General features: G+C 43.2%; 3 protein-coding genes across 9 annotated transcripts in view; 2 read left to right on the forward strand and 1 right to left on the reverse strand.

The window, feature by feature from the left end:
• The first annotated feature begins 17,906 nt into the window (after nucleotides 1-17,906).
• LOC104933609 (ATP-dependent RNA helicase DDX3X) lies at nucleotides 17,907-44,243 on the forward strand. 7 transcript variants are annotated; one of them, XM_019278435.2, is made up of 20 exons: nucleotides 17,907-18,250; nucleotides 19,130-19,181; nucleotides 19,441-19,488; nucleotides 21,138-21,197; nucleotides 26,210-26,383; nucleotides 26,699-26,834; nucleotides 28,302-28,403; nucleotides 28,483-28,582; nucleotides 28,709-28,844; nucleotides 29,032-29,129; nucleotides 29,221-29,319; nucleotides 29,433-29,593; nucleotides 34,888-35,032; nucleotides 35,115-35,259; nucleotides 35,592-35,642; nucleotides 37,139-37,320; nucleotides 39,683-39,800; nucleotides 39,903-40,056; nucleotides 40,785-40,903; nucleotides 41,151-44,243. In XM_019278435.2, exons 1-20 carry the CDS (start codon nucleotides 18,206-18,208, stop codon nucleotides 41,234-41,236), a joined length of 2,211 nt encoding a protein of 736 aa, XP_019133980.1. In that variant the 5' UTR covers nucleotides 17,907-18,205; the 3' UTR covers nucleotides 41,237-44,243. The 7 variants fall into 7 exon arrangements, with proteins under 7 accessions (XP_019133980.1, XP_019133984.1, XP_010747409.1 ...); XM_027282245.1 differs by having other exon boundaries at nucleotides 17,908-18,250; nucleotides 26,210-26,317; XM_019278439.2 differs by lacking the exon at nucleotides 35,592-35,642.
• Nucleotides 44,244-50,277: 6,034 nt separating this feature from the next.
• On the forward strand, nucleotides 50,278-56,654 carry nyx (nyctalopin). The gene is made up of 5 exons (XM_019278293.2): nucleotides 50,278-50,358; nucleotides 50,607-50,671; nucleotides 52,009-52,295; nucleotides 53,417-53,721; nucleotides 54,787-56,654. Exons 2-5 carry the CDS (start codon nucleotides 50,650-50,652, stop codon nucleotides 55,613-55,615), a joined length of 1,443 nt encoding a protein of 480 aa, XP_019133838.1. The 5' UTR covers nucleotides 50,278-50,358; nucleotides 50,607-50,649; the 3' UTR covers nucleotides 55,616-56,654.
• Nucleotides 56,655-65,413: 8,759 nt separating this feature from the next.
• Nucleotides 65,414-72,089, reverse strand: part of LOC104937969 (peripheral plasma membrane protein CASK) — a 135,906-nt gene continuing 129,230 nt past the window's right edge. The window contains exons 26-30 of the mRNA XM_027282238.1: nucleotides 71,358-71,438; nucleotides 71,185-71,265; nucleotides 70,887-71,089; nucleotides 70,733-70,816; nucleotides 65,414-66,927 (exon numbers count right to left, since the gene is read on the reverse strand). Coding sequence (XP_027138039.1) covers nucleotides 66,751-66,927; nucleotides 70,733-70,816; nucleotides 70,887-71,089; nucleotides 71,185-71,265; nucleotides 71,358-71,438 — 626 coding nt within the window. The 3' untranslated portion in view covers nucleotides 65,414-66,750. The remainder of the gene's footprint in view (nucleotides 66,928-70,732; nucleotides 70,817-70,886; nucleotides 71,090-71,184; nucleotides 71,266-71,357; nucleotides 71,439-72,089) is intronic.

The raw sequence follows: 72,089 nt of genomic DNA on the forward strand, positions 1-72,089 counted from the left end.
AGAGGAGAGGAGAGGAGAGAGAAGCCATTGCTATCGCTAGTTAGTGTGGCTAACAGAAACTGGTGAAACTAGCAGATTGTGGTTACTATACTTAAGAGACCTGTTCGTGGACAGACAGAACAAATCTAAGGATAGTGCAGAGATAAGTAGATAATCGCTGATGTGAAAATATACGAAAATTTGTTTAGGTGAGCAGAGCAGAGAGCACCGTGGCAACAACACCGATAACCGGAAGAGACACAATACGCTTACCGTTAAGCACGTTGTCACGTCGTAAGATGACCTGTGCTCTTTTATTGCTTACTTCCTGATTGAAGTGTTAACAATTACATAACACCTGTTTGGCCAGGTGGCACATATAGTGGCCAATGAGCACATGTAGTGTCATTTTAAATGGCAGTGTTTTGAAATTGCAAACATGTGACTTTATGTCAGATGGTTGTGTCTTATGCAGAGAACCGCATTCAGTACACTTAAAAAGTGCCATTGCAAAATGTGTGTGTGGTGTAAGTTAGCCTTGTGCTTATATGAGCACGTTGATATATGTATATATGTCTTTGATATATGTAAAACCCACATATCACATGGTGTCAGAAGTGAACGTGGTTTTCTCTGGAGCACTTTGTTGGAGATTAGCAGCTGGTGATGGCGAAGTTCCCGGCGCCGGAGCAGTTTGATTTGCCAAGCCGGAGGAATGGCCGAACTGAAAGCAATGCTTTCTGAGGTATCGAGTAGCCACTAAGCTAGCTAATGAGTTGGCCGACATCCAAGTGAGTGATATACTCCATGGGCCCAGAAGCAGAACAAGTGTACAAGTCGTTTAACCTGACGGAGGATGAAGGTGCTGAAGATTTTGACTGGGTATTGTGCCTTTTTGAGGAGCACTTTGTGCCGAAGCGAAACGATACATACGGTACCTGTACGATCATGCTGCTCACTGTGATTTTCGTGAGAAAGAAGAGGAGATACGTGACAGGCTCATCATAGGAATCAGAGACAAAGATCTTTCACTCAAACTGCAAATGATCAGTGATCTCACATTGAAAAAAGCTGCGGAAATAGCCAGGCATTCTGAGTTAGTAAAGCTCCAGAACAGTGAGACTGATGCAACAGGACACATCGATGAAGTGAAGACAAAGCCATATAAAAGTAAGTGGAAAAACAAAGGGGCTACTGGCGGGCATAACACAAATGACAGAAGAAAATGTGGTAGATGCGGAAGCAGTCATAACAGAGACCAGTGCCCAGCAAAAGATAAAGAATGTAACAAATGCCACAAAATTGGCCATTTTGCTGTCAAATGTAGAACAAAACAAATTCATGAAGTGACTGAGGAGATCGACAGCTTGTTCTTAGGCTCTGTAAATGAGACTGTTAATCAGAGTACAGTGAATGAAGTCATCACCGACACAGAGCCACCATGGCGTACCACTGTAGTGATGTGTAAGACTGCAGTCAACTTTAAGACTGATTCCGGTGCAGACACCACAATAATAAATGAAGCAACATATAACAGACTCCATGAAAAGCTGAAGCTGGAACCAGTCACATCAAAAATTGACAGTCCAGGCGGAAAAGTGGACAATAAGGGACAGTTTTTGGCCAGAATAAAGGGAAGGAGATGGAACAAAAGACTGTCATTTCAGAGTGATAGTGGCAAAGTCTACATGCGACAACTTGCTTAGTAGGTCAGTGGCAGCTTACCTTGGCTTGAAACAGCACATTGGAGAAGTGGGTGTGTATGGAGAGTTGGGACTGCTTAAAGGTGATCCTGTGAAGATAGTCCTTAAAGAAAACACAAAACCATACAGTGTCGCAGCACCTCGCCGTATACCCATTCCACTCCTTTCAAAAGTCGAGGAGGAGTTAAAGCGGATGGAACAGAATGGCATTATCGAGCAAGTGACGTAGCCAACAGAATGGGTTTCGCCGATGGTGCCAGCGCTCAAGCCGACTGGAAAAGTAAGGATTTGTGTAGGACTCACTAAGCTGAATGAAAATGTAAAAAGAGAAAGGTTTGTCTTTCCAGTGGTTGACAGTATTCTACACAAGTTAGCTGGAAGCTCAGTCTACACTACGCTAGATGCAGCCAGTGGATTTTGGCAAATTGCCTTGGATGAAGAAAGCTCAAAACTGACCACGTTTATAACTCCAAAAGGTTGCTATTGTTATAAGGCTCCTGTAACGACGGGGTCTGCGTTACCCCCATATGCATGCACGTATTAGAATAAGGACGACAGTAGGACAGTAGTAAGTGGGACGTGGGAGTAGGGGAGTTTGTGTGGGGTTATGTAAATATGTTTATTCATGTGTATGTATTTGTTGGTGTTTATTAATGGTATATGGGTTTGTAAATAGGTGTTTATAATGTATATATTGTATTTATGTATTTATGTAAATATTTACAGTTTATCAATATATGTGTAAATATGTCAAAACACCTATCAATGGTTGGAGCTAATTAGTCATGTGATTAAGGGGAGTGGGATAAAAGGGACGGAGAAATGTTTGTTGGGGGTAGCGAGTTGTGGAGTTTGGATTGGAAGGAGGTTGGAGTATTGGATTGCGGGGATTATTATTATTCCAGGCAGCTGTAATGGACGTCCTGAAAGACCTCGGAGTAACGATCTACATCGATGATGTATTCCTGGCGGACGACACCGAAGAAGAGCACCTTCAAAGGCTACAGCAAGTGGTGGAGCGATTGACAGAGGCAGGATTGAAGCTAAATCTGAAGAAATGTCAATTTGGCCAGTTTCGGGTGAACTATCTGGGGTTCCAGGTCGCCGCAGACCTGGGACTGTCGGACGGATACCGAGAGAAGCTGAACCAAGTCCGCCCACCGGCGTCGGAGAATGACCTACAGAAAATCCTAGGCCTGTGTAACTATGTGAGGGACCATGTCCCGAACTACCAGAAGTATGCCAAGCCCCTCTATGCCTGCATGAAAAAGAAAGGGGAAGAATCAGGGGAAGAAACCCCGAAGAAGTGGAACTGGACAGCAACAGACCAGCAAAATCTGGGACGCCTAAAGGCTGTGATTCAAGACGCCATCAGGCTGGAGCCAAGGAGCCTAACCACCAGGCTAGTAGCTGAAGTAAGCTGCGAGGATGACGATGCAGTGGTAAGGGTGAAAAACGAATGAGGGGGAATGGTGACCTTGTGGAGCTACACCTTGTCATCAGTGGAGAAGAAGTTCCCGCAAGAAGAAAAGGAGTTAGCAGTCCTGGCAAGATACTGGGGCACAATGAAAGATCTAGCCCAAGGGCAAGGAATCAAGGTTATCACCCAAAGCCAAGTTCATCGGTACCTGAGGAAAGAGACAATTGAGAGTACTAAAGCTACGAACACAAGATGGGGAAGGTGGGAGGACATCTTACTGGACCCAGATCTTGAAATTGGCCCGGCACAACCAGCTAACAGAAAGGCACAGAAACCACAAGAAATAGAAGAAAAATCCTACGAGTGGGTTTTATACACCGACGGATCACGAAAAGGACAAGACGACACTGCGTATTGGGGCTACATCCTCAAACAAGATGGAAAGGAGCAGTTTCGACAGAAGGGTCGAGCCTCAGGAAGCGCCCAAGCAGGCGAAGTGACCGCAATCCTGGAAGGACTGCTGGAATTGGAAAAAAGAAAAGTAAAAACAGCCAGAATAATAAGCTACTAGACTAGACAGCTACTATTGCGCGCAAGCGCTCAAAGAAGACCTCACCATTTGGGAAGAAAATGGGTATGAGGGAGCTAAGGGCAAAATGGTGGCCCACCAAGACTTATGGAAGAAAATAGCTGAACTACGACTAAAGATGTGCCTAGACGTGGTGCATCAGAAAGCCCATGGAAAAGAAGGCGCTCACTGGAAAGGAAATGATGAAGTGGATCGGTATGTACAACAGAGAAGAATCGTCTTCGTTGGGAGAGAGAAGTGGGAACAGACACCCAAAGGAAGGGTGGTTCCCGAAGGTTCCGTGGTAGAAGTGGTGCAGGCCGTACATGAAGCGCTAGGCCATGTTGGCACCATGCCTACACGGAAGGAATTGGAAAAGCAGCAACTCTGGATTCCAGTAGGCCGAGTCCGCCGAGTCCTCAAGGACTGCGACGTATGTGGTCGATACAATGCAGGACGACGAGGAAGAAGGGTGGACGGCCTCACCATAAAGAGCACTGTACCCTGGGGATCAGTATGTATGGATGCAGCTGGCCCGCTGGGGATTACAGAGAAAAAGGGTGAGAAGTACCTTTTAGTGCTAGTGGATTCCATGTCGGGATACGTACTCGTCAAAACCGTGAGGAGAATCACTGGCAGCAGTGTGGTTAGTATGCTGGATCAAGTATGCTCCGTTTTGGGAGTGCCCAAAGAACTCCGGACGGACAATGGGACTCATTTCCGCAATGCCCAAGTGGACCAGTGGTGCCAGCAGAACGGAGTAATGAGAATTTACTCTCCACCGTACACCCCCCAGGCAAATGGTATGGTGGAACGGACTATTGGCCTGGTGAAGAATTGGATTGGGAAAAATGCCAACACCAAGGAATGGAGCACCAAAGCCCTAAAGGTGGGGAAGGCCCTAAACGACCGACATCGAAGTGACAGGCCCTCCCTCTCAGAGGAGCTAAATGGACGCCCATTCGTGTCAGAGAAGGTAGGGCGGGGCGAAGAGGAGAAAAAGGCAGCCCCAGGACTGAGAATCCCATTCGAAGTCGGACAGAGAGTGTGGATCAAAGCATGCGACCACCCCGTGAATACTGCAGTCAAAGCTAAGTACGAAGTATCAGACATGGTAGAAAAGATCTTAGATAGTAACACAGTGTTGCTGAAGAAGAAAGGAATCCAGGGAGTAGAGCAGCTTAAGCCTGTTCCAAGCTAGGAGGAAACTAGGAACCAAGAATGGCTACTAACACACAGAACCTACCACCCTACGTCAGAGTAGCCACCGTCTATGGGGTGGTAGCCCTAAGGAGAACGACCTCGGGACTCTGGGCAGGCAGAGGACTGAGAAAACTAGATTGCGCTAAGCGAGGATTCCTGTCAGAAGAGAAGGAGATCATCGAGTGGAAAGAAGTAAAGAATACCTGTGTGGTTTGCTCAAGGCCATCCACCCTGTCCGTCCAATGGGAGGGACCAGGGAGTGAGAAACCACTCAAGCCAGATGGATCAAAAAGAGAATTCAAGAACATGCACTACAAACCAGTAAAAGTGATGGATGCTTACGTCTGTGGACTATGCCGTATAGTCCAGCTACCCAGGCTGATCATCATGACTCAATGGGATCTGCGAGGGACGAAATTGGAGCCATCAGAGTGTAGCTGTCAGTGGGATGGGACCCACATCCTGCACTGTAGCGGTTGCTCCATCCAGTTAAGAACTGGAAGACTTCTGCAGGTGAGCAGAGCCAAAGGTTGGCAAGTAAGGAGGTATTTGGATGCACTGAAAGGCTTTGAATCGCCACCTGGAGAAGGGGGTTGGAGCGCATTACCCGTGGCTGCAGCCGCGCCACAGAGGAGCGGAAATGAGGAGCCACAAAGGTACGAGGATACCAGCCCATCAGCGCCAGCCCTGTACCCAGACATAAGAGCTGATGAAATGGATGGATATAGCACGATAGCTGAGGGGTGCGGCAGAAGGAGATCACTTTTGGAGGAAGCAATACACCACGGACGGATGGCCTTACATCCCTCAGTATGGGCAGATGGCATGTCCACCGTTTTCCACAAACCAGGTCCCGTTGGTAATGAGTGTTCAGGGACCCCACGCAACCAGGCTACACTACAGGACTCGAGATGTTGACGGATGACGATCGACAGCAGGCCCGTGAGAAAGGATGGGAAGGACCCTGGGAGCTCACTACGTGGGGAAGACTAATCGAGGAAGTTGTCCAGAGCCCAAGTATCCCAACCGAAGAGTTACCCGAAGTCCCAAGAGAAGAAGGGGCTAGAGGTACTAACCTGTATTACTTCGTGACGGGGTTAGATGCCTGGGGAAACTCCGGAGCAAAGGCAAAAGCAAAAAGGGCCCAGTACTACGTCACACCAGAAGCGTGGCATAGGGACGGACTCTTGCAGATGCCTGGAAGGGTGGCCAGCAGAGCAGCCACGCCCATAAGGCCAGACCAAACAGCGAAAGTGGAAATAACGGTCCAGATGATAGCAGTCCCATACAGAGGAATCTACTTGGTAGGAGCAGACGTAATAGTAATGGAAGACGTCAAGCCAGAAGAGCCAAAGCAAGCACCGGAAAAGAGATCAATCAAACGACTAGGTTCATGGTTCTGGCATTCGTTCCCTGGAAGAGGAAAATCACAGAAGAAACCTCAGCCCGGAGAATAAAGAATATAGGAACCGGATAACCCAAAGTCAATGAAAAATGAGTAAGAGGTCTAAACGGACAGTTAGATTGGATCACTTCACCCTGAATAGTCCCGTGCAGCAGGCTTGCTGGACAGTGGAATCAAGAACCATCTTAATGGAATGGGACAAGAACCAGACCTGGCTCAACCTCACCACAAAAAGGCAAGAGGGAGAGTGGGTAAACTGGTTAGCAGCACTCAATGGAACAGAAATTAAATTGAACACAGCTAAAAACAGAAACGCGACCAACGGAACGGAGGTGCTACAGGCACTGCAACAAATGGAAGATAGAGGACTCATGCTACAGGTATTAAAGCTAAAAGGCAAAGAAACAAAAACTGTGAGATGTACGTGGATACAGGCAGGATCCGAAGAACCGGGATGGTACTGCACGTGGGGATGTAGGCCGTTGGCAGGCCTGGAGAACCAAGGGTACTGGGAAGAAGAAGTCATATTTCCAGCACCACCACGAAACGACACATGCCCCACTGCACTCCCCAAGTGGACGTTCTGGGGGAGCCTTAATCTCACATGTGATCTTACCAGTAGCCAAGCCCCTAAAAACTGACCAAGACAGCACCATGGAAGGAGCCGACTGTAGTGATGCACAGACTCCCACAACCTCAACACCAGATGAAACCCCAAAATTAGAAAATGCCTCATCACCAGGTACTACCCCACCACCAGGCACAGTCACACCAGCAAAAGCACCGATGCAGGAATCCACCTTGAAGTTAATAGATCCAGGCTTCGAACCCAAAGAGGGCCCGTACCCACAATGGATCAAGAACGTCACCAGAGACTGTGTGTATAAACAGTTAAGAAGCCTAAACCCATGCTTTTGGAACACCGGGAAGAAGTGTGATGGTCAGAATTACATGGTCATAACACCAGCTACCAGACCATGGTTCATGGACCAGAAAGGGGCATATGGTACCATACCAAATGCGTACCACGAAGATTGGCTGAATAGCACCTTGCCCTGGATATGGGTCACACCGCTACAGCACTTAGTAGGGGCTTTCCCTGAGGGACAACGGTGGACAGGCTTGGGACTCAAAGGGCTGTACAAAACAGATATGTATGTCCAAAAGGTCCCAAGACCCAACGACTTAACATCAGTGCCTAGTGGGGATTTCCAGAATGTAGACCGATGCGTAGCAGAGAGGATTTTCCAGGACCTGAATAACACAGTGTTCGTGAGTGACGGTAAATCACCTCGATGCCCACTTAACCAAGTGCGAACAACGGCATGGGCGCATTGGATCTACGATTGTAGCGGACTGAGAGCCAATAAAACCGTAAAAGGGGTCCTACAAGCCTGGAAAGAAGGGTACCGAAGAGACTCTAAGTCGACATGGTGGGGACTGGAGCAAGATGAAGTGAGACGCTGGGTCGTGCCATGCTTAGTAAACACCAGCAGTTATTGGCTGAAGTACCAGTACATCGCTACAGTCTATTCGAAAGACCGAGACATATGGCCGGGGATGTGGAGCAAACCCGTGCCCGTAGTTAGTCCAAGACCATGGGCTATGAGTTGTAACCATGCCAACAGCACTTGCATGGTCAGTCTTGCAAGAAGGCACTGTCAACATGTTCCAGGATGGAAGATACACTGCCTGCAGCACTACAAAGGTGAGTACGACACCCATGGGAGCCAAGTGGTCTGGAAAAAGATAAAGGATGAGTGGATAAGAGCATACCCCCCGGGGGTCGGATGTGCCAAAGTAATCCTGGGACATGGAATGTCAAAAAGAAAAGAAGTACTGGGAAAGACGGTACCATTTGTAGCTGACCCAACAATCATAATAGCAGAAGGACATGCCTTCCGAAGGAGCCTGTGTGAGGGCAAAGAAACCACTGGGTATGAATGGCTAGGACCGAATCGGATCTACAACAACGGGACCTGTCACTCCCCGGCAGAACACTGGATGCACTGTGGAAAAACATGAGTGCACCTGGATCGAGAGAGCGGGAATGGCAGTCAAGGGGGTTGCAACGGCAGCAATCGAGGAGGCCACGGTAATCATTGAAGAAGGAGTTGGAGTAATAAAGAGCTGGATAACTAACCTACTCGCCCAACTGTGGCCCTATCTGCTGATGCTCGTTGGCCTCGTGATAGCAGGAGCAATAGTAGCCGCCCTAGTCAAGGGCGGGGCTAAAGCAATCACATGCCCAAGGAGAAAATCCGCAAAGAAGGAAGAAGACAAGAAACCCCTCCTCTGGAAAGGGGAGGAGCAAGATAGCGTATAAAAACTCAACCCCGGCACGCCCTAGCCAGTTGCAGTCCCGGAACTCTACGAAGAAGCAGCATAGGCAGCCTTGGTAAACAGATAAGTGAGAAAATACAGAACCAGCAACGGAAGAAGAAAAAGATTCATTGAACATGGCTAACAACACCACAGATGCAGTCAGTACAGCTCTATTCCGAGTGAGTACAGCAGATTTCTATGCTCTTCTGGCGATATGGCTGATCCACTGCTGCACTGGCCACTGGAGCCCCGATCAACCGCTAAGAATACTGGCTTTACTACAAGGGTGTGCGAGGGTGGTCATCCTCAGTATGTGGGGTGGAGTGCAGGACTTAGGAGTCTCCATGTTTGCAACCTACATGCTGGGCCGCCTTACCATATCCACCGATCGGAAGAGGATCTGCCAAGGCACAGCAATTGTGCTCTGGATGATCCTGGACACTTCAAAATTGCCAGTACACTATGCGAAGCCCTGATAATCATAGGCGTATTAAGCCACGTGGCCTACCTGACCACGGGCCTACAAGAAAGAAGAAGAGGGCGTTGGCTGATCAAGCTCGTCGCTGCTACCCTCTGGTGCCTAGGTTGGGGCGTAATAGCAGTTTTGTATTGGATGAAACGAGTTACCCAGATAGTGGTGGTCATGTGGCTCATGACCTACGCCGCCTTCTTCCCTAGATCCAGAACTACCAGCAGCCCGGGACCAAGCCCGCCGATTACCCTGCGATCCCCCTGGCTGGCTGCAATAGCTCAAAGACGTGCCGCGGGAAGAGAATAGAAGGACTCTGAAAAGAGCACATGCTGCTGAAACTAAACAATGTGTTATTCTACCATAACAGAACGGAGCGGGCTGTATCCGCTGTGGACTCACCCTGGACCAGGCCAAAATCCTCTGGGATGTTACGCCTGCATTGTGGTGCACTGAGTGCTACGTGGGCCATTTTCCCATCCAATCGGCAAGAGGCATAATGAGTCGCAAAGATGGGCTCTACACGCCGATGATAGTACCAGAGCTCCCAATGGACCTCGAAACCAGAGCCGAGGTGGTCTGGAATTCGCTGAAGGCAGAGTCCGGGAGGACGGCAGTTGTAACAGAATACCCCAATGGTATCCATTATCCGGTCTACACCAAGATATGGGAGTTCCCGGGGGGAGAGCGAGTGTCCACGGCACATCTGACTGACGGATGGTTCGTGGCAGTAGGACCCCGGTTGCCCCCACTTCGGACAGCCACTGGAAACAACCGCGGACCAACGAAACCAGTGACCCGTGCGGTGGAAACGCAGACTGAATGGATGGTGTGGTGCTGGGAAGACAGAGCGGGCGAGATTTCTGAAATTGAACCCATGGCGGTGGATAACTTAGCAGTGGAGGCCAACCCGGACATCGAACCTGAGCCACCGCAGCGACCCCCTAGCATCCCAACCACACCACCGGAGGAGCCACCAACCCTGCAAAGGGAGGATCCCGTGTCCAAGGCATACCACGAGGCCTAAGGAATAGGCGTCAGGAGCAGCGGGGGATCTCAAGGAGGGGGTGTCAAGTAAGTTGAGATCCCTGATCCGCCGACACTGCGAAGAGGTTAATGTGATAGTCATGGGGACTTTCTAGTATGACTGGTAATGGCATAAACCTTCGGACATTTTGGGACTTTCCACTTCTGAGCTGGACAATTGGGGACTTTCTGTCTGAGTGTGAGTGATACATAAAGAGAAAAATGAGCTAAACTGAAATATGATCAATGATGATTCTGTATTAAAGGATGTAAGCATGAAATGTTAAAATGAGTGTAACCATAAGGAAAAGATTGTGATTATAACTGTGTTTTGAATCTGACTACTAGAGATTGTGAAATCATTGCAGCAGCTAGTAGCTAAGTGAGTAACCATAACAAAATCATGCTGAGAGGTTGGGCCAAGAAATGGTGAGTAACTGGACCAGAGGGAAAGGACAAGTGAAGCAAACAGGAAACATCTGGAGGAATGAACAAGGAGGATGAGCTACCACCTAATATGGTTGGACTCTGGCAAGTGACTCATTGTAGCCTGATAGGGGGAAATCCAACAAGTAGGGAGTATAAGAGCCACTGCACAACGGAGATCGGGGTTATCCTCGTCAGTCGGCACCCAAGTTTGAGACATGCTGGACGACAGACCAAAACGGGAGCATTGAATCTACGGACTTAAACTCTAAACCACTGAGAAGGAACAGACGAACAGCCTAACATCGCAAAGAGAAGAATCTGGGGAGCCACAGCTGGCAAGAGGGAGCCGAGCGAAGGAGGAATAACCACCCCAACCCGGCTGTGGGTCTCAACTGGACCAACCAGAATTCTTTTCGTGTTCATCCTGCCAAGAAGAAACTGGGGAGGTCGGGACTTTCGGGGCTTTGGACAAAGCCAGGGACTCTCGATGAAATCCAGCAGTTTAGCAGTCGTGAAAGGATTGGATCGACTGATCACCGCTTCACCCTTTCCCTCCCTCTCTCCAAATTGGACCGACCTCAGTAACTCAGCAACAGCCTTCGCATCAGGTTATCAAATTTATTAATATAAGGATAGCGATTTTAGAGGATAGGATTAATCAGATCTGAATGAATTAAACTGTATGCTTGCCCTTGCTAAACTTTGCAATAAATATATCCACTGCAGTTAAAGATTAAGTTGTGGACCTCACATTTATGACATCTCCTACAGGGCGTAATCATGAGGTATAGTGTGTTTAACATCAAATAAGGTTCTAATAGGTTACTCTAGCCCACTGAAATTAACGAACCCTTGGGGCTCACTGTCCGAGCCACTAAAAAATATCCTAGCACCATACCAAGTGCACAGATCAATGAGAGGAGAGCTGCCGTGAACGCACGCGGCTAGTGTAGTATTTGACCCACAGGGGCTATTCGGTCAGGTGCTATACTAGAGTAAGCAGGGTAGACGTGCGGATGAAGGCAGTTAGAAGCTAGGCGAATCTCCTCGCCACCAGCTCAAACAGTCCTCTAAACCGTCCCGATAGGGTAAGACCCACGGGCTTGAGGATCGGACCCGTGAGACGGAGAGCTGGGCCGAAACCACCTGTACAGGGGTAACGCGGGATCTAACAAGAGATACAGAGATGCCATCTGGTGGCCAAAGATTAGCCAAGCAGTGACAGACAAAGTGCTGTTATGTTCTCATTGTAACAAACACAAACCAAGCCAGCATCGTGAACCACTCATTACCACACCGCTGCCTGAACTCCCTTGGCAGAAACTTGCAGCAGACTTGTGTGAGTTTAAAGGAAGAAACTTCCTAGTAGTTATGGACTACTACTCGAGATGGCTGGAGATACTGAGCCTTACAAAGACCACAAGTGAAACAGTCATGAGCAAGTTAATGAGCATTTTCACACGATTTGGACTTCCGGAAGAACTGATTACTGATAACGGCCCTCAGTTTGCCTCTCAGCAGTTCAGGGATTTTATGTCCAAATATGACATACAGCATACAACTTCAAGCCCGTACTATCCCCAGGCCAATGGGTTGGCCGAGCGTGCAGTACGAACAGCCAAAAGCATCTTGAGACAACCAGACCCTCAGCTTGCTCTTCTGAGTTACCGGGACACTGCTACAGAACCGACGAAAGAGAGTCCAGGCAGACTCCTTATGGGAAGGAGACTACGGACCACAGTCCCCAAGCTCAATCACCTGTTGAGGCCAGCTTGGCCTGATTTGTCGTTTGTGAAGCTGAACGATGCAAAAGCTAAAAGAACCTATGAAAGAACGTACAACAGGAGATACACAGCAAAGCCACTTCCTGCTGTTGGTGTGAGTGACAAAGTACGTCTCAAAACTGACACTGAAAAGGAATGGAGCCAGTCTGGGGTTGTCCAGGCTACAAGTTCAACACCACGTTCATTCGTTGTGAAAATGCCTGGAGGAGAAACCATCAGACAGAACCGCAGGCAATTGCAAATTTTCAACAAAGAACTTGATGAGACTCAACCAGTGACAAGCTCAACTTTACCAGACCGCAGTGTTATCACTCACAATGTTCCAGACCCTGCTGGTCTTAAACCAGAGACACACACACCTGGAGTCAAAGTGACACCCTCTGGACGTGTTGTGAAACCTGTTGTCAAGCTGACTCTTTAGTTAGTTGGAAGGGAAGCCAAGTGGGGCAGAATAATCCCCTTTCCCGTTCCACCAGGGAGTGGTAGTCCACCCACTATCCTGTAGCCTAAAAATGTGTTTTATTATGTTACAGTAGTAGCAACTTAAAAGTTCCCGTTCAAGCTGAACGCCAGCTGAATGGCAGCCGTCTTCCAGCTGAGTTCCAGCTGGCTCCCTGCCAAGTCCCGTGAACGGAGAGACCCCCCTCCTTCTCCTGGGCGTGTCTATTTTTTACTGTAACTCCACCCACTCATGTGATTACAGGGTATGACCAGGAGATGGCGCTTCTCTCACAGAACTTATTTACAGTTGTTCTACCTGGAGATGACGTAGCTTACACACCTCGTTAGCATTCTCGTTGCTCAACCTTTTGTTTGCGCTTACAGTAACAGGCTTATTGGTCTCCCAGTGTCACAGATCACAGAGCGGAAAATGCAGCTGGTTTGACTACTGCATACTGTACAGTAGCCGTATGATTTGAGCGTGTACATGAATTGAAATTAAATTTAAGGTGTTTATATCTAACATGTCAGCATTCACCAAATCAACAACATCTAGTCTGTTCTGTCTTTACTAGTGGTGGGCTGTTATCTGCGTTAACGTGAGACTCTTATCAGGCGATAAAAAAAATATCACCATTAATCTATTCGCAAAGCTGTTCCAGCCTCTCAGGTCGCTTTTTTACTTTTTGACTTTTTTCTTTTTTGTTCGTTTTTGTTTTCTTCACTGTAACTCCGTGGAGTCCTGATCTCTATAGCAGTTTAGAGAGTTTTGTGCTTTTGTCGTGTTTTTCTCATGGTTTTTCTTGGTGATGTTTTTTAAATGCCGCTTCCACCTGGACAGCTGCCTTTGTTTACTCTGGGAAACAGCTGATCGCGCTAATGCCGGCTGGCACTGGCGCAATCAGCTGTTCGATTGGCGCATTAATCTATGGCCACCACTAGTCTTTGCATAATTACAGGAGCGTCTCTTCTCTTGTGTTCGTGCCTCTCTCTCGCTTATCTGCATGTAAACAACAAACTAACCCTTAAAAAAGTTACAAAAAACGGTTCGGACGTCTCAGGGCTGCCAGGCCTGTGTGTCAGACCTGCAGATACAAGCTATGGTTTATTTTTAATTAACAGTTTATTTGGAGGGGAGGGCTCGTTGTTATTGTGCGCACATAGAGCTGCAGGAAGCCCTTTGTTATGCAGGTATTTACTGTAGTGCACGCTTTAGGCCAGGTAAACCATACAAACCTCATTAGCATCTCACTGTTTGCACTTGATGGGCTTTTTGGTCTCCCAGTGTCACAGATCACAGAGCGGAGAATGCAGCTGGTTTGAGTACTGCATACTATACAGTAGCCTTGTGATTTTGAGTGTGTTCATGAACATGAATGACTCCTTTTCATTTTCGTCCATTCCATAGGCTAAATGGCGTAAATGGAAAGAATATTGTAGTGACCCGGAACAATGAAACTACGAAGCAACTGGTTTTGCTGGACTTTATTCCTAATCTGGAACACAGGCTCCTGTGGCCGTAGCCAACGGCAAAAAAACAATAAAACCAGGCAAGCACAGCAGCCTATAACATTAACACATTAGCTACTTCGTGCCCCTCATCGCCATGGCAACTGCCATGACTGACAGGCTTCACAGCCTCTAACAACGCCACCCCCCCAGGCGTCACCCCATACACTGCAGCCTAACTTACTGAACACAACTCAACAGCCACAGTGTATACACAGCCCGTTACAATATGTATGAAATAAGTGAAGTATGTTTGGTCTTAATAAAGTTTGCAGTATATATGTTATGTTTTTATTCTACATGGACACCACTGTTTATTTTCCACTATGCCTCCCTCCATTATAATAATACACGGCACAGCTTTTTAAAGTCCAGAGAGAAGTCTGTTGCAAAAGTCCACGGTGACTCTCCTTTGCCAAAACGTCTGTATGTCCTCGACGAGCTCCTGTTTTGTGCCTGGCTTAGCCTCCTTGCGAATAAAGTGTTTCATGGAATGCCTAAATATATGTTTGATGGTTTCGTAAGCTTATACTGCAAACTTTATTAAAACCAAAAACACTTGACTTATTTCATACTTGATTCACCCGTAATTCTTTCGATTTGCGCTTTATACCATTTAGCCTATGGTCACTGTTTAAATCAACAACATCTAGGCTATGTTACGGACGTTACGAGCGGAGTTTTCTTTAATAACGCGTTTATGTTGGCATGTTCTTGTTGCTGCCTCACTGTTATCTTATCACAACTTTTTTTTTTTCCATCAACTGATCCGCTGATCAGCTGATCAGCTCACCCCAGCGTATCTGTTCAGATGTGTCTTTAGACAGTCGACGGTGAGAGCGGAACATCACTGCTCCTTCCCGTGGACAAATGAGGCATTGCAGCTGGTTTTCAAACAGACTGCTTAGGGGCGTTTCCAGTCGGGGCCTCACTGACTACGTCATCGCGGGGGATTACATTTCGGTCACGCACCAGCCAAGGACCTGTGACGGACCTGTGACGGAGCAGCCACGGTCCCGTCACGGTTCCGTCACGGAAACACGGGAACTTTTAAGTTGCTACATCTGTATGTATGATTGAGTTGCTTAAAAAAAAAAGGGATGGATGAATGAGAAGGGTTGATAAAATAATTTGTTTATTACCTGAAATGAGGGAAGTGTTCATTTGAGTGACTTGAAATTTAAAGTTACTATTCAGAATATGTTTCAGAAGTAATCGTTAAAGTTTAGAATTCATAATATGATGCAGAGTATTCATTTGAATTTAAAAGGGGGAGATGTGGCGTAAGTCAGCTTTGTGTTTATATGAGCACGCTCCCAGAGTTGCCAGTAGAGGGTGCTACGAGAATGTTTACTGTGACTCATGCAGTTCTTCTTCATAAATAAAGTACCGAGTTGATGCTTAGCAGCACGAGCCTCCGTCCGTCTTTGATGTATCTAAAACCCACATATCACAGTGTGTAAAGCAGAAAATGTGTGGAAAAAAGGTGGAAGAAACCTCAGGAAGAGCCACAGAGGAGTGATCCCTCTCCCAGGACGGACAGACGTGCAATGGATGTCACGTGTACAGGACAAATCAACACAAACATATTGTACAATTACAATAACTGACAAAATGACAATGAATTACAATGACTGACAAAATGACAATGAATTACAATGAATGATAAAATGACAATGAATTACAATGAATGATAAAATGACAATGAATCACAATGAATGACAAAATGACAAAGAATTACAATGAATGATAAAATGACATTGAATTACAATGAATGATAAAATGACAATGAATCACAATGAATGATGAAATGACAATGAATCACAATGAATGACAAAATGACAATGAATCACAATGAATGATAAAATGACAATGAATTACAATGAATGATAAAATGACAATGAATTACAATGAATGATAAAATAATTACAGTAGCAGTGGAACCTGTGATAGAGATAGAGAGACACAGATGCACAGCAGCAGCAAGTCATCAACTAACTATAAACTGTAATGGAGATATGGTAACAATAATGACAGTAATAATATATGTAGTGGACGTCATGAAGGATCACAGCAGCAGCCACGATCCATGAGAACCTGCTGGACGAGAGAGCACAGAAACTCCAGGGAAAAGGTTTAGTTAGTGACATGCATTAATGAGACATGAATGTTTACAGATGGTGATGGAGGGAGAGAGAGATCAGATTTAATCCAATCCGGCCAGCATAATCCTGTCAGATCACTTTTGAAATACTGGGCCCAGGAGTATACAATGACCAACAATTGTGTGAAATGTGTTGTGTCCAGCAGATGGGGCAATAAGTTCTGCCACACAGAAGTCCATTATGCGACTATGCATTCAAAAGTGCACTCGTACTTTTTGTGTCGGAAATATTTGAAACATAATTGAAAAAAATTAAAAAACCTGAAGTTCAAAAACAAGAGAGAGCGTCTGCTGAAGGCAAAGGATCATAAACCAATTATTCAGTTTAAGGGCACAGCATAATACATGTATACATAACTGGTCCCCATCTCACACCCATTTGTTTGTATCAAGTTAAGCAACATTTTTTGGGTAGGCAGGTGCACCTAGTCCTGTCTGTATGGAAATACACTATAAGTCACTGGATGACAAATGGATAATGAGGAGACAAGCTGACTCATGGCACCAAAAGGTGCAGACATACACACTAATGACCCTGCCCAACAACTACATTTACCTGAGGACTAACATCCTAAAAAAAGAGCGAGAAGGCGTCTCAGAAAGCTCTTACCAGTTGACCTTTTTCCTAGAAGCCAGTTTTGGTGTACCTTATCCCCACAACATATGGTCTCCTAAGACCTCAGCCTAATGGCACAGCATAAAGAAGGGGGGTGAATGACCCACACAGGCCCCACAGCCTGCCCTGTATGCACAGCAGAAGGCACTGCAAGAAAAGAAAGAGAGGGGGTTGTGAGTGCAAAAGACAGGGCAAGGCTTTGGTTGAGCTTATGCTTGATCCTCCTGACCTTACAAAGGACATTTGAAACCATATGATTAGAGGACAGTCAGCCATCCCGGATGTCACATGTCCTGATTTGAACTACACGGGGAAACATTTATGAAAATGACAGTATGTAGTCTACTCTGATCTGCATCTCTGTACTTCAGGATACTCAGCAGCACCTCTATCATCTCTCTTTGTGTTTACAGTATTGAGTTTCATGTATGTGTGTGTGTGTCTGGTCCATGTTCTTTATTTAATTGCTTTTTATGATCATTCTGTTTGTCAATTATGTACTCTAACAATTGTTGTTTTACTCTGTGCATATGACACCTATTACATGTCTATCTGTCCAGGAAGATGAGTACTCCGCCAGAATTTCAAATATCTGGATTACCTTGATGAGTAAACTCATTTAGATACATTAATATACTATTATTTAGGTTTCGGTTCTGTGTTTTTAAAGAGACCTTGTCAAGCCCTATGCTACTGACGCATTTTTTACTGTGTTGCATAACCGAAGAACACCAACGTTAATTATTGGTTTCATGTTCGAATACCTGCTTTTGCAAGACCAAGCCGATAGGAAATGAAACATCGCGATATTTTACCGACAGCCCGCTATGCCTGGGGTTACAGAGGCGATATCTCGCGCTACCTGAGCACCCCATCTCTCATTCCACCACGATCAAGCCTGCCGGGAGGGGGTTTCTGTTCAACAGCTACATAGCCATCATTTAATTTTGAAACTTAACACGAATCTATATTTATAACAATCATCGTCGTTTTATTTATTTAAAGTAAACGTTGTCGTCTATCTAACCTGTAGGTAACCGCCGGCTCAACGTCGTCATTTGTACTAAAGGAAAGCTAAGTTAACAAGAAGTTCCAGCGTAGCCGGCCGTGCTAACAAAGAAAATCCTTTCTCCTCAGAAATAATCCCCACTACTCTCTTTAGTTATGAGTCATGTGGTCGTTGATAATCCACACGGTCTAGATCAGCAGGTGAGTACTTTAAATTTGCTCTTGATTAGTGTTTTTGTCATAGAAATGTGTTGTTTTTTCCATTACGCACATGTAGTTTCGACGGAGAAAGAGGGAGCTTCGTGAGCTAAGCCGCTAGCTAAGCTAAAACTGCGGCTGCTAAAATGGAGGTGACGGTGTGATGGCGGAGCGTCACTGCGCCGTGCCGACGAGCTCAGCTTCAGAGCCCGGCAGCTCAGTTTCTCTGTAAAGGTGGCTCAGTGCAGTCTTAAACTCAACGAATCGAACATATACATGGCCTCACGTATAATTTGATGTCATTTAGCGGACATTTCCGCGGGTTGCTAACACTTAAGGCCGACCGGTATCCTGGGAAGTTAGCCGGCTAATGTCGGGCCTTCTCAACCTGAAACGTGGCGCAGGAAAAAATGTTGGCAGCGGCTTTTAGCGTCCATGAATGTTTCTCAAACGTTGGACACTCGTTTCATAAACCCTTCTGCTAATGAACACTTGGATAGAATATTCCACTGCAACAATGAATGTTTATTATATCATTTTAGTCTCGTCTTGTTTAATTTGCCAGCGTTTGCCATTTAAAACGACCAGATTAGATGCCCGTGCCGTGCCATGTTGGTTCATAAACCGGGCCATTTTAACGAGCCGAACACGGAATGACTTTGTAGTGTTTTAAAATGATTTGTTTAGACTCGAGTCCAAACCCGCCAGGGACTAGTTTATAAAATCAAACTGGAGATGTGCTGAAAGATCTTTAATTATATCCTTTTATTATTTAAATTCTGGTCATTGTGCTGTTAAAACTCTTATCTGCTGGATTCAGTCTAATGATTGCTCACCTGATTTTTAAACTAAATGTTTCATTTTTATTTATTTTTTTTGCAGCTTGCTGCCCTAGACTTGAACTCTGCTGACGGACAAGGCGGAGGAACAGGCAGTAAGTAGTGAAGCAGATTGTACTTAAATATGCCATTGTAATTGATTTTAAATTAGCGTTATTTTGAGCCTCATGTAATAGTTTGTATACAGTTTGTTACCCTGTTAAAAAGAGCATTTTCTTTTCTGTTTGTCTTTGAGGGTAGTGGTGGTTTAAACTGGACACGTGTCATTTTCTTGGACTAAAGGTTCTTGTATGCTTAGTTTTGTTTGTGCATAATCCCAGTCTACAGGATTTAACACATTTTTTTTCCACCCAGGGCGTTACATTCCACCTCACTTGAGAAACAAAGATGCCTCTAAAAATGGTGAGTTTATTCATTTGAACATCCACTCAGTCAGTCAGGGTCAGACCATGAACACAGGTTTGAACTGTATTGTCAGTGTCAGGCCCATCAGAGCATGGTAAAAGCAAGCACAACTGAGAAAATGATGAGTCAATATTTGTTTCTTTACCTCTTAAGACCAGGGTTTCTGTTTGATGCCGGTCCTGGAAGGTTTCCGTGTCTCTGACAAATATGAGAATTTCTGGTCAAATATTATCTGTTTATTGAACTTACTTAACAGACGGGCGGACCCAGCGTGCGGAAACAGCCTATCATATCCCCAGATGTCACCAGTAACAGGAAAACAGCCAATCATTCAGCAGCTGTGTAGTTCGGTTGCGGTTCCATGTTGGTTTGTTTACAAAGGAGTAGCATGCAGTGAGAGGCTGGGAGGAGAGCACAGGCGGTCGCTATGTACCGTCGTGTAAAATTTCTAGTATAGTAGGAACCGTTACCATTTGGCACCACAGGGTACCGTGCAACTCTAATTCACATATCTCTGAAACTGGGACATGACATATACAGTGCTGTCATGAATATAGACAGCCGTATACATGTATTTGATTTTATGTTCCAAAAACTGGCGGATCAACAACTTTGCTAAGATCCAAACATCAACAAGGTCAACAACAGTTAGATGTCTGTCTTTCAGCCTTTTATTTCACCAAACTTTTGTCAACGACTAAAAGCTTCTTGCTCGCTCACTCTCTCATTACTCTTCTAACTAGCCGACAACAGTTAGCAGCAGCCTGTGGTTAACTTATTTTATCGACAAATACAGCAATCTATCTACGAGGGCAGAGCAGCCATAGGACATCAGAGGGAAAATGTTTTCTCCATAAAATATCCAGTTTCACCAAAATTAGTCAAATAGTTAGTGGTGTGTGACATGGTGCTGTCAAGCGTTTTGACTAGTTGGCCCACCCAGGCCTGAAAATCCCTGATGCGGACTTAATGGGCCACTGAGAAATCATGCCCCCGGACATTATAACGGAAGGGATTTAAATATGTTGGACATGAACAGATTTCCCAGTGAAGGCGTAGTTGCCGGCTAATGGAAACCCTGGTCAAGACAAATCTGGTGGGTGTGCAGCGTTTTTGCTGCTGCAGGCCATCAGAACATTGAGATTAGTCTCATTTTAACTAGTACACAGTATAAGGAGAGAAAGCTGTGTCAAGTAGGCTTTCTGTGTCTGTGCATGATGGATGAATTAACAAGTGGTACCGTAAAATGGCTATAACTTGGATGTTAGTAAGAATCTAAAAACTTAAATTTTTAGTAACTTGTTGGTAACTACATACATGATGTGGACATCGGTAGAACTTGTGTGATCCTTTCTCAAGTTCAATCTTGTCTTATGTGAACAAGGAGTGCTAGGTGTTGGCTGCTCTGGTTAGGGGACTATGGAGGGTGGTTGTTTCAACATTTAGAATTTTACCTATGTTTTTGTAGTCCAGATAAGATTTTTTTTTTTTTTATTTTGTGCTTGTGTAGCCTCTTAAAGGCTTTAAATCAAGACACACATGCCTGGCAAACAGAAAGATAAAAAAAAAAAAAAATCTTGTAATCCTGGTACTGTGTGATTGCACACTTGACGGTTTTCTCGTTTTGCTGTTTTCTTATTCCACAGCAGGAAATGCTTATTCCATTGGTAGACAGTGCGGTTATTCAGTGGCACCAATAAATCTCTGTAAGTCCTTATGTCTGCTTTTGCTGAGGGCAACCTGCATTTTCAGATGCATGAAATAGCCATTTACACACCAGCAAAACAAGTGCGGGGGGGGGGAAGTTAAGTTAGAACTATATATGTCACAGTAGAAGTTAATGATGGGCTGACGAATGAGTTTTCTCTCTGCTTGGGTGCTAGAAGTCAGTTTAGAAATCTTACAGGTAAAGGGTAATTTAATGGGGTTAATGACTTTTTTTGTTGACTACAGTGAATCTAATTGATTTTCTACTGATATGTATGATAGACCATTGGCCCCCCCCCCCCCCCCCCCATGTATATTCAAGCCCATATTTCATCTGCAATGTCCCCCAAGTTTCTTCTAAACAGTGCCCACAACCATGGGAGGCGGAGTGTCCTCAAAGACACAGAAATAACTATACTTCAGGATGGGATGACTCTAAGATTGGTAACTACTAGAGCAAAGTCAAGCCCAGCACTCATACAGCATGAGCCAGTAATTATGAGTGAGTCTATTTATAGCCTGCTTCCCTACCTTTGCTCAGGTTACCCAAGACTGGCCTCGCAAGAGCTTGCCTTTTACCATGCCCACAGTGGGGGTTGGAGAAACAGATGTGGTATACCTTGACCTCTACCTGCATGTCATGCCATCTACTGGTTGGCAGAGTTTATGGTGTATATAGCTGAACACTGGGGCATACTCATCATCCCCTTGCTTTGTCACTTTAAAAAGTAGCAGAAATCTGGGCCTAACACAGTATTTGCCAAAGCCTGCAAATGATGTTGCATATGATGCATGGTGATGGTGCTTTAAAGACTCTTCACTGCATCACTAGTGTGACCGTCTTACACATAACCATTAGGAAATACTTAGATTTTTGTTTGTTCAAATGTTCATACCTTCTAACCACTTAGTCAGTCATGAAATCAAATTATGGGTTTCTTTTTCAAAAGATTTTTTGGACACCTTGAAGGAGAGTGCATCCAGGCAACAAGTGACTGCTCCAGGTGATTTCATTGATTACTAATTAAGTTAGAATAACCATTGAAATCTACCGGTGCACTTGGGGTTAAATGGACTGTACTTATATAGTGTCTTTCTAGTGTTCTGACCACTCAAAGCACTTTACAGTACGTATCTCATTCACCCATTCATACACTGATTTAGGGCTGTGCAATTAATCGCATTTTGATCACGATTTCGATTTTGTTAAACGATCTCAGGAATCAGAATCGAGTTTTAAACGATTTATTTTCCACTTTTCATTACACAATTTCTGAAAGACGGGCATGCGCAATACATTCCATTTCACGCGGCCCCATTGACTAACAGGATAGCCCATACTCCCTCACGCAGCTGAAGAGTGAGGAGGTGTTCAAAAACAGTGAGTGAGATTGAAAGCGAATGAGAAGAATCCGACGAGAAGCAGCAGCACATAATGTGCAAGATTTTCTACAACGTAATAGCTGCTCCTCTTGGTAACACTACAAATTTATTCAACCATCTCAAACAAAAGCACAAAGTCACTCACGATGAATTAATAAAGAAACAAAAAGACAAAGCCAGTGCCACAACCAGCAAGACATCAACGCAAACTCAGTCATCGATCACAGACACATTGTTTAATGCGACTCGACTCCTTATCCAAGAAGTTCGGAGAAGCACAAGACATTAGGCTACGTTTACACATAGCCGGGTATGATGAGAAACAAATATTTCCCTCCCTTCGTTTTCCAAAATAACATTGTGCACATAACATCGTTTTCAAAAACGTTTTTGTTTACATCAACCCGCATAAATATGCCATTGAGCGCCATCATAACTACGCCAAGCCTATGGGCGGCTGCTTCCATGATCATCATAGCGAAAGGTAGACATTGGTCGTAGTTTTTGCACACGAGCTGCCTAAAACCGATTCGTTTTCAGAGGCGAATTCACCGTTTGAGTGTAAAAGATCGGTACAAACGAAGGGAAATGTCTCCGTTTTTTAAAATACCCATGTACGTGTAAACGGGGTCCAACAGCTGCCATTGGATATTTCTTAGCTAAAGATATGCAACCCATTAATACAGTCGAGGGTTAGGGTTTCAAGAAGATGCTTATTGATGCTTATGCTTATTATATTTATTTTGTTCTATAAATAGAGAATTTGCAGAGCAGCTGGATCCATAGTTTATTTTGGATACACTTTTGTTTTTCTTTGCCCTATTTAATGTTCCATAAAGTGTATTTTTATTGATTTAATGCTTTATACATTGCAAAACAGTTGTAAAGTACATATTTGTAGCCAAAATGTATTTTTAATTTAAATATTTTGCATAAAGAATCAATAACAAGTGTTTTTTGAGAGAAATGCTGAATAAATGCATTGTGAAACTCAAAATTAATCGTTTGAATAATCGTGATTTCAATATTGACCAAAATAATCGTGATAATTATTTTTTTCAAAGCCGAAGAACACCTCTACACCGCTCTCTGGCACATGGTTGAATGTGCTTGACATGTAGTGTCTGCCTGAAAGGAATGCTTCTGTAAGGCTCAAAGTAGTAGTTGGTTCTTTTTGGTTGTTTTTTGACATTTGTGATGGAACAGATTTTTAGCCATCTTAGCGCTCTCTACATTTAACGTGCCTGGATGACAGTGCAGGGATTAGATTAGATAAGATTTTTACGATATTGATTCCATTATCGATTCTACTTAACGATTCTCATTTGAGGAAAAAAGGAGAACAAACTGTTTGATCAGCATCATCTAGAGGAGGTAGTAAACTGGAACAAGTACTAGTACAGCTGCCAGCCTCTGAGCCAGCCAGACTCTCTCTTGTCATGGTCATCTTCTAAATGTAGTGCAGAAGGCATTTGTTTAATGTTAACTGTTATAGCATGTTTTACAAAGAAGCACATCGCGCTAACATGGTAGACAGTGCGCAGCCAAACTTTGGAGCGTTTGAACCCGATAGCACTGCATGTGAGAAACTTGCATAAGTTACGTGCCGTAATTTGTCGTGCTTGCTGGAATTGAGCGTGCGTAACTTCTTGCGGAAGTTACACAATGTAATTCGTGCTTTCTGGAATTGATAAGAGAATCGTTAGATAAACTGCCAAACGATTTCATGGAATTGAAACACACGGAACCGGTTCTCAACAAGAACCAGTTCTCGATTCCCATCCCTATGACAGTGTCACAATAGTTTTCCCTTTCCTTAGCTGACCAAGTTTTGTTTGCTCTTGGGTGTAAAAAGTCAAGAGTCCTGCAACACGTTCCAGTTGACCAGGCTTTGGTTGCTGCACAAGCATCTTGAGTATATGCTCTACACTTGCTGTCTGAATGTGGCTCACATGCTGGCATGATCAAAAAAGGAAACGGTGCATCAAGACATGCCTGAAATGTGAGACTGTGCTAGTAGACATGTTCTTTTTCCAGTCAATGTTGTATTTATTGAACTACTTGTAGCTCAAAGCTTGGAAGTCCCAGCTTAGCAGAATGTTTGATTGCCTTTAGAAATCCTTTACGTATCTAGTTTTTCTTTGCTTTATCAAAATTAAGACACTTATCCATGTCGTCTTTCCAAATTCGTGTGTGTAAAATGAATGAATGAATAAATAAAAATTTTTAAAAAACCTGGACAATACTATTACCTATTTAAGCCTTTTACACAAAAACAACCAGTGATGTCAGTCCAATGTTGCTTGGACAAGGACATTAGTCTACTACAGTTTTCATGTGTTTGTTAACTATGATGCATCGTTATTTTAAGAGTGAGCTTTGTGATCGAGGTGTAACTAGATTGCTTTAGTACTTCTAGAATTGGTCTTCTGTTTTTTTTTTTTTTGGTGGCTTGGTTTGATGTGACATGTCTTGCAAAGTGCACATGCATCATTTTGTCTGAGTGGCTAAATTCTACCACAAATCCTGGTGCAGTATTTTTCTAAGTAATAAAAAAAATCCCACACTGCACTAGTAAAAAATCTTTCTCAAACATTGGTGCATGGTGTTAAAGTATTTCCTTTCAATCCCTTTTTTGAATTGCAGAGGTCCCAAGTGCTGACCAAAAACCCATATCTTTGGGCTTGTTTATAAAGTACTAGACTGTCTGTCTAGTCTGTGGTTGTATTGCCTGATACTCATGTCTCAATTTCATGACTCAGCGTTGCTCTCAAAGACAAAAAACCTGACTGGTCTACAAAACATGGATCAGTGTGTCTGTGTGAAGCCTTGCAAGGGTTTTCCCTGGTGACTACTTTAAGTGTGCACTGTGATTGAAGCCTTTACTTGTTGGCCCACGGGTATAAGTTTAAGATCCTCACCACAGATCTAGTATCGACCCCTTTGGCTTATTCAAAGTGAGACCAAACTGAGACTAGATCTGTCAGGGTGGTCTGCCCCTTATTGCCGTTGTGGCAGAGCCTCAGCTACTGAGCATGGCAGTGCTAACTGTACATATCCACCCCCCCCAACCAGCCTCATCCTCAGCCTGCACTGATAACAGTGTGGCCACTAATGGGAGTGATGACACAGCCAGTGTCCAAAGCTGGGCAGAACGTTGTGGTAAATGTCCCATATCGAGACAGACTGCGGTCATTAGGTCTCTACATACAAGTACAAGTCATCCTACCTAAATGACAAAGCCCATGTCTGGGTGCTTATATTTAAAAGTCAGTGTTTTTTTTTCTTTTTCTCCCCCCTCCTACAACTATCAATTTCTCTCCACATTATTCTCCCGTACTGGTTTAGAACTTTAAAGAACTCTGCTTTGCATTTTGTCTGTTTTTTATACTGGACATTAATTTACCGTGACACAAATGTTGCTGTTAAACAATTATGCAAATTGTCCAGGTTCCAATCTACTATGGACTGCTTGCATCCCACCTGTCAGTAGTCTAAAATAGGTCAACACTTGATGAGAGACTCGTGGCTAGTAAGAGTACAGCTAAATGTATCCTTGCTTACTGACCCGAATAAGTTACATATGCTTCCTCATGAGCTTCTTATTCTGTTTTGTCCTCCAATGAAGATTCACCCGGATGGGACGGTGGGCGCAGCAATGGATTTGTGAATGGTTACCACGACAACCGCACAAATGGGGGCTTTGGAGGGCGAGGACCCCCTCGCAATGATAGAGGTGGGCGCGGCGCCTACCGTGGTAACAGGGGTGGAGGCTCGTTTAATCAACCATTGCAAAATGCAGGTGGGGAAATCCTGTCGTGCCTTAATGTCTAACTATAGCTCTAGGTGTAGCATGGTGACAGTGTAGTTTTTAGAGGTAGACTTGCCCTCCCCCCACCCTTGTTATGCAGTTTATTTTTTCTATCTATCTATCTGAATGCTGTTATTCTGCTTATTCATCATGGATTTGCTCTAAATCATACATAATATTAGTGTACTCTAGTAGTGGCATTTTGCTCTAGGGTGAAGACTTAGCTTCCCCTTTGGTAAGAAACGTATGTCAGTTATTGTCTGACTACTACAAAAATCTAACATCGACAACTCCTGTTTATTACAGGGTTCCGCAGTTACGACAACAAAGATGGCAGCTGGGGAGGACCTCCAAGGGATGCTGCCTACAACAGCTTTGGGGGGCAATCTGATCGATCCAAGGGTACCTTCTTCAACGACCGTGGGGCAGGCTCAAGAGGAAGGTGTGTAAAATTGTTACATTTATTAATATACTGTACATTGAATTTTGTGAGCCTGTAAAAGTTTGTCTTGGGATGACTTAATTTTTTAGAATGTTTAAAGAAGCATTCAATATCATTTAGAGCAGACTGAGCATGTTTGTCTTTATTAAATGTATTCTGTGATGGCATGTTGAATTAGGGCTGCACGGTATGGCCTATAACCAATATCTCGATATTTTTAAGCTATATCGCGATACACGATGTATATCCATTTTTATTTCTCCTGTAAATCACAATGAATGTTAAATTCAACCCTTTGGTGCAAAAAATAACATCAGTATGATGATTCAAGTAGACCCTTCTATTAGAGTTTTTGTTAATTTGCATGCAAAAAGTGGAAAATCGCAATCAAATTAATTAAGTACGCGAGACCCGCGATAAACTGTGTATAAAGAAAACAACAACGAACAGCTGACTTTGCTTCTCCGACATGGAAGAGATTATAAAAAGCATCTGTGTCATAAATGTGTTTGTTTTTTTTTTCTTTTTTTCTACTTTATTAATCCCACAAACGGGGAAATTCTTTTTACACTTTTTTTTTTATTTTACATGCATTTTAACCCAGATACACACACATGCAGTACAAGGCATAGACATGCAATTTTTGGAGAGAGATAGTGGAGTGATGGGCAGCCCCCGTGAGAAGCGCCCAGTGAGCAGTAGGGGGGGATTTTTGATTGACTGCTCACCTGGTGCCACTGGTCATGATGTAACGTTGTAACGATGTGAAGTTGTGATAAACTACATGAACTGTGTATTGTGTTATTTTGAAAGGAGGCGGAAGTTAATTATGTTGATTCTGTGTCGGATTTCCTGTCTGGTGCGATCTGCTCTGTTGAAATTTACGAGGTTTAGCAGCGGCTCGCGTCAAAAATAGAAATGCTACGGAATGCTCTGTAGAGACGCTTCTGGGACGCTCCGCGGTGCGCCCTGTGTGAGTGCTCTAATTGACTAGACTGGCAGCTATCTGCTCCGGTGACCGCGGCACAGCCGTTACGCTGTGCGTACGCCTCCGATGTGAGTGGGCCTGTCTCTCCTCACTTGATACAGAAAGTATGCATGCGTGCAGAGGATTTTTCTGGGTGGGCAGGGAAGTGTGCTGCGTGCTGTTAAGGGGCACCAGGAGTGAGTGACGAAGGCAAAAACTCCGGAGAATTAAATGCCGACGGCTTAAAACATTTACGTGACAAGTACTCAATGGTCGCGATATAGTCATTTTATACATCTCACGGAGAACAAGCCGCGATATAGTAAGTATATTCGATATCGCCCACCCCTACGTTGAATTATACACAAGTTGGGAACAAAAGTGCCTTGTGTTTAGTTTCATTTTCTGAGACCAGTGTGCAATACACTTGTATTAAGTTGGGCATGAAATGAGTTTGTTTTAGCTTCAAACACACTAACCCTCCACATGCATGTGTACAGATATGAGCGTGGGGGCTTTTCTGGTGGAAACACCCGCTGGGCGGAGGACTCCAGAGATGATGACTGGTCCAAGCCTACAGCTCCCAACGAGCGCCTGGAACAGTAAGACAAATTCTGCACACAAGCCAAACATCATTTTGTGTATGCATTTGACCTCGAGGGTTTTTTTTTTTTTTTTTAGTGAGCTTTTCTCAGGAAGCAACACTGGCATAAACTTTGAGAAGTATGATGATATTCCTGTGGAGGCCACTGGAAGCAACTGCCCGCCACACATTGAAAGTGTAAGTTAATACTGAGCAGTGCTTCATATTCTTAATGGTGTAACTGAAATGGCCATTCTCCATTTATTTGAAAGGTTTCAGTAGAATAGGGTTCATCTCATGCCTTTGGTATGTCTGATTGTTTAGTTCCATGATGTTGACATGGGGGAGATTGTCATGGGGAACATCAACTTGAGTCGTTACACTCGTCCCACCCCAGTCCAGAAGCACGCTATCCCCATCATCAAGTCGAAGAGAGACCTGATGGCCTGCGCCCAGACTGGTGAGTGTCTATTCTATTCTCTCAGCCCTAAAAGTTGGGATGAATGGAATGCAATCCTTGCAGTCAATGGCATAAAGGTCGAGTTGGGCAAATCTTTTTCAGCCTATATGCAATGACATACACCATGGTTTTATATTAATTTTGAACTTGTCTAAACAATTTAATCATATTCCCTGCTATATCTTAGGCTCCGGTAAGACTGCTGCTTTCTTGCTGCCAGTGTTGAGTCAGATCTACACTGATGGGCCAGGAGATGCTCTGCAGGCTGCCAAGAACAGTGGACAGGTACTAGGGAAAGAAAATAAATTGAACATAGGTACATCATCATATGCATTATCATCGCACCTGTTCTGATAATTTTTTCCCTGATCCTCAGGAGAATGGAAGGTATGGCCGTCGTAAGCAATACCCGATCTCTCTCGTCCTGGCTCCCACCAGAGAACTGGCTTTGCAGATCTATGATGAGGCGAGAAAGGTGAGTTTCAAGGAGACAGTGGACTATCTGACACATGGTACATAACATTGTTTTCCTGGACATTGAATCTGCAATTTGAAGCTTAATTGTTTACCCTTCTGTCTACATTCAAGTTTGCCTATCGATCACGTGTGCGTCCTTGCGTGGTATATGGTGGTGCTGATATTGGCCAGCAGATCAGGGAATTGGAGAGAGGCTGTCACCTGCTGGTAGCCACACCTGGACGTCTGGTTGATATGATGGAGAGGGGAAAGATCGGTCTGGACTATTGCAAGTCAGTATAGCACACTGAGAAATGACTAGCTCAAATATAGCTGCAAGCAGCAATGAGGGGCCCATGCAGATCAGGCGATCATGTAATGTAATAATAGTAAGTATTAGCATACATGAAAATTTAGTTTCTCATCCAAACACGTCAAGAGAAAAAAGCAAAAACGCATTTTTGCTGATTACAGCGCCCCCTAGTGACTGAATGACACAAGATTTCTTTCCTGCACTTGGGATAACACCTGAAAGCATGGCATCAAATTTGATTTTGTTACGCCAAAGCGTTCCCGGGATATAAGCTCACATCAAAATCACGACCTTTGCCGCAGATTTCGATTGGCTGTAGTGAGCAGACAAAGTGGAAATTGAGAAATCCATCTCCTAAGTTTTGTGCGGCTTGGTCTGAAGATTGTGTCTGCCGATCTTTGTGAGAATTGGCCAAAATTTGAAACAGCTGAATCTTTAGATCCACTTTCGCCAAAATGCAAAATGGCAGCCACAATCTTACGCAGACATGAAAGATTTTGACAGGGCCTGAATTGTGACCTTCTGAAGTATGACATGAAAATTTAACGTCAAATCCAAACGTGTCAAGACAAAAAAGCAAAAATGCAATTTTGTTAATTACAGCGCCTCCTAGTGGACAAATGACACCAAATTTTATTGGCACACTTTGGGGTGGGTCTCGGTGACCAAATTTGGCCTTCGGAAGTCAAAGCGCTGCCGAGATATGAGCAAACGTCCTGTTTGGCGGCGTTGCCGCCAACAGCGATTGGCTAACATGAAAAGTTGGCATCGGCTATCAATTGGGTAACCCACAGTATCTGTGGATATCACAATTTCATTTCAAATACAAACACCAGGAGATATGGGCAAAAAAAGTTTTCCTAATTATAGCGCCTCCTAGAGACGTTGGTCTGAATATACTCTGTGCCGATTTTCGTGAGAATCCGTCAAAATTTGCGACCGCTGAAAATTTAGTTTCACTTTCAACAAAATCCAAGATGGCACAAAACCCAAGATGCCGCAAAATCTGTCATGGCCCATTATGACGTCATAGGGTGCATTGAACTCGCTATGATCCAAGGAATCCGAGGATACCTTGTTTTTGAATATTGGGCTAACGGTTCAAAACTTACACGCACAAATGTACCTAAAACTTTGACCCGTTGGTGGCGCTATACTGTGTTTACTGCCAACATGTGACTTGGTGACATTACACATACCTTAATCAATGTGCCAAATTTGACAACTTTTTAACATACGGTTCTATGGGCTGCCATAGACTCCCATGGCAGAAGAGATGATGATGATGATGATGATGATGATGATGATGATGATGATAATTAATAATAATAAAAATAAAAAAATAATAAAAAAATAATAATTAAAATAATAATGGTAAATGGACTGTACTTATATAGCGCCTTTCTAGTCTTCCAACCACTCAAAGCGCTCTACACTACATATCTTATTCACCCCATTCACACACATTCATACTCTGATGGCATTGGCTACCATGCAAGGTGCCAACTGCTCATCACTTTAAGGATCTAAGCATTCATACACATTCATACACCGATGGCACAGCCTTCGGGAGCAACTTGGGGTTCAGTATCTTGCCCAAGGACACTTCGGCAAGACCGGAGGAGCCGGGGATCGAACGGCCGATCATCTGATTAGTGGACGACCCGCTCTGCCTGTGAGCCTTATTATTATTATTATTATTATTATTATTAATAATAATAATAATATAATAATAATAATAATAATAATAAATAAAAAAAAAAAAAAAAGGTAGAAACACAATGGGTTCCCGCAGCTTTGCTGCATGGACCCCAAAAAATACAGATTTGTTTTGTAATTAAATCTGAATGTTTCTTTACAGCTACTTGTCCTGGATGAGGCTGACCGGATGTTGGACATGGGTTTTGAGCCACAGATCAGACGCATTGTCGGCAAGATACAATGCCACCTAAAGGCATTCGCCAGACCATGATGTTCATGCCACGTTCCCTAAGGAGATCCAGGTCCACTTGACAGTCTAGTACACACAAGCTTGCTTGCAGTGATGAATGTCCGCATACTTATTTTTGATTTCTTTTGCATAGATCCTGGCTCGTGACTTTCTGGAGGACTACATTTTCTTGGCAGTGGGGCGTGTTGGTTCCACTTCAGAGAACATCACACAGAAGGTGGTCTGGGTAGGGAGACTGACAAGAGATCCTTCCTTCTTGACCTCCTCAATGCCACTGGTGAGAAGCACATACATGAGAAAATATCTAGGTTTTTATTTTCCCCCTCCATGACGGTCCCATTAGGCTCTAACCCATCATCCTGTGTTTGTTCAGTCTGCCCCATATCAAGCTAATATTGACTTTGCTACATCTCTGCTAACAAATGTTCATTATGGCAAGGCCCTACAGTGAAAGATAAAACATCCAAACAAAATCTCATGCGGTGTGAGCAGTCACTGAAATCACTTGCTGTGTTTGGGGAGGGGGGTTCTTATGAATATCTGAAGCTGTTATTTTGTGTACTGAGCAGCCTTACCTTATTGGCTGGTTTGGTTTTATCTTAGTTATTCCCAGTGAGGTTCAGGAAAATGTGACAGAGGCCCCAGAGAAACCGGGTAAGTATGAACATACCATAACTTCACTCTGACCCACAAGCCAGAAACATCACATCCCACAGCTCATCCTATCCCTCCGCTCCCCGGCTGACATGCTGCCTCAGTTTTGTTTTTGTCTTTCATTTCCAATAAGAGCTTGTGGACCTACAGTAATCTTTGGCTTGCACTGTGTAGACTGAGAAATTTCAGAATTGGAGTGCTTTTTTAGCATGTCTTAACACCAGCAGCAAGGTTGGCTGTCTCAACATGATGTTGGCTGGTTGTCATAGAGCAGTTTCCAGAGGCCAAATGGCAAGCCACATGTCCAGTTACCACCTTGATAATGTAGCTAGTTTGACTGGGCTGATCTAGGCTTTATTAGTCATTTTCCAAATTAATTTGGAAGGATTGAGCATTGGATGTATATCTTGTTTTTTTTTTTTTTCTCCTGACTTGTGCCAGAGTGCATTAGCAGAACAGTTGCAGGGTTAGCTGCAAACTTGGAATGGTTTGTCCCACCTCATTACCCCTCAACCATTGTTATTATCTCAAGCTTTTATTCTGGTAGCCCTTATGCCAGATATCTGAATTGTTTTTTTTTTTATATTTGACAATTCCATAATGGTCTCAAGAAGATTTAGGGCCGTACAGGCACATTTTATGTTACTTAAATCAGGCCAATAAAATCCATGGCTGCTTAATTCCATATGTGAGTGAATCAGTGAGATTGAAAAGTCATTTGCACTGGTGGTTGACTTACTGTTGTAATACTTGGGTTGGCAAAAATACACAGCTGGCCGAGCTCTAACAATGACTAATCTGTCCATCTCCTTATTAGTAAAGTCGTGTGTAAAACATTCAGGTGGCAGTTTATCCACCTTTAGCGCCATGCTGACTCAAAATGTAAAAACTTAAAAAATCCAAATTTTCCACTTGTCCTCTCTGCAGCTAAAGACTGTTCGTGAATTCCTGAGCATCGCTCTGTGAGCCACATTCCCAAGCTTCAATAACTTAATAATAATTCAATACTTTGAAACACTTTAGTTTTATACTAGAAGCTTCAGTAAGTGGACCAAATACTAAAACAGTTATTCAATATGTCTAAACCATATTTGATCAACAGTTGAACTGTTGATCTGAATCTGAAACTGTAGAGACTAACAAAGTTGATTGGACATCCTAGCTAAAACCTGTTTGTTCTCTTCATTGCAGAAAAACTGAAGCTGTGGTTGTCAATTATGTTGTCGTAAATGTAAACTTTTTATGCACCCCTGTCCATTTCTAAGTTGTCATTTAAATTTTTTTCTCCATGAACTTGCAGCTGCTGACACTGTTAGTATGACAGTTTCTCTTCCTGATCCCATCTTTTAGTTTGAAAAAATCCACCCATTGCCATGTTCCCAGTTAAGATGATTTGTTCTCCTTTTTTCTTTTATCGCTCTTTATCCTGCTCTCCTCCATTGTTCCCATCCTCTCTTATTTCTGGTTGCACAGGCAAAGACTCGCGACTCTGGTGTTCGTCGAAACCAAGAAAGGAGCAGACGCTTGGAAGACTTCCTTTACCATAGGGTTATGCCTGCACCAGCATTCACGGGGACAGATCCCAGAGGACAGAGAAGAAGCTCTGCATCAGTTTCGGTCTGGACGCTGCCCCATCTTGGTGGCTACAGCTGTAAGTATCTTTACAGATGTAGCAACTCAAAAGTTCCCGTGTTTCCTTGACTGGTCCTTGACTGGTCGTTGACCGGTCCTTCGCAGGTCCGTGACGGTAATGTAATCCCCCGCGATGACGAGTCAGTGAGGCCCTGACTGGAAACGCCCCTAAGCAGTCTGTGTGAAACCAGCTGCATGCCTCATTTGTCCACGGGGAGGAGCAGTGATGTTCCGCTCTCACCGTAGACTGTCTAAATTAAGACATCTGAACAGTTACACTGGGGTGAGCCGATCAGTTGATTGGGGGGGAAAAAAAAAAAAGTTGCGATAAGATAACACTGAGGCAGCGCTGCAGCCGCTCGTATTTGCAACTCTGTCACGCACAACAACAACATGCCAACATAAACTTGTTAGTAAAGAAAACTCCGCTCGTAACGTCCGTTTTTAAGTATATTTTTTTTGGGCCCTTTTATGGATTGACAGTTGAAGATAGACAGAGGAGGGGGCAGAGAGACGGGAAATGACCCCAGTAAAGGGCCGTCCGATGCGGGATTCGAACCGGGGCTGGCTGCAGCGAGGACTGTAGCCTCTACACACGGCACCTGCACAACCCACCACACTACCGACCACCCGTAACTGTTTTTTAAGAGTTATATGTTTGATGCTTTCTGAAGCCTGCAGTATGAAACGCATTCGATTTCTGAGTATTCCTCTGAATGCCATAGTGGCCATATTACAATGGGTTCCCGCAGCTTCGCTGCATGGACCCCAATAAGAAAAGGTAGAAACACAATGGGTTTCCCGCAGCTTTGCTGCATGGACCCCAACAAGAAAAGGTAGAAAAACAATGGGTTCCCCCAGCTTCGCTGCATGGACCCCAATAAGAAAAGGTAGAAACACAATGGGTTTCCCGCAGCTTTGCTGCATGGACCCCAACAAAAAAAGGTAGAAACACAATGGGTTCCCGCAGCTTTGCTGCATGGACCCCAAAAATACAGATTTGATTTTGTAATTAAATCTGAAATGTTTCTTTACAGCTACTTGGTCCTGGATGAGGCTGACCGGATGTTGGACATGGGTTTTGAGCCACAGATCAGACGCATTGTCGAGCAAGATACAATGCCACCTAAAGGCATTCGCCAGACCATGATGTTCAGTGCCACGTTCCCTAAGGAGATCCAGGTCCACTTGACAGTCTAGTACACACAAGCTTGCTTGCAGTGATGAATGTCCGCATACTTATTTTTGATTTTCTTGTGCATAGATCCTGGCTCGTGACTTTCTGGAGGACTACATTTTCTTGGCAGTGGGGCGTGTTGGTTCCACTTCAGAGAACATCACACAGAAGGTGGTCTGGGTAGAGGAGACTGACAAGAGATCCTTCCTTCTTGACCTCCTCAATGCCACTGGTGAGAAGCACATACACTGAGGAAAATATCTGAGGTTTTTATTTTCCCCCTCCCATGACGGTCCCATTAGGCTCTAACCCATCATCCTGTGTTTGTCAGTCTGCCCCATATCAAGCTAATATTGACTTTGCTACATCTCTGCTAACAAATGTTCATTATGGCAAGGCCCTACAGTGAAAGATAAAACATCCAAACAAAATCTCATGCGGTGGTGAGCAGTCACTGAAATCACTTGCTGTGTTTGGGGAGGGGGGTTCTTATGAATATCTGAAGCTGTTATTTTTGTGTACTGAGCAGCCTTACATTTATTGGCTGGTTTGGTTTTATCTTAGTTATTCCCAGTGAGGTTCAGGAAAATGTGACAGAGGCCCCAGAGAAACCGGGTAAGTATGAACATACCATAACTTCACTCTGACCCACAAGCCAGAAACATCACATCCCACAGCTCATCCTATCCCTCCGCTCCCCGGCTGACATGCTGCCTCAGTTTTGTTTTTGTCTTTCATTTCCAATAAGAGCTTGTAGGACCTACAGTAATCTTTGGCTTGCACTGTGTAGACTGAGAAATTTCAGAATTGGAGTAGCTTTTTTAGCATAGTCTTAACACCAGCAGCAAGGTTGGCTGTCTCAACATGATGTTGGCTGGTTGTCATAGAGCAGTTTCCAGGAGCCAAATGGCAAGCCACATGTCCAGTTACCACCTTGATAATGTAGCTAGTTTGACTGGGCTGATCTAGGCTTTATTAGTCATTTTCCAAACTTAATTTGGAGAGGATTGAGCATTGGATGTATATCTTGTTTTTTTTTTTTTTTCTCCTGACTTGTGCCAGAGTGCATTAGCAGAACAGTTGCAGGGTTAGCTGCAAACTTGGAATGGTCTTGTCCCACCTCATTACCCCTCAACCATTGTTATTATCTCAAGCTTTTATTCTGGTAGCCATTAATGCCAGATATCTGAATTGTTTTTTTTTTTTAATATTTGACAATTCCATAATGGTCTCAAGAAGATTTAGGGCCGTACAGGCACATTTTAATGTTACTTAAATCAGGCCAATCAAAGTCCATTGGCTGCTTAATTCCATATGTGAGTGAATCAGTGAGATTGAAAAGTCATTTGCACTGGTGGTTGACTTACTGTTGTAATACTTGGGTTGGCAAAAATACACAAGCTGGCCGAGCTCTAACAATGACTAATCTGTCATCTCCTTATTAGTAAAGATCAGTGTGTAAAACATTCAGGTGGCAGCTTTATCCACCTTTAGCCCATGCTGACTCAAAATGTAAAAACTTAAAAATCCAAATTTTCCACTTGATCCTCTCTGCAGCTAAAGACTGTTCGTGAATTCCTGAGCATCGCTCTGTGAGCCACATTCCCAAGCTTCAATAACTTAATAATAATTCAATACTTTGAAACACTTTAGTTTTATACTAGAAGCTTCAGTAAGTGGACCAAATACTAAAACAGTTATTCAATATGTCTAAACCATATTTGATCAACAGTTGAACTGTTGATCTGAATCTGAACATGATAGGAGACTAACAAAGTTGATTGGGACATCCCTAGCTAAAACCTGTTTGTTCTCTTCATTGCAGAAAAACTGAAGCTGTGGTTGTCAATTAATGGTTGTCAGTAAATGTAAAGCTTTTTATGCACCCCTGTCCATTTCTAAGTTGTCATTTAAATTTTTTTCTCCATGAACTTGCAGCTGCTGACACTGTTAGTATGACAGTTTCTCTTCCTGATCCCATCTTTTAGTTTGAAAAATCCACCCATTGCCATGTTCCCAGTTAAAGATGATTTGTTCTCCTTTTTTCTTTTATCGCTCTTTATCCTGCTCTCCTCCATTTGTCCCATCCTCTCTTATTTCTGGTTGCACAGGCAAAGACTCGCTGACTCTGGTGTTCGTCGAAACCAAGAAAGGAGCAGACGCTTTGGAAGACTTCCTTTACCATGAGGGTTATGCCTGCACCAGCATTCACGGGGACAGATCCCAGAGAGACAGAGAAGAAGCTCTGCATCAGTTTCGGTCTGGACGCTGCCCCATCTTGGTGGCTACAGCTGTAAGTTATCTTTACAGATGTAGCAACTCAAAAGTTCCCGTGTTTCCTTGACTGGTCCTTGACTGGTCGTTGACCGGTCCTTCGCAGGTCCGTGACGGTAATGTAATCCCCCGCGATGACGAGTCAGTGAGGCCCTGACTGGAAACGCCCCTAAGCAGTCTGTGTGAAAACCAGCTGCAATGCCTCATTTGTCCACGGGGAGGAGCAGTGATGTTCCGCTCTCACCGTAGACTGTCTAAATTAAGACATCTGAACAGTTACACTGGGGTGAGCCGATCAGTTGATTGGGGGGGAAAAAAAAAAAAAGTTGCGATAAGATAACACTGAGGCAGCGCTGCAGCCGCTCGTATTTGCAACTCTGTCACGCACAACAACAACATGCCAACATAAACTTGTTAGTAAAGAAAACTCCGCTCGTAACGTCCGTTTTTAAGTATATTTTTTTTGGGCCCTTTTATGGATATGACAGTTGAAGATAGACAGGAAGGAGGGGGCAGAGAGACGGGAAATGACACGCAGTAAAGGGCCGTCCGATGCGGGATTCGAACCGGGGCTGGCTGCAGCGAGGACTGTAGCCTCTACACACGGCACCTGCACAACCCACCACACTACCGACCACCCCGTAACTGTTTTTTAAGAGTTATATGTTTGATGCTTTCTGAAGCCTGCAGTATGAAACGCATTCGATTTCTGAGTATTCCTCTGAATGCCATAGTGGCCATATTGATAGTACAGTATACTGTACAGTATGATGGATACTGATGTCCAGCTGTGGCTTTCACTACATGGAGGGAGGGAGAGGGAGAGAGAGAGAGATGTTGGTGATTTGGTAAACAGTGACCATAGGCTAAATGGCGTAAAGCGTAAATGGAAAGAATTACGAGTGAATAAAGTATGTTTGGTTTTAATAAAGTTTGCAGTATAAGCTTACGAAACCATCAAACACATTTTTAGGCATTCCATGAAAGACTTTATTCGCAAGGAGGCTAAGCCAGGCACAAAACAGGAGCTCGTCGAGGACATACAGACGTTTTGGCAAACCAGAGTCACCGTGGACTATTGCAACAGACTTATCTCTGGACTTTCAGAAGTTGTGCAGTGTATTATTATAATGGAGGGGGGCATAGTGGAAAATAAACAGTGCTGTCCAGGTAGAATAAAAACATAACATATATATACTCCAAACTTTATTAAAACCAAACATACTTGACTTATTTCATACATATCTTTCCATTTACGCCATTTAGCCTATGAGATGGACGAAAATGAAAAGGAGTCATTCATGTTCATGAGCACACTCAAATCACAATGCTACTGTATAGTACACAGTACTCAAACCAGCTGCATTTTCCGCTCTTTGTGACACTGGGAGACGAAAAGGCCAATCAAGTGCAAACAATGAGAATGCTAATGAGCTGTTTGTATAGTTTACCTGGTCTAAAGCGAGCACTACAGTAAATACCTGCATAACAAAGGGCTTCCAAAACGCTAGTCTCTGCAGCTCTATGTCGCGCACAATAACGAGCCCTCCCCTCCAAATAAACTTAATTTAAAAAAATAAACTCTTGCTTGTATCGGCAGGTCTGACACGCAGGTCTGGCAGCTCTGTGACGTCTGAACCGTTTTTTGTAACTTTTTTTAAGTGCTAGTTTGTTGTTTACGTGCAGATAAACGAGAGTGCGTGACAAGAGAAGAGACGCTCCTGTAATTATGCAAAGACTAGTGGTGGCCATAGATTAATCGCTGGGTTTAATCTATGGATTAATCGCTGATTGCGCCAATGCCGGCCGGCATTAGCGCGATCAGGTGTTCCCCGGAGTAAACAAAGGCAGCTGTCCAGGTGGAAGCGGCATTTAAAAAACACCACGAAAAACCACGACAAAATCACAAAACTCTCGAAAAACGAACAAGAGAAAAAAAGTCAAAAGTAAAAAAGCGACCTGAGAGGCTGGAACAGTTTTAAGAATAGATTAACCGTGTCATCTCCAGGTAGAACAACTGTAAAAAAGTTCTGTGAGAAGCGCCATCTCCTGGTCATACCCTGTAATTACATAAATGGGTGGAGTTACAGTAAAAAAATAGACACGCCCAGGAGAAGGAGGGGGTCACTCCGGCCACGGAACTTGGCAGGCAGTTGGCTGGAAGATGGCTGCCATTCAGCTGGCTTTCAGCTTGAACGGGAACTTTTGAGTTGCTACTACTGTACTGCCAGGACATTAACCGCAGGGCTGTGGAAACAATGTGGAACTGCTGTGAGACAATAAGAAAATAACTTTCTCTGTTTCACCAGCTTTCTTAGCTTTCTTCTCTAGAGTGTTTCTAATTGACTTTTTTTTTCCCCCAAACCTTGGTATCTTTGCAGGTGGCTGCTCGAGGTCTGGACATCAGCAATGTGAAGCACGTTATTAACTTTGATTTGCCCAGTGACATTGAGGAATACGTTCACCGTATTGGCCGTACGGGACGTGTGGGCAACCTTGGTATGGTTAATTTGATTTAATTTCTAGAATTATTAGCACTTTCTATATGCCTACACTATCTACATTACATTGACTTTCTGTATTATGTTGTGTTTTGTGCAGGTCTGGCCACGTCGTTCTTTAACGACAAAAACAGCAACATAACCAAAGATTTGCTGGACATTTTGGTGGAGGCCAAGCAGGAGGTTCCCTCCTGGCTTGAGAGCCTTGCCTATGAGCACCAGCACAAGAGCAGCAACCGTGGACGCTCTAAGAGGTATGCGTGTGTAGGGTTGTGAATGATAAACCGGACCGGATATTCGGTTAACCAAGTGAGAGATACGGCTGTGTCGGTAGCAGACTTCTCAATCGATACGATTAGCTATGAGTTCCTAGATGAATTGGTTGTAGAGTCATAGATCGGGTATCGCAAGACTTTGAATCAGTTGGCGGCTTCACACACTTTTGGGAAAATATCCCGGGCCCGTTTGCAGCGCGTTCCGTGAGTGTGGCATATTTGGTCCGTCCTGCACGCGACTTCAAACCCCACCAGGAACGTTTCAGAAGTGAGCATTTAGCCTACCAGACTTTGTTTACTTGCTCAGATTTGGCAATTTTCCCAGTGTATGTTCTTCTAAACATGCTTCTACATCTGTAAATATGCTACGTAGTTAATTAGTTTCGCTTTTGTCTGTTTTTACGTCTGGCAGTTTGCACTGGGTATTTTATTTTGAAAATCCACTGGATTCTCCAACAAATGTTAATTCAGCAAGACCTTTTTTTTTGGTCATGTCTAAAAATAAATACATTGATGTGATTTTGTTCGTATCGTTCTGTAAATAAAAGTATATAGTTTTTGAATTGTATCATAATCTGTATCTAGATGCGTATCAAATCGTTTATCACAGATGTGCAACCCTGTGTGTGTATGCATATCTGTGAAATGTGCCCTCCATTTTTCAACGGCTACTAATCTTTTAATAATAAGCAAACATTCTTGTCTAGGTTCTCTGGCGGTTTCGGAGCTAGAGACTACCGTCAGACGTCTGGTGGCTCTGGAAGCTTCAGTAGCAACCGTGGAGGCCGTAACACTGGAGGCCATGGAGGGAACCGTGGCTTTGGTGGTAAGGACATGATATTTCTTCAGCCTGTTATCCTGTGCTTCACCTTATCACTAACTTAAGAGCATTGTCACTTCTATAGAACCTTGCTGCATTATTTTAAACAGAACAAAAAAAACGAGGATTAGCTTACAATTTGTGAGCTGTCCCATGAAGCTCAGCACTCGATCAGAAAACAGGTGGTTTGTGTCACTTTGGTTTCAAATCTATTTTGTCGTTTAGCTGACTCATCTGACCATGTCCTTTACAGGTGGCTTTGGTGGCAACTTCTACGGCAATGATGGCTATGGAGGAAATTACAGTCACTCTGGTAGTGTGGATTGGTGGGGCAACTAGTCACCATAGGAATAGGTTGCCACGCCAACCAACCCCAATGGAAACCACATGTTAACTTAAGCCAGACCATAACAACCCTCCCTGTGTAGCTTCACTGACACACAGTACATTACCAACCCTGGTTCTCTGCCATTCGCTTCTCTCAAAAAGGAAGTGCAGCACAACGCAAAGGAAAGTCACCAGCACGTGCAATGCACCGGAGACCGCAGAGATACGCACACCTCAGTGAGCATGGATGCTGACATGCATTGTCCAATAGCAACTTCGGACTTTCATTGTTAAAAGTATTTTTGTTCTTTTTTGTGGAAAAACCCAATTGAATAGCCTGAGGATCATTTGTATGTTAATGTACTGTGCCTTTTTGGAATTTAAACAGGAAATCTATGTTGTCATTTCATGAACATGGCCAAGAGCTCTAAAATTTGATTTTACTATTATTTTTGTTTGGTGAAAAATATTAGAAAGGTAAACTAAGCTTGGACTTAATCAAACCTTGGCAAACACTGGGGTATTGTGGCTCTGAGTCATGATTCCATTTGAACTTCAAATTTATTGCAGGAACATCATGTAGCCTTTTCTATAGTCAAACAGCTAATGGAGCCATTATGTCGAACACAAACTGGGCCACTCTGTGAAGCAACTGTATTTTAATCCTTAGGGACAAAGTTACATTTGTTTTTCTTTCTTTTTTTTGCTCACTCTATCCTGGACAGGCTCCTTTTTATGGATATGATAGTCTTTGAAATAGCCATTCCTATTGTAAACTTAAGAAACACAGAAGTCATTAAGCTCAGTGCCAATAATTGCTGAGATTTAAACAATAATAATCACTGCTGGAACTTGTTACTCCACATTTTTCAATTGACTTGACAGTGTTACGGCAGCTAGTATGTTACTGAGTGCTAGCTACCTGAGGATGATTTGGGCGGTGTTTTTTGTTTCTTTTTACTTGAGACATTTTTGGTGCAGGTCTGTGCAAAATTGAAAAACTGAGCAAGTTTTTTGATTTATGAATTGTTTCTCTACAAATGTGTATCAAAACAAAAAATGCCTGCCATCTTGAAAGTGAAGTTCAAAATGGCTGAATTAAGGACCACAGCATCGGGAGGGCATAGCGTGGTGTTCGTGTTTACCGAATCAACCGTCAAACAAGAAGCCCAGATGGTATTCTACGCTTGCAAGTGTTTTGTTTTTTGGTCAAGGAGAAAGGACATGTGAACTGAGTCGCAGGCTTAACTTAATTACAAACGTTTTCTCTTTTCAAGCTGCGTTGGAGGCATGGTTCATCTTTAAGAGACAGGCATTTGAGTGATCACTGAGGTTTATCAATTAAACAGCAAGGTGCGGAGCGGGGTAGAGCAGCACTCCGACCACTGGGATTAGGTAAACTGGGGTAGGCGTGGGGCACAGTTTTCAGTGCACCGCTGTTGTCAGTGGCTTTGGTTTCCATTGCTGCGTAGTGTAACTGGAGGTGGCCAAAAACGGGGGAGTGTCCACTTCCTTCTGGAACATTTAAAGTACTGTCAGGTCCTCTGGGAGTTTATCTGCTCAGACATGTATAAAAATCTGTGACTTCATGAAGCCAGAGCAGGCTTTTCCTCTCAAAGAGGAGCAGCCATCAAGAGGAGGAGAGATGGGGTGTTTCACCTCCCAATTTTCTCATCGGGTGTGTTGTGCCTTGAACTTTTTTTTTTCTTTTTTTTTTTTTTTAAGAAATTGAACTAAAAGCGGATGCACTGACAGTGTTGAGAACTTGAGATTGAATGGTGCTACTTGATTTAGGTGTGTAGGCCCTTGTACGTCGTGCCCATCAAGTTTTACAAAAGTTCTTTTATTGCACATCTAGAGTTTTATATAGATGTCTTGGATATGTGTCCTTAAGCTTCCAAATATTGTGTGTGAGGAGATAGTGGAAAAACGCAGCTTGTTTACAAAGGGGAAGGGTTCTCAATGTTTAAACCAGGATTTATTTGGGACCAGGGGATTTAGCAGTCGGGAATTTAGCCATTTGCACAGATTTCTAGATTCTACTTTTGCTGCTAGTTTTGTGTAATTTATTAAGCATTTTTGACAAATATTTATTTTTGTAAGCCTCAAAGTGATTCTTTGAAAGTTTCAGAAACTTGACCAAAAGACAGTACAAAAACACTGGCACTTGAATGTTGAATGTCACCTGTATGCGTGAAATTTATATATTTCGGGGTAGTGTGAGCTTTTTAATGTTTAAGATACATTGGACTCAGTAAATAATATCCACAGCTGTTTCAGGGCCTCCTCAGGGCCAGTCATCTCTAGATTGTAATATACTAATTGGTCAACAAAATTTTAAATGGAATTGAACAAACATGCCAAGGTTTGGAATATAGCTGTCAAAAGAGCAAATACATTTCCGAAGCATATCAGTGCAGAAGTGTTCAGATTCTCCAATTGTGTGCATTATTGATTCTTTACTCTAATTTGACCTGATGATTCTTTTTACTCCAGTGAATGTCTGGCACATGGCAATCCTTAAAGAAACAAACATGTGGTTTATTCTCATTGTTGTATTTGCATATGACAACTCCTTGAGTTCTCCTTGAATGTGGTGCAGGTCTGCAGCGTGGATTTCCAAGGCAGCTGTTAGAATTGTATGATGAACAGAAGGTTCTATCAGAGTTGCTGGCAGAACCTGAGACTTGTTCCACATTCTCAAGAGAACCCTTGAGCTCTTTAGATGTAGACTTTGCTTTCTGTATTAGCTTATAGGCTACCGCACTGCAAGGGAAATACTCAGCTGTGCAAATTGTATGATTTTACCAAAATAAAATGTCTGAATGCAAATCTGGAAAAATCAAGCATGTTTCCTGGAGGCTTGTTTACTGTAATTGTGCAGAGGAGACCTGTAGCAAGCAGCCTGTTGCCTTGTGTTGATACAGGGCGGATGGGCAGCAAAATTCAATTTGATATAGATGGATGGGCTTCGTTTCTTTTGAGGGGGAAAAAATAAAGATTTCATTTGTAAATACAACGGTGTCCATTGTATTATTCCCTAAACCTGTCAATGGTGACTTCATGAGTGTGAACTGTGTGTTGGACATCACCTTTTTCAGTGTTTTTGCAAACCTGAGAATGTGATTCACCACCAATCAAGTGCAGTCATTTTATGCTGTAGTATACATTGGTTACCTTCCACTACTGTTACATTTTACTTACATAGCACCAAATCTTAGGTTGTGACAGGTCTGGACTGTCCTGTAAAATATTTAGAAACCCAACAATTCCATGAGCAAGCACTTGGTGACAGTGGCAAGGAAAGACTTTTATATGTATAAACCATGAGCAGAACACAACTCATTGGTGGACGGCCATCTGCCGCAAGCAGTTGTGTTGAAGAGGGAGAGGTTCTCCACTAAAGCACACATACGCCAAGCTGTATGAGATTTCTTCATTCAGCTTTTTTCCTATTCCACGTCTGAACCATACTTTCAAAGGATGGACTGCTCAGCTTTCGATACCATCTGGCCAAAAGTTCCAGTGAGGGGAGGTCATGTTCATCTATTGAAACTTGAGACAATATTTTGCTGCTAACTTTTTGCCAACAATTTGGGAAAGATCAACATGATAAATGATTTTCAGGTGGTGGCTAATAATTTGTGCAAAAGCCTGTACACTGCTCTAGATCATACAATACCCATACAAGTAACACATTAAACATCCGATACTAAAGTAAATGTATTCTAATGCGGTTTTCTTCATAGTTGCAGGTTATTCTAACAATAATTAAACATGTGGATGCTTTATAACAGGAGACGGGTCACAAAGGTCTATATTTCACAAATGATAAGACTAAATTCATGAAATTATAAATCTTACAGATGAAATAAATCTAAAACATTTACATAACATTCTTTCCTGTCTCACCACGACCACCACAAAACTGCTGCTGCACTATAAAGTATATCTATCTATCTATCTATCTATCTATCTATCTATCTATCTATCACAACAATTAAATGTTTTTTTTTTTTGTAGAAGAACTTGTCCAACACCTTTGGAAAGAATAACCACATGTGTAGACAATGAAAAAAACTACAGCTGAATTCAATTTAGCTTCTTTAGTTTCAGGTTTCTGTTATTGTGCATGTTTGTTTACTGACACACTGTTGACACTTGGATTCTTCATATTTGTAACACTGTGTCCAAGACAAAGGACTGCGCTTTTGTGACATAACAGGATCAAAATCAAGTCTTCTCCCTCAAAGTGAAGACTGTTGAAGCAGCACATTAATGGCCTGTGAGCGCTTCACTAATCACATATGATGTAGTGGACTGTCTACAGGTGTCAGACCGATGAGAACCTGCTGGACGACAGAGCACAGAAACTCTGGGGAAGTTTGGTTAGTAACATGCATTAACGAGACATGAATGTTTACAGATGGTGAGAAACAGAGATGGTGTGTGAGAGAGAAAGAAAGGGGGGGGGGTCACTCACACAGGCGAACCAGCGTCCCATGGTTCAAAATACATCAGGTAGCAATGTACTTAACCACTCAACTACCATAAGACAGGTATGGTGTCAGGTGTATTTATAGTATATAAAACATCCCGCTAATATAAAATTAGAAACAATCTACGATAAACAATCATACGATATCTAAACGACGATAACTGTTTTTAGGATTATTTAAGATTCATTATACATAAATAAGCTGGCGTTTTAAATAGGTGACGATTCAAATAGCTGGCTAGTATGGTAAATTGGTGTATTTTAAGAGAGAGGCAGTTTTACAAACAGACCATATACCCGCCCCTGCGGAGCGCTCAAAAACGGTGAAGGAACACACCCAAGATTAGGCCACACTCCAGCTGTCTCCCTATTGGCTGGTGAAACACACTAATTTAAGCGCAGGGCGGGACATCCTTCAGTCTGAGCAGACATTTCAACCTGAGAGGACATGCTGTTTTGAGCGCGAGCAGAAAAAATTTGAGAGCGCACAGGACATGTTTTGAGTGCGAGCACATTAGATCTGAGCACGAGCACATTAGATCTGAGTGCGCACAGGACATATTTGAGTGTGAGCAAAATGTTTGTGTCCAAGCAGAAGAAATGTGAGCACAAGCATGTGATGTTTTGAGTCCAAGCACACATTTTGAAAGAAAGCAGCAGAAATCTGAGTACGAGCACAAAATCTGAGCACGAGGAGAATAAATCTGAGCATGAGAAGATGAAATTATGCTCTCAAACTAAAAATGTGCTCTCTTGAATAAAGATAGGATAATTCTTCCATAAACTAAGGGATGACCTGAGCCAGTCCTAACTATAAGCTTTATCAAAGAGGAAAGTCTTAAGTCTATTCTTAAAGGTGTTGACCGTGTCTGCCTCCTGAACCCAGAATGGTAGTTTGTTCCACAGAAGAGGAGCCTGATAGCTGAAAGCTCTGGCTCCCAATCTACTTTTGGAAACTATAGGAACCACAAGGAACCAAGTATTCTGAGAGCGCAGTGTTCTAGAGGGGTAGTAAGGTACTATGAGCTGTTTTAGATATGATGGTGCCTGACCATGAAGAGCTTTGTAAGTAAGGAGAAGAATTTTAAATTCTATTCTAGATTCAATAGGTAGCCAATGTAAGGAAGCCAAAATGGGAGAGATGTGATGTCTGATCTTGGTTCCTGTCAGAACACGTGCAGCAGCATTCTGAATTAACTGCAAAGTCCTAAGTCCTAGTTTTTCTGCATCCGCTTGAGACACGATGCGTCTGATTTTAGCGATGTTACGTAAGTGGAAGAATGCAGTCCTCGAAATTTGTTAACCCTGTTGACATATTTCTTTCTGTTAAGCCCACCTCTAAAGGTATCATGTCCAATCTATATAACCTTATCTCCAAACTGCTCTTCAATGGCAACTATAAGAACTGCTTGGGAGCAAGACCTAAATTACATCTTTACAGAGGACACATGGGACTCGGTGCTTGATCGGATACACTCCTCTTCAATGTGTTCTCGACATGCACTTTTGCAATTTAAAGTAGTGCATTGAATCCACATATCAAAAACCAAATTAGCGCGAATGTACCCTGATGTCGACCCTACATGTGATAAATGTAAAGGCGCACCTGCCTCACTCTACCACCTGCCTCACTGTATTGGACATGTCCCTCTTTAGGTAACTTTTGGACATTGGTTTTCCATGCGTTATCAGAAATCTTCCATCATCGAATTGAGCCCAATCCCTTGACTGGTATTTTTGGCATTGCTCCAGATTTGAACTTACATAAAGCTATGCTCAACTTTCTTGCCCCTCTTTACTAGCCCGATGAGCTATTTCACTTAAGTGGAAGGACCCAGTTCCTCCTTCCTGTTAGTTGAATCTAGAGAAGATTAGATACACTATTCGGGGATCAGAAAACAAATTCTACAGAGTATGGCGGCCCTTCTTGGTATTTTATGAAAAACCTTCAACAATCATTTCTGAGTAGCCCCTCCCAACCTGTTATTAAATCTTATGAATCTTTCTCTTATTCTTCCAAGCATGTGTAACCCACCTAAAAGATAAGTGCACACTGGACCAGTTCAATCTAGATCCGCAGGGAGGGGTAATGAATTGAATTGGACACCACTATGAGTAACCAGGACACAAAGTTAAGTTGTAACAAAATTATTGTATTTACATAACTCTGTAACATTTCACAACAGTAGACCGGTCTTTTACTCAATAAAATGTCTTTTAAGTTTGGTGCACCAAAAAGAAAAAGAAAATATCCTTCCCAAAAATTAAGGAGTTTAGTTCAGTTCAATCGTCTCCTGAAATCCTGTTCCACAACCCTACCGCGCTGATAGCAGGGCAGTTGAATAGCTCATAGGTTTCCTCAATCCAGGTACTCAACACGGGTGGCTCGCCATCCCCCTCGTCAGGGAGAGAATCAAATCCAGTCCAGGATCCAGAATCCAGGGATGTCCAAAAAACCTAGCCTGTGTAGCATAACACGGCTTATAAACATATGCAAACCTATTTTCTACTTTTCTTAACTGTACAGCTCTAACTTTATCAAAATCAATTTTAATACAACCTTCAGTATTTAACCCATGAATTTAGGATAATGGTTGTACTGCCAACATATGAAATGTCAACTTCTACTTTTACATTTTACAACCAACTTATTTAATGGCCATAAGCAAATGTAAAATAACTGAAATTTTACATTATTATGAAAACCACAATACTGACACCTTGTGGTCGTACACACCAACAGGGGAGTAATTCACGCAAGTTTCATACAGTAGTCTATAACATTAGCTGCTTTGCAATCGCTTACTTTACCCACAAAAGTAAATAATACATATATTCATACATAAATTATTCAACTTATTTGGCTCTGCAATAAAAAATATATATACTTAAACAGAACTTTACACTACTGCTCAGAGGCTAAACACTCTGCTAATGTGGCCTTGTGCAGCACGTGTATTATATTAAAAACTCACCGAGAAAATAAAAGCATACACCATGAACAGATGTCATCAAGGTTTCACCAACTCTTGCTCGTTGAAATAGTTTTTCTTCTGCTACAGCAGATTTAATTAACAAAAGTTTCACTCGCGATTTCAACTTGTTTTCACTCATTCGCTCCGCTTCATTGTCTCCCTCTGCACATGTTAGACTGCGTCTCTCTAACCTGAAAACAGGCGGGACTTGGTTCATTTTACACCAATAGGAATTAATCATTCCTCCTGAACCAATAACGTATTTGTTATCAAGTTTTTCCTTACTACTGAAAATTAGACATTGAGCTAAGTAAAAAATGACTTAAATGTGAATAGCAAACGTGGCAATAAAAGGCAAGAAAATACATAAATTGTCATTAAAAGGAATTAATTTGTGTTTAAGTAACACCTAATTTCCAATGGGTTACACATGGTTGTAATTTTTTTATTTTATTTATTTATTTATTTTATTATTATTCTGTCTATTTACATTTTTTTTGTCAGTAGATGTGCATTGATTGTCTTATATGTATTTTATCATTAATAAAAAAGACCATTGAAAAGAAAAAAATATATATATATTTGTGCAACATACAGTATGAAGTTTATCTATAGACTGTATATGAGTCTATCCCTGTTTCGGTTTCACATAAACCTAGCGGCTGCATGGACGCATTCATTTGAGGGGGCAGGGGAGGGGGGGTGTAAATCGTAACTTCTGAACCTGTCATGAAGAGGCAAATATTAACCGATATTAGCCAGCGCAACCCAAAGCCTATTCCAAATGGATGCAAATGGGCCGCAAGTCCATTTTGGGCTGCTGGGCAAATGTTGCAAAGGCTACAAAATAACAAATACATACATACAAAAAAACACCGGAGGCCACCGGCCCAAATGTGGCCGAGATGGACCGGCCCATCTGGCATTTGCCCGGTAGCACAGACTGCCAGTCCGAGCCTGGCAGTGAGAGTCTCTTTCATCCTATTTCAGAAGATTTTTCATGTTACTCTTTAAAGGTTACATGTTCTAATGTGCTGAGCAGGTTTGATAAGCACAGAGCCAGTGACACCCATTAAAAGCCTGTGTCATTTTGAAAATGAGGGTTTAGGGACATTCATGTCAGTGAACGCACTTAGCTCTGTAGAGAGGCATGGTGGTCCGTACAGTGTGGACAGTACAGTGTGTTGTATTGATCACCTCTCTCATCAGATCACACAGTGTGCTCATCCCCTAATCCATTTCAACCTGTGCATTTCTGATGACTTACATGTCCAACTTCATACTGTGTGTGTGTGTGTGTTTGTGTTCTGTGTGTTTCTAAGTTAGCGCTTTGCTTCAGTGGTTTGATCTGAGCCTCGCTTTACTTCTGTAATCCTGCCAAGCGCCCATCTCCATCCATCACTCCATCCAGGGGATTTAACTGCCATTAAGAGATGGCTTTTTGATGTGTGTGTATGTGTGGGTGTTAAGGGGGACGGCTGGAATGTAAAAACACAAGCACATATACTGCAGTAGACTGTGTCAGCCAGAACCATCTGCTAAGCTTGCTCAGTTATGCTGTGGAAGGTGTGCTGTGAAGACTGATGTGGTGTGCACAGGATGGACACATGGATGAATACTCGGATAGTGACCTTTAACACACTGTCTGGAAAGATCTACAGGTATGTCGCTTCCTTTTCTGCACAGTGTTTTTTACATTTCTGCAGGCGATCTTTCTGAGCTTCCACAAAGATTCTGTATGATCATAACTCTGTGATTCTCTGTTATTACCAGTTAAAGTTCAAATCTAAAAGTACGTCCTTGAAACTAGATTGCCTATGGACTTCCAACAACTGACTTTGTTACACATTTCTATAATTCATAATAGCTCATCATTAAGTCCTGCTGTGTTCTTTTTATGCTGTTTCAGACCTCCGTTAATCCTGGCATGTCCCAAATAAAAGACTACAGTAATGACTGTCACCACTTTCACTGGTCAGTTTCAATCCCTTCACTCCGCTCGTTTTCCTCTCTTCCTCTCACTGCCTACACTGGCTTGGTGAAAGAAATGTCTCTTCACACTGTTAGTCTTTATGCAATGATATGAATAATGTCCTAGTTCAGGTAGCTTTAAAATGTCTCTCAGTGAACCATCCAGGAATTTGAGTTTGCCTCCAACAGAGACTGATCAGACTAAAAGGCAGTTCCAAACTCAGGCTAACTGGATGGAGGGTGAAATCCCAGGCACAGACAATACCTATTGTTGTGGGGCTAATCCCTGATGTAAGCTATTTCTTAATCACATCATTGTATCACCAGCAGCTGGCAAAGAGACAGTTTAGCCCTCAACCTGCCAAATTATTACTGCACTAGTGTCCTTGTGTTGCTGCACAAATCAGTACATGCATTTAATCTTAGGAAGCGATTTTTTTTTAACAATATGTTTTGTAGATTTTTGCAGATTCTTACTTTCTTTATGGACTTATGGACTAAAAAGAGCTGCATTGTGACACAAACCTGAAGCTCCTGCAGTAACTTTATCCTTCAATTCTGTGGCAATAAAACCAATAAAAGCTAAACTGAGGTCAGAGTATGTGTAAATGATATCAATGTAAATTGGGGGCCCACATGGCCAGGTTTTATCACATGGGCCATTCAGTAGTTACTTTCAATAATATCACATGATCCTGGGTAAATTGTTGACTCAAACACAAGCACCAGCTATGATGAGTCAAAATGTCTGCTGTGGAAAGCAGGTGTATGAATCTGACAATACAGAGACAACTATATCAGAACATCTAACCATGTAAAGTTCTGACAGGAGACAAAAGAAAGACCCTAAGATCAGTGTCAGTGTCAGTGGAAGAGGACTTCCTGAGATAGAATTTTTTTATTAAAATAATAGGTATCCAGGTATGCAGCCAACAGCTGGTTAACTTAGCTTATAGGAAGCAGAGTAACATGTCACTAGACTTCACAAAATAACTGCCCCCAGCCAAGAAAAAGTCCAGCAGATGCTCCCCGTTGATACACAAACAACACATGACCAATGACAGTATAAAGAATATGACAGGTTAAACTTGAAGTGAACCTTTGGTAGTTTCAGATGCAGCTATGCTGGCTGTTTCTTCATGTTCTCAGTTTTCATGCTTAGCAAAGCTAACCTGCTGCTGGCTGTAGCTTTATATAGAGGTAATACGTTTAAGAGCCACTGATGTAATGAAATCCATCCAATTTGATGTGTCGTAGAAATCGGACTACATGTTTTTTTTCTTTCTTACTGGCTGCAGGGTTTCACTTATTTGTAACCACCCCCTCTGTCCTGCATTCAGTCTCTCTGCTGTGCCTGCTGCCTCAGGCGGTTCTGGCACGGTGGGCGTGTGTTCGGGCCTGTCCGCCGTCCTGCTCCTGCACACAGGAGAAGAGTTGCAGCGTGTTGTGCGACCGATCTGGCCTGGCTGAGCTGCCCAAAGAGTTTCCCTGTGAGGCCTCCGCCATCACCCTAGAAAAGAACAGACTGAAGTTCCTGGCAGAGAGGGCCTTCGGCACCCTGCCCTCCCTCAAGTCTCTCTCTCTGGACCACAATAACATCTCTTTCATCACCCCTGGAGCCTTCAAGGTCTACTGAGTCTTTGTGCTAAACTTTTCTTGACTGTCTGTCAGTCTGTCTATAAACATTTTTCCACCCTTTCCACACTACAGTTTTAGATTAAACTTTATTGTCATTGCACAAAGTAACAAGTACGTAGACAACGAAACCAGAAGTACAGAGTATGTACATATGAACATGATATATAAATATAGTGCAGATAAATATGAATATGCTATGGGATATATGCAGTTCTTGTCTGAGGAGGCTGAAATTTGGCATGGATGTCCGTGTGTGTGTGTGTGTGTGTGTGTGTATGAAGGCTGAAAGGGGATGTGGCAATGGGAGTTCCCTGTTGCAAAAGATGCGTAACTTCTAAGGAGTGACAGAGGGTGTCACAGGGAGTGTCCTTAGACCCTCGGTTCGAGTGAGGAAAAACGTGCCCACAAAAAACCTTTAACAGGGAAAAAAGGTGGAAGAAACCTCAGGAAGAGCCACAGAGGAGGGATCCCTCTCCCAGGACGGACAGACGTGCAATGGATGCCACGTGTACAGGACAAATCAACAGAGACATATTGTACAATTACAATGACTGACAAAATGACAATGAATCACAATGAATGATAAAATGACAATGAATTACAATGAATGATAAAATGACAATGAATTACAATGAATGATAAAATGATTACAATAGCAGTGGAACCTGTGATAGAGATAGAGAGACACAGATGCACAGCAGCAGCAAATCATCAACTAACTATAAACTGTAATGGAGATATGGTAACAATAATGACAGTAATAATATATGTAGTGGACGTCATGCAGGATCACCACAATCCATGAGAACCTGCTGGACGACAGAGCACAGAAACTCCAGGGGAGAAGTTTAGTCAGTAACATGCGTTAACGAGACATGAATGTTTACAGATGGGTGTGTGTGTGTGTGTGAGAGAGAGAGAGAGAGAGAGAGAGAGAGAGAGAGAGAGAGAAGGTTTGAGTACAGTTTTCAGTAAATCTGTTCTCTTGATGGTAGCTTTGGCTGCGGCTGATTTAAGTTTGGGATCTTGCAAATGGAACAGCAGTTTATAAAAGTACATATTCAAATCTGCATAATTTAATACACACTGAACTGAACCTCTGTCTTGCAGGGCCTCTCCAACTTAGTGTCCCTGGAAATGGCACACAACGAGTACATCAGTTATCTTCATACACGAACGTTCACTGGGCTGAAGAAGCTGGTACGTCTGGACTTGTCAGACTGTAACCTCTTCAACATCCCCGACCGCATCTTCATAGAACAAACAGTGCTGAAGGAACTGCTCTGCTTCCAAAACAACTTCAGGAGGATCCCTGGAGCCATCAGAGGCATGGAGAACCTGACTCACATCTACCTGGAGAGGAACAAAATAGAGGCGGTGGCCTACAACTCCCTGCTGGGCCTGGGTAGTCTCAAGTGAGTCACAGGTTGGAAGTAGTGAGTAGAACTCGCTTGGCTGTCAGGTTAAAATCCTCTCACAGGCTACTAGCAGCAAATAATTTGTCAATAGTCTAGCTACAAACATAAAAGCAAGGATTTTATTTTGTGAAAATTATTAACATACTATTATACTATTACATTATTATTATTAACATATAACAATTGAAACTGAAAGCTACTACTACTAGAATACTGCAGAAGTTGGGACACTAGAGTGTTCAGTTGAATAAAAAGGGATTTATTGTTTTTATTTATTTAAGGCTTATAGAATAATACTATTGAATAATCTCCTTTTTTTACAACAACTGTGGAATAGTTTTTTACATACACTACTACACACTGTATATACAAGTTATACTGTGGAGTGTTAGGATTCTTGACATTCTGAGTTCCCAATCTTAAAAAAAATCTCCTTGTTGAATTATCAGTATAAAAGATGAGCTATTGCATTATGCTTTTTTGACAAACTCGAGTACAGGAAGATGACATGAAGTCAACTACCCAAAGGTACATTTGGTAAGAAACAGTTTTAGCCACTTGCAGATGGCGCCTCTCTCACAAGCACACACGTCTTAATACCAAGCAAATGCAATCCCGTTTTATCCTGTTTGAGTATCATTTTCTTTGTGACCTGTTTTTAAAGATCTTCAGAAGAAACAAAGTGTTGTGTTAAGTGTTGAGAGATTTGTTTTTTCTTGACCAAAAGAAAAATCTAGAACACCAGCCCAGTCCTTTGAGATATACTGTACCCTCCTAGAACTCTCACTCTTTGTCTTCCGTCTTCCATCAATCTGGATTGGCAGGTGGAGTCTGGATGGGAAGCTTTTGGTTTCCTTTTTGTTGTTACATTTCACTTCATGGTTGTACTTTTCCCTTTTTGTGTGGAATGTTTTGGAGAACATTTCTTTATTTGTAATCTAGCCTTTGTATTTTGGCCGTTGGGGTCAGAACCTGATTTAATCACTCCATTGAAGGGTTTATTATGAAAAAAATCACCTGGTCTTTAGTTCAGTCTTGTAAATAACTGTGTTCTTATCTTAGGTACCTGAACCTCCAGGAGAACCGCATCAATGTGATCCATGACCAGGCCTTCCAGGACCTTGTGCGACTGGAAAACTTCTACCTCAATGACAACTTAATGTCTGATCTGCCCAGGCTTGCTTTCAAGGGCCTCAGTCACCTTAAGATGCTCAACCTTGGGGGAAACCTGTTGACCAATGTGTCCAGGACCTGGTTCAGTGACCTAGTGGAGCTGGAGATCCTGTACCTGGACAGGAACCAGGTTCTATACATCGAGGAAGGCACTTTTGAGAATCTGACAAGCCTGATCACGCTCCACTTGAACAGCAACAACCTCACCACCCTTCCCTTCCCTGTTTTCCAGCCCATATACTTCCTTGGCCGCCTCTACCTCTTCAGGAACCCCTGGGAGTGTGATTGTTCCCTTGAGTGGCTGAAGGAGTGGATGGAGAACTACAAGTTGGTGCGGGATATCCCCTGTGCCTCACCTTCCTCTGTGGCAGGTCTGGATCTTAGTGAGGTGGTCTTCGTCAAGGTGAACGGCACATGCGTGGACCCTGGAGAGCTGAACCTGACCACAGCCTCCTCAGAGATTATCACCACCACAGAGAACCGCTTCAACAGCCTCATTTCCAAGCTTCTCCAGCAGGAACTCAGAGAGGAGATTGGGAACGGTACAGAGAGTCTTCGCAATGGGACCCTGCTTGAGCAAGAGGATGGGGTTCTCTCTTCCGGGGTTAGAGAGCAATGGACCAAGGCAAACCAAGCATTTCTCTGCATCCTTGTAGTGTGGCACATCTTTAGTTTGATTGTCCAGTCATATACTAATTTCTGTCTTTGTTGCACATGAGAACTATGACCCAAAGAAACAAACAGAGTAGTTTTTCAAATTGCAGATGAGATAATAGAAAGCACCAAGGAATGATCTCCTTTGCATGTGTGGTTACCCATTTGAGTCTGCCTGGCCTGAAATGCAAATGGGAACTCTCACTCAAAAAAAAGACTGACATTGACAAGCTGTTTATATACAATAATATACGATATTTATCAATGATCTACTTATATAAGAAAAACCACAACTACATGTCTGATATCTTCTCCTGGTTCATGAACAGCACTGCCAAAGCTGTGTGGCTGCAGGATTCATTTCTATAAGGCGGGTGTTGATTTCAAACTGTGGATTAGTGTGGTGATGTGGTGAAAATGTATATGTGAACTTCCACCTTTTGTTGCATAATACTTCATTTTAATTAATATTATGTAATATTCATGTAATTACATCGTCTGTTATGAGTGTTGGTTTTTTTGTATTCTCATCCACATCTATGTGTAAAGGTAAGGGACATAAGAGCTCCTGTAATTATCTCCTAAACAGATGTCCTCTCTGCTCACTCTGTTCATTCAGCTCTAAATGGAAGTTCTATAGCTTTTCCATAAATGCATTAATCTTCTTACGGCTCAGTCTTTGCTGCTTGTGTAGGCTGCAGAGCAATGGAGGTACATTCTCATTGCTATGGACTGTTTTCCTCTTATGCACCATGATCCTTTTCTGCACGGGGGTGTGGTGGGTGTGGCTGCCATATGTCAGGTTGTGTATGGGGGAGGGAATGTTAAAGCTTGTCACTTCTCTTTGGAATAAGACATGTATTTAGGTACATTATAGACACAATTCAAACTAGTAAACTGTCCTTGATTTACAACATTTACAACTACTGCAAAGTAGTTTATATATATAGACTGTTCTGTCTCCTGCCAGCAGGAGGCACTGTTCTATGTTGTTCATATGTGTGTTCATTTTGGATGTGTGGCAACAGCTAACAGGGAACGTGAGGAAGAGAGAAAGAAAGAGAGAGGTGACTGAGGTGTTCCCGTGTCTGCGTCCTTCCATCTCTGTTGTTTTCGGAAGGCATTGTCTTTTCACTTTGTGGTCTTTGAGGGTAAACGTCTAAATAAAGAAGACAATACACCTGTCATCTGTCCACGAGTTTATCTGTCTGCTTAGCTGTGTTCAGGTGGAACAGTGAGAGCAGAACAGTGAAAAGACACTTCATCTACAACAACAAAATTACAAGGGACATGCACGTCCGCAACACCCAGAACTTTAACATGTCTCAGCCAGGCGATGTGGATACCATGTCAGTGCGGACCCACGCATCAAAATCATCTAAGGGCTTGAATAAGTCATTGGCCAGCGCCGCCGCAGTTAATGCACGTGCGGAAGCAGAGGCAGCACGAGCAAAAGCAGCCTTTGCTCTAAAAGAAATTGAAGTGAGAGTCAAACAAGCACAGCTCAAAGTGGAAGAAACGTGTCTGGAGGCCACGTTGGAGGCGCTTCATCAGGAACGTGATGCGGAAGCAGCACTTGCTGAAGCCAATGTCTATGAGGCTGCGGCAAGCGAAATGGAAGTAGGATCCATACACGGAAGCCTCCGCGAGACGTACAACAACTCAGAACGTACCAGTGAAATTACACAAAGTTTAAAATAACTCCAAAACAAGATGCAAAACCTCTGTGGTCAGAGCCTCCCATATATTTCCAGCCCAAGCTGGAGGGTTACACGTCTGACCTCGGTGCTACGCCCTATGTCTCTCAGCCCCAAGGAAACCCAGTTGTCCCTTAGCCACCACCGGGCGTCAAAGTAAGTGAATCACCACCAAGCACTAAACCTCAGACTGTCTCACGAGATGACACATACATATCTGACCTGACCAGATTTCTGGCCAGACGTGAATTGCTCACAGGAGGACTTACAAGGTTTAGTGACAAGCCGGGTGATTATTGGGCATAAAAAATCCTCTTTGAGAACGTCACACGAGGGTTGCACTTAACGGCCAGTGAAGAGCTCGACTTGCTGACCAAGTGGTTAGGTGACGAATCCTCTCAACATGCAAAATGCCTCCAGGCAGCGCACATCAACAATCCGCCCTTCGAACTTGCCAAAGTGTGGGACAGGTTGCAAGAGTGTTACGGCTCTCCTGAAGCCTTGGAAAGGGCTCTCTTTGAAAAGATAGAACGCTTCCCCAGGATCACGAACAAGGATCCCCATCTACTACGTGACCTTGGTGACCTTCTCTTAGAAATAGACTCTGCTAAGAGTGAAGGATACATACCAGGGCTACTTTCCCTTGATACTGCACGTGGAATCCATCCTATAGTTGACAAGCTTCCGTTCGGACTGCAGGAAAAATGGATGACACATGGATCAAGGTTTAAACAAGAGCACTTCATGTCGTTTCCACCTTTCTCTGTTTTTACTGCATTTATCAGAGATGAAGCCAACATGAGAAATGACCCCAGCTTTCGGTCTTCTGCTCCGCAAGCCATTGCAACACCCAAAGTGGACAGTTTTCAGGGAAGGCGCGACAGAACGAAAATGCCCATCTCCGTCAACAGAATGGAAGTGGTTAATTGGGAACGAAAGCAAAGTGCAGAAAGAGTTGAGGACCCTAACAAAGAGTGTCCCATCCACAAAAAACCTCACACACTCAAATAATGTAGAGCATTCTGAGAGAAATGTTTGGAAGAACGTAAGGCTCATCTGAAGCAGAATCTTTTCGCTGCTGTGCTTCTTCCAACCATCAGGCAAAGAACTATAAGGTAGAAATCCACTGCGGGGAATGTGGAAGTGACTCACACATCACTGGTCTCCATGCCGGTCCTGCACCCTGGAAAACACAAGGTTGCGGAACCCATCACTGATCACTGCGGGGAGGGAGAGTCAGCTTCGCCCACTGCCACCTCCACATGCCTCAGGTATGTGGGGATAAGACTGGTGGGCAGTCATGCGCCAAGATTTGCCTTGTTTATGTCTATCCACAAGGACATCATGACAAGAGAACTTATTCTTTGATACCTTTGCCATCACCCACAGCTCTTCTCCATACATTGACTTGTATGAAGACTTGTGCAGGAGTTTCAAAAGTAACTGGAAGAAGAGCAAGCCATTTTGTTGTGGAATCACATGATGGCCGATGCATTCTACCTTTGCCCACATTGATTGAATGTGACATGCTCCCTGACAATTGAAATGAAATCCCAACCCCGGAGGCAGTGCTCTACCACTCATCGCTGCACAGATCCCAGCACCTGACCCCCAGGCAGATATCCTGCTGCTGCTAGGGAGAGACATTATTCAGGCCCACAAGGCACTTTATCAGCGAAATGGGCCTCCAAATGCTCCATTCGCACAGAGGTTACCTCTGGGGTGGGTCATTGTGGGTGACATTTGTCTTGATGGGGCACACAAACCTGCACATGTAAATGTTCTCAAGATGAACATCTTGGACAATGGTACCCGTGCCAAAAGAGCATTCAGGTAAAGGAAAACTTTAGCTGTCAACACCATTACAAGACTGACTTCCCCAATTTTGGGCAAAGGATCAGGCAAGAGGAAGCTGATGCCATGGGAGACTCAGTTTTCGAACAAACAAGTGCAGATGAAAAACCTGCTTACTCAATTGAGGAGAAAACCTTCCTGCAGATAATGGAGAAGGAAGTCTACCAAGAAGACACAAACAGTTGGGTGGCCCCACTGCCATTTCGTTCTCCAAGACCACGCCTTCCCAACAACAAACAGCAAGCCCGCCATCGCCTCGCCTCAGTTTGCTGCACATTGAAGAAGCGACCTGGAATGAGAAAACAGTTTGTGGATTTTATGCAAAACCTGTTTAAAAATGGACATGCAGAACTAGCACCGCCGCTAGATGAACAAGAGGAGTGCTGGTACTTGCCCTTCTTTGGGGTTTACCACCCTTATAAACCAGACCAGATAAGAGTGGTCTTTGACTCCAGCGCACGTCACAATGGACTGTCCCTGAACGATGTCCTTCTTACAGGTCCTAATCTCAACAATACCTTGCTGGGCGTGCTGATGCAGTTCCACAAGGAGTGAGTGGCAGTCACTGCTGATATTAAGCAGATGTTCCATTGTTTCCTGGTACACAAGGATCACAGGAACTTCTTGCGCTTCCTTTGGCACCGAAACAACAACATGGAGGAACCCATAGAGGAGTACCGCATGCGAGTGCATGTGTTGTCGCGTCCAACAGCATCAGTGTGATGAAGGCCTTTCCCAAGGAGGACCTTGCAAAGGGCCTGAAGGATCTTGACCTAGGAACAGACTTCCCACCCATGCAACGAAGTCTTGGCATAAGCTGGGACGTTGCCACAGATGAGTTCACCTTTCAGGTGTCTTCCACAGAGAAGCCCTACACTCGCAGAGGGGTGTTGTCCACCATAAATAGCCTATATGACCCGCTTGGGTTTGCAGCTCCAGTGAGCATCCGAGGCAGGGCTTTGTTGAGAGAACTTACCACAGAGGCTTGGGAGTGGGATGACCCACTTCCTGAAGGGAAGCTCAAAGAGTGGTGTGAGTGGAGGAACTTGCTCAAAGGTCTAGAACGTGTCAGGATCCCAAGGATGTACACTTCGATTTCTCTCAGCAGTTCCATGAACAGGGAGTTGTGCATTTTCTGTGATGCCTCCACTCAAGCCATTGCAGCCATGGCCTACGTTAAAGTCACAAACACAGAAGGCAAGAGTGAACTTGGATTTGTGTTTGGCAAGGCCAAGCTTGCACCTCAACCTGAGGTGACAATTCCCAGGCTTGAACTCTGCTCAGCGGTTCTAGCTGTGGAAATTGCAGATGTGCTCATGGAAGAGATGGATGTTCAATTCCATTCGGTGAGATTCTTCTCTGACAGCAAAGTCGTCCTTGGATATATTCGCAATGAGTCAAGAAGATTCTACGTCTATGTGAGTAACCGTGTGCAGAGAAGTAGAAAATCATTCTCACCAGAGCAATGGAACTATGTTCCCACAGAAAGGAACCCAGCTGACCAAGCTTCGAGGTCAATCATGCAAACACCTTGATGTCGAGCTCATGGCTTAAAGGGCCAGACTTCCTTTTGAAGCCAGACAAGGATGAGGTTGATGCCGAGTCATCCTTTAGTCTGGTTGATCCTGACTCCGACCCTGAGGTCCGTCCTGTAGTGATGTCCTGTGCCACTCGGGTTGTAGAGTCTCCCTTGGGTCCAAGACGTTTCGAGTCTTTCTCATCCTGGAGTTCACTCTTGAGAACCATGTCAAGGCTGATCCACATAGCGAGCACCTTCAAGCGAGAGACTGACAAGAGCAGTTGTCAAGGTTGGCATACATGCAAAGGTTTCCGACCAGAAGATCTTGCGAAGGCTAAGAGTGTCATCATACGTAGTCTTCAGTACAAGGCTTTCCCTGAAGTCTTTGCATGTATCCAAGCAAGGAAAGAGATCCCTAAACAAAGCCAGCTCAATAAGTTGTGTCCATACCTGGATGATGCAGGTTGTCTCAGAATTGGGGGTCGGTTGGCGCTAGCCGATCTCGAGAGTGATGAAAGAAATCCACTCATTATTCCTCGTCGTCATCATGTAACAAACCTCTTGGTGCGCCATTATCACCTGCAAGGTCAACATCAAGGACGCCACTTCACGGAGGGCGCAGTGAGGTCAGCAGGATTGTGGGTCATTGGTGAAAAGCAGTGTGTTAGTGCCATCATTCGTAACTTTGTGACCTGCCAGCGGAGCTGGAGAACTGGGATGGCAGACCTGCCCTTGGATCGTCTGACCATGGACCCCCCGTTCTCCTACGTTGGAGTGGATGTATTCGGGCCCTGGATGATCACTTCCCGTCGAACTCGAGGAGGCTGCGCCAACAGTAAATGGTGGGCGGTCATTTGCAGTTGTATGAGCACCAGAGCCATACACATTGAGGTGATTGAAACAATGGAGCCTTCAAGTTTCATCAATGCATTGCGGCGGTTCCTCTCCATCCGCTGACCAGTGAAACTGTTGAGGTCCGACTACAGGGCCAATTTCTTGGGCGCGTGCCAAGAGCTTGGTATCGACTCAAGACACTGCAACAATGAGGTCATACAGAAGTTCTTGAGTGATAGCGGATGCACTTGGGTGTTCAACCCACCTCACGCCTCATCATCATCCATCACACATGAGAGGCAGTTGGGAACGCATGATCTGTGTGACAAGGCGTATACTGGATTTGATGCTTGCTGGCATTTCACTCAAGCAACTGACCCACGAGGTGTTAACCACTTTTCTGGCAGAAGTTACAGCCATTGTCAATTCACGACCGCTGGTCCCAGTATCCACCGATCCAAGCTTTCCACTCATCCTGACACCAGCTACCCTCCTTACCCAAAAGGTTGGCGTCCCATCCACCACCTCTGGTGATTTCAATGAAAGTGACCTGTATGTGGAGACAGATGCAACATCTCTCTAATGTGTTCTGGCATCGTTGGAAGAACCAATACCTCTCTACCCTGCAAGGCTGAAAGAAATGGCAGTCAGAGAGGCCTAATCTTGAAGTAGGAGACCTTGTGTTGTTTAAGGACAGTCAGGTCAAGCGAAACTACTGGCCTATGGGTGTGGTGGTCAAAACATTTCCTAGTCCTGATGGGAAGGTGAGAAAAGTCAAAGTCAAGATCGCTTCTGGAGGAGCGTGCAAAACCATCTTGAGACCAATAACGGACATTGTGCTCCTCCTACCGGACATTAAGGACAAAGACTGTGGAAAAAAAATGTGATTGTGACATCTTGATGTCAGGCGGGGAGTGTTCTGTTTCCCGCCAGCAGGAGGCACTGTTCTATGTTGTTCATATGTGTGTTCATTTTGGATGTGTGGCAACAGCTAACAGAAAACGTGAGGGAGAGACAGAAAGAAAGAGAGAGGTGACTGAGGTGTTCCCGTGTCTGCGTCCTTCCATCTTTGTTGTTTTCATAAGGCATTGTCTTTTCACTCTTTGGTCTTTGAGGGTAAACGTCTAAATAAAGAAGACAATACACCTGTCATCTGTCCACGAGTTTATCTGTCTGCTTAGCTGTGTTCAGGTGGAACAGTGAGAGCAGAACACAGATGACAAATGAGAGTTGAAACCACGGGCATCCAGCTCAGGATCAATGCACCTTGGCTTTAATTCAACAAATCAAAATTTATTTTCTACTTTCATTTGTCAGACGTCTGATTATTGATTATTATTGATATTGATGTCTTCTGTGGAGCTGATCTAGTTCAGTGGTGTTATCAGACAAACCACTCTGTCACATGATATATTTTTGTTTTAATATATTTTGTACTTACTTTTGACATGACTCAGTGGCTCCTTTCAGCTGAGGCAGAGGAATCAACCTGTTTCAGCACTGAACACCAGTTAATGTGCACACTGGCCTGTTGACCTTTTCATGTGGAATTCGTATGTGTCCAAGATGACTTTTAAATGGAGGCTAGGTGCTTCCTCCTGTACTGTCACACTATTTCATTTGGTTTGTCGTGTTGTGTTTAGAAGCAGTTGTTCACTTCCAAGCTTCTCAAAGAAATGCTAAAAATATCTAAAATAAGTGGCAAAGGTTGGTTGCAACTGAAGTAAATATTCAGTTATTTTTAGACATAATATTCTCCATATTTGTTGAATATGTTTACCTGCCTTATAGACGGGTTGGACATCTTTGCATCTTCATTTAACCTGCTGTTCACTGTCTGCAAGATAATGCTTGCAACTACAACACTGTCTCTGTATTTTTCCAAAGATTCTTACCAAATGTTTTATTTTTTTAATCTATTTTTCTAATATTTACGTTAAAGTAAGATCCCATTCAACTCATGTTAGGAAAGCATCTTCTCAGCAGTCACAGTGTGCATTAGCCTGGCACCTCCAGCTGATGTGAAGTATCCATTTTCATTTTGCCATTTCAGATCCATGCCAGATAAACCAAACCCAGCTGTCCTCAGACAGCGTGCCTATCTATGGGATTACACAAACAGTGTTCAGACTGCACTTCATTCTAATCACATCACTTTGATTGAATGAAATCACAGGTCACCTCAAACATGTACAGTAAGCTTCAAGACAGCAGCACAGTGTACTGTATAGTGTGCCATAATTCATTTAGAATCCATTCAAAAGTCAGTTTTTAAAGATTATTTTCTCAATTAATTGATTCATTATTTGAATTATCAGATTGTTAAAAAAAATGTAAAATATATATAAATTACAATGAACTAAAATGTTCATCTTTCAGATTTTGTCAAAAAAGAAAAACAAATGATTGATTTTCAAAATGGTTGGCAAAAAAATACTGTCAGTGGACTGATTTATAGACTAAACATTTCAGCTCCAAAACCTCCTCAGACAATACAGTCATGTTTCTGTAGAGAAGACATCTTCTGATGTGATCATGTGACAAACCGTTTACGGTTGACAGACAGTTCACAGACACAACAGTGGGCTATAACAATAAGCAGGCTTTCACTGACAGAAGTCACTGTCCATAAAACAGGTGACATCTATAAACAGAAATCTTCAAACTGTTATCAGTCAAATGAACTGACGACGTTTCCTTCCTGCATTGATTATATTTTCTTAACAGTTAGAAAGATTCTCACTCTGTGGTGAAGTAACAAGAAGATTTCCCTCCGAAATGTTGCAAAGTAAAATTATTTAGTAGCACAACATCAAAATACCTTCCAATTATCTCAAAATTGAAAGAGAAAGAAAATGAATCTGTAATTTTGATAAGTGAACTTGAAATATTGAATTATCATTTTCAATGTTCAATTAGTGGATGAAACAAATTTTAAAAATGTGAATATGAGCCATTTAATAGAATAAAGTTAGCTACTTCCCACCATGCTTATGTAAAACAAAATACTGGAAAAAGAAATAATCCATTTGTAGATAATGCTTCTATTTGACATCATTAAAGTCTGCAGGTCATCCTGCTCACCCTCTCTGAGGGAGGGGAGGGGAAGGAGCTGGCGCAGGAGGTCGAGCGTTACCAACTATATATAGTTGGGCTTACCTCCACGCACAGCACTGGTTCCAGAACCAAAATCCTGAGGGGGGCTGGACTCTCATTTTCTGGAGTTGTCCAGGGTGACAAGCAACAGGTGGATATGGGGATACTCACAAGAACCCAGCTGAGAACTGTGGTGTTGGAGTTTACCCTGGAGAACGAGAGGATCACCTCCATGCGACTGCTGGGGGGAAGGTTCTGGCTGTTGTTTGTGCTTATGCATCGAATAGCAGTTCAGAATACCTGGCCATCTTGGAGTCTCTGGGTGGTGTCCTGGAAAGGATTCAACCTGGAGACTCCATAGTTCCGCCCACGTGGGTGATGAGGAGTAACCTGGAGGGGAGTGATTGGGAAGAACAACCCGTCTGATCTAATCCCGAGGTGTGCTTTGTTATTAGACTTCTGTGCTAGTCATGGATTGACCATAATGAACACCATGTTCGAGCATAAGAGTGTTCATAAGTGTACTTGGTGTACATGGAGAAGGACCTGGCCTCAAGGAAGCTCTGGCTCTGGATCCCCCAGGAGGAGCATCTGGTATGCTGCTAAACCTGCTGCCACCGTGAGCCAAACCGGATAAGCAGTAGAGAATGGACGGCTGGATGGTCATTCTGATGTTTTAGCATTAACAACTCTCCATTTCACGAATGAATGTGCTCATAGCTGGATATCAAAACACAAAGTTGAGAAGCAGTGTTGTGACAGCAAGCTCACCACTGCCCCTAGTCTGGATCTTAACACAGAGATACTGTTCATTTGATGCTTTTGTGCAGTGAAAAAGAAGGAATCAAGAGCCACTCCAAGGTTGACTTTTCGACCACATAAAAGGAAATGTATTTAAAAAAAAAAAAAAATGTTCAGAACTTTTATCATTGTAGAGTCATTTACACAAGGACCAGTTGTATGTTAGATTAATATACATGTTATTCAGATGCACACACTGCCTCCTCTTCCCTTGCAAAGAATGTTGAGTGTACACGTTCTTTGCAGAGTTACAGTTTCAGAATAAAAATCAGCATTCCATCTGGTGTTGATTTTTAAACTTGATTCAAACACATTTGGACATCACATTTATGAAATGATGAATATGGTGAAAATGTTCCTTTAATGACCAATCAATAAGATAAAAAATACTTTTATTAGATTTTCTTGTAAACACTACATGATCAATCTTTTTTTTTTTTTTTTTTTTTTAGAAATCTGTGGTTTAGAAATGTCACCCAAAATGCAAGGGATGTGCATTGTCAAGACAACGTCTGGCTCCATCACAGTTTTTCTTTCCCCCTCTTGCTTCCCTTAGTTGGGTTCGGTTTTCCAAACAGCTGGAATGTTTTTATAGATATATATTCATATTTTTGTGTCTTCTTTTCTTTCTTGGAGGTTTGTGGAGGGACAATGGGAACACTGACGGACAGCATGGAAGCTTGCAAATGTCCACATGCACGAGAACCTCATTCAAATCTCTAAACATTTACATTTTGAATTTATTTAGAAGAGACAGTACCTGGTAGGTAGAAAGGTGTGTGTGTGTTTGTATGGTGATATCATAACTGTACCCAAAGGCTAACAAGACATAGTTATGAGAGGATGTGACCCAGCTTACAGCTTTGAAAACAACAAGAATGAAGAAACGATGAGGACCGGTATGATCTATAGGTGAGAAGACATTGCAGTGTGTTTGTGTGCTTTTACTTAGTCTGCTGATCGACAGAATACCCATTGAGTGTCTTTCTGAAGATGGTTTAGTACTTAAACACCCAACAAGACCACAAAGTGATGGAGGGCTGTGGCGGAGATGGGGCGAGATAACGGTGCATCAACATGGCAGGATGGGACACAGTACTGTCTCTTTAAAACAAACATCTACAAAAATGTTGCCTCCTAGCTAGAACAGAAACGACAATATTCACTTTTGTTTACTGTTTTTATACAACACTATGACTACGTCGTCTGCCAGGGCAAGGGTCCGATAACTGGCCACCGCGGGTTGTTTGTGCAGCGTTCAGGAGGATTTTGGTTGAATCCTTGTGTGAATTGTTTTTTTTTTTTCATTTATTTTATTTTGAAGAGTGAATGATGGGAGTTTTGCTCAGGTGTTGTTGCTGGGGGGGAGGAGGTGGTGGTGAAGGTGGGAGCTGCATGTCAGTAGACCCAGGACACAGGAACCCACTGGCTGGTTGTGCACACCAGATCGATGGCCTCCTCCAGGTGCCTGATGGTCTCATCGATCTCGTTGTTGATGATGGTCTGGTCGAAGTAGTGGGCATAGGTCTTCTGCAGGATCTCAGACTCCTTCTGCAGCCGCTGGAGAGATTCGTCCTGGGGTAGAAGGAGAACAGTGGTGTGTGTTAGAAGGCAAAGAGATGATAGAGAGACGAGAACATATAAAAGGACAATGAAAGAGAAATTCATGGTCCCTGCACACTGTGTGGTTTCAGACACTGCAACACTCCTGTCTCAGCCTGTAAGCTTCTTTCATTCAGAGAACTATAAATGTCACATTTCTGACTGTTTAAAGTGTTTAAAGCATCATTTTAGGCTCTGACATTTAATATTCAACTTAGTGATGCAAGCTTTGAAAAATTCCAACCGATACCAGATAATTTCATGCTTCTCATGGCCGATACCGATAATCGATAACCTCATATTTCAACCCGATAGTCCCCCGTACAGGTGACAGCGTGAGATGCATGCACAATACAGACGATCAGCGTCTGCTAGGAAGCACCAATCCTAACATGTAGCATACTAAAATGACGGAGAAACTCAGCTAAAAGCTCTACCAAGCATTGCTGCCCAAACAAAACACAGTTCAATCCCCAAGCAATTATCCGGGCATGTAAGAAAAACACGAAAACAGCGCATGTCCACTTTAGTGCTTTTACTAATTTCACCACTTCAACCAAACCACACAAACGTCGTGTGAAAGCAGAGACTCCGCTGATTACAAAGATATGTGTCTCATCACTGTGCGATGAAAACTCGGCGAGCGAGCCCCAAGAGTGGCAAAAAAATCCACAAAACGATACTGTGTGTGTTATCTTTGCTGTTTCGTGGTCAGAAGTTCTATTCCAGCAAGAAAAAATGCTGCTAATGTCTCCTGCTATGTCTCCTGCTATGTCTCTGCTAATAAAAATTACGTAATTTCTCTCCATATCGGCCGATATTTTACGGCCTGATAAATATCGTGCATCCCTAGTTCAACTGATTAATAAAAACAGAAAATTGAACCAAAATCTTCACAATGTAATGATTGCTCATGAGCCATGTCTACAAACCAACCAACAGAAATATATAAACAGCAAGTGTTACAGTACAGTGTCTGACCTTTACTCAGCAGAGGAACAAGTGAAAACACAAAAGGCAGCACTAACTCACGAGAGCCATACCTACAAGCATATAGCAGGACACACACACACACACATATACACACACACACACACACACACACACACACACACACACACACACAGAAAATAACTGAACTATGCTGTGAGGTTTTCACTTACTGGCAGCATTCGACACCACCTTGGCATCTGAAGAGTGCCAAAGAAACAGACCATGCAGAATGCAAAAAGAAATGAGTGCAGAGAAATGAGAGAAGAAAACATGAGCAGACAGAAGCAGAGGACACATGCATGGAGGGCTAAGGAGACAATGTGAAATGGGTTAAACAGTTATGGACATTAGAGATGAAATCTCAATTTATCAGCGTCTATTTTAGTAATCGATGAATGCTTTTAGAGAATATGTGAGGATTCACTGAGTAAACAGAATGTTTTGATACTGTTAGTCCAACAAATAAAGCAACTGTCTGTCATTTTATGGACAGATGAAAGGAGAAATGTTTAATTGTTGCAGTTTTAATGTATATCAATTACAAATTCAGGGTCTAATTCAAGGTAGCCAGGTGATGTGATGTTAATTCATTATTCAGTAATGTATTAACTTTGCATTGCAACAGGTTAATTGACATTTTCTGAACAAGGATTTAGTTTGCTTTTAAAAGGTACTAGTGCTGGTACAAAAATCCCATTTGTTCTTAAAGACCTTAAAATATGTCACGATAATTTAGTTTCATTGCTTTCAGAGCTGGACACTAGTTTATTTAGTGTATATGAAGGCAACCATTTTAAACTCCAGTGAGTATGGTAAATGGACTGTATTACCAGTAAAACGTTTGGACACACCTTCTCATTTAATGGTTTTTCTTTATTTTCATGACTATTTACATTGCAGATTCTCACTGAAGACATGAACAAAAAAGTGTTTTATATTTTAGATTACTTGAAATAGCCACCCTTTGCTTTGATCACTGCTTGGCACACTCTTGGCATTCTTGCGATGAGCTTCATGATATAGTCACCTGAAATGGTCTTAACTTCATAGGTATGCCTTGTCAGGGTTAATTTGTGGAATATCTTGCCTTCTTAATGGGGTTGGGACCATCAGGTGTGTTGTGCAGAAGTCAGGTTGATACACAGCTGACAGCTCTATTTGACAACTGTTAGAATTCATATTATGGCAAGAATCAATCAGCTAAGTAAAGTAAAGAGAAACGACAGTCCATCATTACTTTAAGAACTGAAGGCCAGTCAGTCCGCAAAATTGCAAACACTTTGAATGTGTCCCAAAATGCAGACGCAAAAACCATCAAGCGCTACAACGAAACTGGCTCACATGAGGACCGCCCCAGGAAAGGAAGACCAAGAGTCACCTCTGCTGCTGAGGATAAGTTCATCCGAGTCACCAGCCTTAGATGTCGCAAGTTGACAGCACCTCAGATTAGAGCCCAGATAAATGCCACCCAGAGTTCTAGTAGCAGACACATCTCTGCAACAACTGTTCAAAGGAGCAAATCAGGCTTTTATGGTCAAATAGCTGCTAAGAAACCACTGCTAAGGAAATGCAACAAGCAGAAGAGATTTGTTTGGGCCAAGAAGTACAAGGAATGGACATTACCAGACCAGACCAGTGGAAATTTGTGCTTTGGTCTGATGAGTCCAAATTTGAGATCTTTGGTTCCACCCACCGTGTACTTGTGCGACGCAGAAAAGGTGAAGGGATGCTCTCTACATGCATGGCCCCCACTGTGAAGCATGGAGGAGGAGGTGTGATGGTGTGGGGGTGCTTTGCAGGTGACACTGTTGGGGATTTATTCAAAATTGAAGGCACACTGAACCAGCATGGCTACCACAGCATCCTGCAGCGACATGCCATCCCGTCCAGTTTGCGTTTAGTTGGACCATCATTTATTTTTCAACAGGACAATGACCCCAAACACACCTCCAGGCTGTTTAAGGGTTATTTGACCAAGAAGGAGAGTGATGGAGTGCTGCGCCAGATGACCTGGCCTCCACAGTCACCTGACCTAAACCCAATCGAGATGGTTTGGGATAAGATGGACCGCAGAGTGAAGGCAAAAGGGCCAACAACTGCTCAACATCTCTGGAAAATCCTTCAAGACTGTTGAAAAACCATTTCAGGTGACTACCTTATGAAGATCATCGCGAGAATACCAAGAGTGTGCCAAGCAGTAATCAAAGCAAAGGGTGGCTATTTTGAAGAATCAAATATAAAACATGTTTTGAGTAATTTCACACTTTTTTGTTCACTACATAATTCCATATGTGTTTATTCATAGCTTTGATGTCTTCAGTGAGAATGTGCAATGTAAATAGTCTCCTTTCTAGTCTTCCGACCACTCAAAGCTCTTTTACACTACATATCTCATTTCGTCATTCACACCCTTTCATACACTGATGGCATTGGCTGCCATGCAAGATGCCAACTGCTCATCAGCTTTAGGAGCTAACCATTCATACACATTCACACACTGATGGCACAGCCTTCAGGAGCAATTTGGGCTTCAGTATCTTGCCCAAGGACACTTCAACATGCAGACTGGAGGAACCGGGGATCGTACCATCTACCTCCAAGCCACAGCCACCCCATGTAAGGCAGTAGGACGTTGCGTGTTCATGGTGATGTACAACAGTGTGGCTCACTGATGTTTTAAAAGTTTATACATTAAGAAGCAGTTTATTTTTTCCATGAGATTTTGTCAACAAAAAGAAAAATGATGATTTTTGTGAGCATGCTTGTATGTTTGGTGTTCTCCTACCTCAGTGATGCCTGGCGTGATCGTTGGTGCAGCAATAAAGACGACATATGGAGCAAACTCTGCTGTCCGCAGGACCTTCAGGGCCTGCAGGAGAACAGCTGTTAGAGGTCAAAAGTCCTTACTCACACTCACACTCACACTCACACTCACACACCTGAGGTTCAACATCAAGTATAGCTATGAGTCCCTGTTGGTGGATTTTCCGGATCGTCTCCAACCGCGTCCCATACATGGCGTCCTCGTGGCTGCCATACTCCAGGTACTCGTTGTTGCTGATGTCCTGCATCATCTGGTCGTGGGAAACAAAGTAGTAGTTCTTCCCGTTCTCCTCGTCTTTCTTTGGAGGTCTGGTTGTGTCTGTGGGAGACCAGGAGACACAGGAGAGAGCTTTTACATTTCCAGACACATATAGTGGTGCTGTTTCTGTGGAGGACCTAGATGATGCGTCTTACGTGGGATGGGGTACGCGAATCTGTCAGGGTGTTTGGTTATGAGTGTGTTCTTGATGTGTCTTCTGCCCACTCCATGGGCACCTGACAAAGACACACAGAGAGTCAGTGAGGTCGTGTGAGGTCAGTGAAGGAGATGTCTCCATTTCATGTTGCTACACTCAGGCAGAACTTACCTAACAAAACTAGTGTTTTCCTCTTGAAAGCAGGAAGCTTCACAACCTCTTCATATGTGACAAGATCTAGTTGGTCGAAAACTGGAAGTGAGATGGAGAAAGAGAGTTAGTGGATAAGGAGAGGAGTGTGCTAAAGGAGGCATTCTAAGGAGTCTTAAATACATCTGGTAACTATGTGCTGAAGATGAGAGGAAGTGTCTGACATGATCTGTGAAGTGCTGATGAGGTTATAGACTGAGAATAGAATACAGCAGAGAGAGATTTAACCAGGACCATAAAATGACATGACAGTGACACTGCTGTTCATCTGACTTTGTTTCCTAGCCAGTCCTCATCATTTCCGTGCTTTGAGTAGGTCAAAGATCCAGTTGGGGAAAAGAGAAGTATACGAGCTAAGCTGGACTGAGAAAAGGAGACATGTTGTCAGATGAATACGTCTGATTATTAGAGATCATCCAGTCTGAAGGAGTGCTGAAATTGAATATTCACATTCACATGTGAATATCTGGTGCTTTTCTGTCTTCTGTGATAGTAAACTGAATATCTGGCTGGTGAGAGAAAAAACAAGCAGTCTGAATATTCTTTTGTGGATCAAAATGTACCCTGAAAATAATCGGCAGATTTATTTATAATAAAAATAACTGTTAGTTGCTGTCCTTGTCTTAAGCAACAAATGTGACATAGGAAAATCATTTTTTTTAAAAAAGAAGAAAAGATGAAATAGAAATTATA

This window comes from Larimichthys crocea, chromosome IX, assembly GCF_000972845.2.
Source record: "Larimichthys crocea isolate SSNF chromosome IX, L_crocea_2.0, whole genome shotgun sequence".
Classification (NCBI taxonomy): domain Eukaryota; kingdom Metazoa; phylum Chordata; class Actinopteri; family Sciaenidae; genus Larimichthys; species Larimichthys crocea.

Bases quoted from the DNA above. Each gene is read 5' to 3' on its own strand.
- LOC104933609 (XM_019278435.2), top strand. From the start codon at position 18,206: ATGAGTCATGTGGTCGTTGATAATCCACACGGTCTAGATCAGCAG. The intron at 21,198-26,209 runs GTAAGTCCTTAT...CCTCCAATGAAG, and splicing joins AGTGGCACCAATAAATCTCT to ATTCACCCGGATGGGACGGT. The intron at 40,057-40,784 runs GTATGCGTGTGT...ATTCTTGTCTAG, and splicing joins AACCGTGGACGCTCTAAGAG to GTTCTCTGGCGGTTTCGGAG.
- nyx (XM_019278293.2), top strand. From the start codon at position 50,650: ATGACTGTCACCACTTTCACTG. The intron at 50,672-52,008 runs GTCAGTTTCAAT...TCCTGCATTCAG, and splicing joins GACTGTCACCACTTTCACTG to TCTCTCTGCTGTGCCTGCTG. The intron at 53,722-54,786 runs GTGAGTCACAGG...TTCTTATCTTAG, and splicing joins CTGGGCCTGGGTAGTCTCAA to GTACCTGAACCTCCAGGAGA.